Genomic DNA, 58,716 nt, shown 5'->3' with positions numbered 1-58,716 from the left:
ACTCGCCTATAATGCATAGACTAGGCTAGCCTACTGTATGTAACACATTTGGAAATGGTGTTAGACATAAAAAAGGTATGCTCTGTTTGCAAAAAAGAATATTAGGCCATAATCAATACGTGTTGCTTTCATAGCCTATGATAGGCTAGTCGCATTTCATAGCCTATGCATGTATCTTAAAGATGTGCAAATGCGTTATTGTGTAGGTTATCACTGAAAGCATCTGAATCACGTTCTTCAAGGTGACACAAGTTCAGTGTCCTATTTTGTCCTTTTGAATATTCTCCCTCCAGGACATGTCGCAATGATATGGCAACGGCGCACCATCGGCATTACTCTACTTGATTGGCTGCTTAGACTGGTCTCACATCAGCCGAGGAATGAGTCTTCTGACATGCAATACTGACAGACAACAAAATAGTCCAATAGGGAAAGGCGCTATCGTTGAGACCGCCCTTTCAACGCTACTGATGCGAGCTTTGACCAATGACAATCGATCAATGAGAGTATGTTTTAGAGGTGTGCCCAATCAGACGGCTTATGTTTTAGCCCATAGCCTACTAAGCTTTTGTTCACTCTTTTGTGCACTCTTAACAGCTTTAATAAGCCATATCTGATTGACCAATTGTGAGAAACACAGGCCTATGATTTTTCTGCAGTTATTTGGTTTGGAGCAGAATTCAGCTCTGCCCTCTCAACTCTCACCAAGCTGCAGGTCTATGACTGATTCATTGAAGGAAAGAATTAGCTATATAGAAATAAAAATAAGAATACTTTTTTTAATGCAGCTGAATGTGGGATCTAATGGTTAAGACATCAGAGAAAATCTAAGCATTAGACATCATGTGCACTATTATTTCACATTGATCTGTTGCACCAAAAGCCTCCTCTCCTGATTGCTGACACCTTGACCAGACAACGAAGAGATTGCCTCTGATGGCCTACACTTGCATCATAATCAGTGATGTTAACAATGTCATCATTAGTTTCAGTAGATACTGTACATTTTTTCCTGTTTTAATGCAGGGGAAAGGAGTGTTCTCTCTCTCACACACACACACACTCTCTCTCTAACTCTTTCTCTCTCTCTCTCTCGCTGTGCGCCCCTCAGAAAACCAAAAAACCAAACCACAGAGGCACTAAACATACACTGATGGCCTGATTCAACAAGGAAAGGAAAAGGGAGGAAAACGATGTCTTTCACACAATATTTTCTCTTGGGCAATATCTGGTGGCAAAACATCAAATACGTACTACCAATCCAAAGGAATGCCCTACCGACCAGTTTTCTGAAATCTGAGTATTCATTCCTAAATTTCACAAATGAGGCTCATGAAAGATGAAGGCTTTGTGACCTTGAGTTGCAAACAAAAACGATCAATGCTTGTATGCATAGGCATAGATAAGATATCCAGAAAGGTGATGTTAACAGAAAATTTATCCGGCCTATTATTTCTCTATTTCATGCAATGTCTTGTACAACTTACAATTCCAAAACTTATACATAGGCTTATAGGCCTACAATTATTTGCTCAATCTTCTCCAATACAACATGGATGGTAGCATAATCTGTCATGAATTAATGCAACAAATCTGTCTTGCATTCATGCAACAAGGATTCAACATGGACAGACTTGATCACAAGGGCTTGCATCCAGGGATTAGAAACGACTCAAGAACGAAAACGGAAACCGGAAACTAACACAATTTTGGATGAACGTAACCGAAAACGGGAACAAAACCAAATTCACTTGTTCTGGAGTGAAAACAGTATTTTCACATTTTTATTGGTATTTATTGTTCCAATTAACCTTCTTTGAATATTATTCAAAAGTCCATAGGCTTGGAAAGTCACCTGCCTACACAGTGTTCCCCAGACCCCTTATAGGATGAATTTAGTCAGATTGTATGAATCAGTGTCTCCCCTGTATAATAGGCTAGGCCTGAGTTGATAAAAAGGATTTTCATATCCAACACTATCTAACGACCTTTTCCAAGTATAGCCTAAATTACTGTAACATTGTGTAAAATAGCAGGCTACCAGAGACACTAGGAAAATATCTAGGCCTAGTGACATGCAGTTGGTAGCACCACACGTAGGCTAGACTTCACAGGGCTGAAAGCAAGGACATTTTCTGTGCCTGAAGTTTGAAGATCTAATATTATACAGTATAGGCCTACTTTCAAATCTCGTCCCATGCCTGAATTCAGGTGGTGTTTTTAACAGCCAGTGCTTTAATTTAAGTATCACTGTTGGGCAGAAAAAAACATAGTATTATGCCACCGGCAATAAATCAATTTGTAAAGACAATGCCATTTGTTATTAACTGTTCTTCTATAACAGTCTAACAGGTTACCATTTGGAGGAGTGGCCTTGGAACACTGGAATGGGAACGAAAAAAAAAAAGTTTTAGCTCAGAACAAACCAAAATGAACATTCTGTTTTCAGTCCCTGCTTGCATCACTGGTTTGGGGTCTGACAGTGAGCATCAGTAGCAGTGTTCATTAGGAAAGACTGTGGAGTTGTGTCACCTGGCAAGAGGCCTGGTTATCTGCGGTGGTGGTGTAAGAGAGAGAGCCAGACCATCCGTTGAGCCAGACTCCATTCCAGTCCAGCCTACAAAGTAGAATCCATGATCAAGAGCCAACTCAAACACTGACCACCACAGGGTTATCACCCAAAGGAATCTGGTCAGGGACTTTACATAAAGATACTAGTCATCTGATTACCCCACTGGTTACATCACACAGGTGCTCTTACAGAAATCAGTTATTGCGATTGCCGAATTACACAAGACAATTTCTGTTCCATGTTTAAATAAGTGGAAGGGTGTGTCCGTGTAAATGACAAAACACAAAAATGTAGTGGTGGAAGCATGATGTGGAATGATCAAAGCTCTTCAACCAGAAAAAACAAAATGAAGAATAAGAAAAGATTCAGTAACATGTTTATTTAATCAATTGTTGGACCTCTGATTTGGCTGCACATAAGCCTTCAACACAAAAGAAGAAAATAAAACACAACTCACAAAACAAGAGTACAGCAGGCAGTAGTTACCCCCACCCCCCACCCTTAAAAAACAGACATACAAACTAAGAGAAAGACCCTTAAGTCAGCAATATAAATCACACATTATAACATGAACAGCTTTCCCCTAGCAGTACATTTAAAAGAAATACGTTCCCAAGGATGAATGATCAGATTCTGAGACAAGCAGGATTTCATTGCCATAATCAGGACAAAATAACTTCAAAGATGATTAGCCATTGGATGGAAATGTTCAGACTATAATATTTTTTTATATATAAATCTGTAAATATTCATTTACTTCATTTATTTAAATGTATTTACATTTTCAAAGTGTCAAAATCATAATTCAAAACGATACTACATGTTTTCAAAGTGGTAACATACTTCCTTAAAAGATTACATTTTTACTGATCTACTAAACATGGGGAGACAATGAGTCAACAGCAAAAAAACATTCAAGTAGAAGCTAAAGAAAAATAGATATAACGATGTCATTCAACAAAGTAATTATTACAGTGATTTAACATCCCCAAACCAAAGTGAAAACACACATTAGAAACTCACTCAGTGTTTTATGCATGTTTATAGCATGACAGGTTTGGCCTATAGGGTGAGAAACAACGTATGCTTTACAGTACAATATACCTTCTATATAGTAGTCTGTGGTTATAAAACAACTAGTGTTTAAAAACCCTAGCTACATAACTAGTGTTTAGAAACCCTAGCATTCACTACTTAGTCCACTACTGTATATAGTGAATAACCACTATGTCGTGAATAAGTGGATGTTCCTAACGCAGCTCCAGTTGAAACTATATTGTTCAGATGATGGGCCTGGACCACAGGTTTCTATACAGGTGCTCCTCAATCAGACAGAATGATGATTGACTAGGTCCATATACATCAGTGCAAAATTACTGAAACTTTTACTTGCAAAACTGCATACCTTCATTAGGATATGTTGAATACTTTATTTGAAGCCATCCCGTCAAAAAATCACAATGTAAGCCATAGACTTTCAATATGAATAAATACCACGTGTGTTGGTCTTCAAGAGGAATACTGGAATACCTGCATTGTACTTCTTGAGTCTGACTGATGGTCTACTCTCTGAAGCAACAGCAATATGTAATACAATCAGGTCAATGTTGTGAAGAAAGAATACAACAGGTCAGCAACACAAAACATAAGAGCAAGTTAGCATACAGCAGGAGTATGATGGGCATGGCGACGCAAACAACAAAACAAACGTAATATGCGGGTCTAGTGAAATCCCAGGGTTCATGGTCTTGGCATTGACATGGGATGCAGTGGCACTTTTGGGGTGAAATTAGACACGGTCCCCAACACTGGCAACGGCCATTCACATCTGAATCTCAGTTCCCAGGGAACCCTCCGCTGGGTTTTTGCAGAACTAACAAACCAATGGGGCGGAAAAAAAAAACAAAAACGGCAAAATCCTATGACAAAAAAAAAAACATTTCAAGTTTCACATTAAAAAGCACACCGGAAAACCAAGCTATTTAACATCACTAGGAGTGGACCAACAAATCATATGAATCAATGAAAACTCATCCATTCGGAATGTGACATTTACGATAGGCAAGCAAATACATAATTACTCAGTGCGTATCATTCATCAAAACAAGTCAAAAAGGTGTAAGTACATCCCAGTTACAGAAAACTTAGAAACATCAATGAACCCATTTTCAGTTTAAAAAATATGTTTCAAGGTTTACAATCACAGGGCATGGAAAATATAAGGAATAAAGAGATTGGATTCCCTTCCACAATCAGTGGAACTTTCACAATGTATAACACAGATTATACATGTTCCTTCTGATATCACATTATTACAAACATCCCTATCAGACAGTACTCCTCATTTATTGTAGATTTAAGAGGATAGTACTCTAAACTGCTGTGTTTGACTAAATTAAAAAAGTAAACTATGACCTCAGTCTCCAACCTCAAATAAAAAACACTACAATTCTGACCTACAAGATCCTACAACATGGAGTGATCTGGTTGCTTTACATAATTCAGTGGGACGGTTGTTTTTACATATTCTCTCCCTGAGAACACAATGCCTTTGCTGGATGTCCAGAGGGCAACTTCATTTTCTTATTCCCCATGTTTCTAACACACAACTGCGCTAAGCAACACATCAATCTAAGTTTTCTGATACACTGTAATCAAGAAGTTGAACACATTTGTCTTTTGGGAAAGCAGCCAAAACAAACAATAGCATTCAATCCCTTTGCTATCACACAAGCACAATCATTCCAAAGCATGTCTTGGTCTGCAAAACACATTCACACAGTATACAAAAAAAGGTCCAAATATATTCACTTAATCAATCCTATTGCTACTGTATAATGGAGATGGCTTCAAAAACACATTTAGTTCTACAACAGCCTACACATAACAAGGAACAGACTACATGTTTTCACTACTAAGCTTAATGGGGCTTAGTTTTGCTTCTATGGATAAGCCTTGATACAGTAAGTTAAACATCTGGAATCCAGTCTGGTTTTAAGAAGAATTCGAGCCAAGTGTGGTTTCACAACCATAATTGGACCATTAAAAAAACATGATTCTTTGAAAGTAAAACAAAAGTCATGAAACCTGGTTTTGAATTATACTAGTAGTTGCATTCTAGAATCCCAACGCCTACTTTCACCTAAATAGCCCCACTCCACCAACCCGGCCCCAACACTGACCCATGGGGCTTTACTGTTCACTGGACCTCTCGAGGTTGTCAATCACTCTGCTCAGGCGGATGTTTAGGAGACGAATTTGAGTGTCCAAGTGGTCAATCTTCTCTTCCAGGGTGCTGGGCCCGCCACCTCGGCGCCAGTAGGCCCCTACCGGCCCAGTCATGAAGTACACGGCCATCACGAAGCAGAGGGGCAGCACCGCACGCTCAGGATCCCCCTCGAACTTCTGCAGGATGTAAAGGCAAGAGAGTGCAAAGAGAGCCACGCGAGCCAGCCAGAAGAAGCGGCCAAAGATGGCGTGCAGCAGGTAGAAGAACCCCCCCAGGAACAAGGACAGGAACCAGTAGGCCAGCAGCACTGCAGCAACTAGGAGGAGAGCGCGAGCTGGAGAGTTGGACAGAGACGTGGGGCTGAAGTAATGGCTGAGGTTAGATGCTGAAACGAGAAAGGAGAGAGAGTATTATTTGATATCATTAACCAGTAGTTCATCTTCACTGAATCCTGCCACTGTTGCAAAGGATGCAGCTGCATACTTTATTGAAACAAACCAAGAATATGCAAGAATTGTCTAATTTCTCATAAAATTGCACTAGATCACAATGCAAGGCCAATACCATCAATTCCTATCACATCCAACAGATCCGTCCAAACTTTCCACAGTGTATCCAAGAAGGCATCCACTCCATGGACAAATCTCTCCGTGGTCTTGGAAAAAAACTAATGAAAAAAGATCAATTGTCAATAACTAGCCAAAACTGTGTGGCAGTATACAACTGTATTGTGTGGCAGTATCAAACGCCCACTGAATAATGAGCAGGACATAACCATATGGACAGTATTTATACGAGTGGCCCACGGCTATTGAACGTTTGTCACGGCTGTTGAAGCAGTCATTACATTTTAATGGCTACTTAATAAAGCCACTACAGCTCAATATCACTACAGCATGATAATAACACACCGATGAGATGAATTCCTATATCAATCACCGTTCGGTTAACGCTAAGCCCTATGATAGCAGCAGCAGGCATGCTAAAAACCCGACATCCCATATTTCACGTTGGCCTAACCGAATAGGTAGTTATTAGGGAAATCCCATACTAACCTTGTACAAACCCCTGATATTCTCCTCTCCAAAAATGCTGCTCAAGGCTTGATAAAACCCATTGGCCGCCCTTCTAAAACTGTTCTGGTTACTAGAATCCTTCCTGCTCCTGGCTGATTCAGCGCAAAGAAGGGATGCAGAGAGCACCAACACAATCAGAAGTCGTTTGTCTCCCACCATCTTTGAATGCAGTGAATATTCGCAAACAAGATATATATTTATATGAACAGGTATAATTCAGGATTTTATATAATTTACTGTACGTTACAGAATCTCAAGTGCCCCCGGAAGAAGCCGTTTGAAATGGGAGGTGACCACATCGACTACCGCCTTACCGCGGAGCTGCCATCTAGCGGAAATAACTGGAATCCACTATCTCGAAATAACACAACTGGCACTAGACATCAAACAATGCTGTAGGCACAGATGTTTGCACATAATTAAGAGATTAAACCATGCGAAAACAGTACATGTCCTCAGACCAAATATGATGTCTACGGCGCTCTCGGACAGTGCATGTGACATTAACGCTTGCTACTGCATTTCTATCCCATTGGTAGGATTTTGTTTGTGATGAATGAAATAAATGTATCGCTGACCTTTCTTACACACAGCTTGCCAAAAGACAAAGAATGAAAACATATCTTGCTTACTTCAAGTTCTTGCAAGAACATATTTTACTGTCTATGTGTTCGGTGTTCGCCCATGTTTCCCACCGGACAGTCCCCTTAAACGTACCGTAGCTGTACTTGAAACAGGAAATACCCTAGGAAGTAGCACTCTGGTCAGTAATCAGACATTCTCTGGTGATATTTACGCAAGTATAAATTGACATTTTTTCCCGTGTTAGTAGGTATACCACCTGTTTATCAAAATGGGGAAAAGGCAACATCAAAAAGATAAAATGTAAGTCTATTTAGCCTTTTTTCTTGGCCAACATGTCAAACATGTGCAAGCTAGTTAGATGGTTAGAGCTAACTGGTTAGCATTTTAAAATGTTGCTATGATGATGTTTAACCCACATAGTTTTTAGGTGTTAGATGGTTAACCTACAACTGTACATATTACCTATAACCTATAGTATGCATGTTTCCACGACTTCAAATTTAAAACGAATGTTTAAGGGTTAGCTTGTTAACTTTAGCAACCTAGCGATACGTTCACTTACGTTAGCCAGCTAACGTTAACTTAGCGTAAGGCTACGAAGAGTTAGTTAGGTGGATTGTAAATAACGATAACTTAGTATTATGTCGCGAGAATAGTAGGTATGTTGTGTATGATGCATTAAAGAGTTATTAAACTGCTGGATATTTTGTCTGTAGGTATATTACCTGTTCGGAGTATACCCACTTCTATGGAGGGAAAAGAACAGGTAGGCTGACGTTACCTACCAATTTGTACATTTGCATTACAGTTGTAGCCTTAATGACACATAAGACATTTTGCCATTGTTAGGTAGGCTATACTACGGACTTTCGTCTCAGCAGCTGTAGATAAAAAGCGAGATAATCAAGGCAAATATAGTGATGTGGCATCTGACAATTAGATGACCAGGTAAACTGACAGCACAAAACGTGCATTTAAAAAATGTATTGCTTTATTAGATTACCAAATATCCTGCAGTCCTTTCTCCAACAGTGATGTGAGATACAGCTGTTCTTTGGTTCATTAGCCTAGTTTGGGCTTTGATGGTTCTGTATTTTTCCCCCTGATGGTAAAGGCACAAACAGACTGTGATTTGGATGGGTAGGGTTCTCTTACTGATGTTACAATGCCCACTTGAAAATTAACTTTTTCTGAATTGCTTTCCCCAGTAATTCCACAGGCCAACTTCAAACGTCTTCCCTTTGACCATTGCAGGTTTGTGAATATATGATTTAAAATAATTTGAAACTTGGAAAATCACATCAGAATCTTGTATGGCCTGACATCACTACTTTTCCCTTTGCATTAGAATGACTGATGTATAAAAACAGGAATTAAAGTTTTTTTTCTTTCCCTCAACAGTTTGTCTCTCCAGCCATTTGAATATCCCATGTGCACGAAAGAAGGCGTTGTTTTCGATCTAATGTAAGTAATTATGGACCCTACACCAAGGCTGGCATAAGAGTCTATCTTATTTTAAACATGCGACAGTTGCATAAGGCTTGACAACATACAGTCTAAGTCAATGATACTGATTTTAGTTCAGTATTAGTTTTCTATGTGAATGGGGGCTGGGGGATCTTTATCTGTATATTACATTTTGTTTTACTCCCACAGTCTTCCTTACACTCACTATAATTGCATAAAGCAGCATAACCATTCAGTCATTGCAAGCGCACCTGATTGATTATTCACCCACTATGTGGATACTGTTTTTTAGAATTGATTTTGATTAAGTTTTATTTAGTATAATTACTATTTTGTATATTTAGTATATTCTTTATCTTCTACAGCCCATTTTGCTTAGTTGTGTTTTTTTTTTTATATATACTTTTAAGTACTTTTTCTGCTGTTATTGAATGTGTGTGTGTGTGTTGTCTGTATGCTACTGTGACCTTGAATTTCCCCTAAGGATCAAGGATCAATAAAGTATATCTATCTATCTTATCTATCTATCTATCTATCTAACCCAGGGAAGGGATCCAGTCCTACCCATGCTCTAGGACAGTGTTCCCCAACCTTTTCCCTCTTGCAGCACACTATTTACAATGAGAATCTCACCGCACACCCCACCTGCTCTATATTAAGCATGCAAAAGCCACAATGTAGGAAGTTTGCTGTTTATTGCTCCCCGCTGCCAAAAAAAATCCAGTATTTGTCCCATAATGTCGAAAAGACATATTCTGAGATTCTGAGAGAAAAACGTTGGCCACAAACCAAGTGTCGGAAATGGCCTGGTCAGGCATCCGTTAAAGTATTTTTACAGGTTTTGTCAATGCCTTTCATCTACACAGTATGACACTGAAGACTTTTTGCTACTTCTGAATACAGCTATGTTGTGCCAATCCCCCCCACCTTCCCTGCAGCACATCTGCACAGTCCTCACAACACACCATTGTGCTACTGCACACAGTTTGAGAAACACTCTTTGTGCTCATTCAAACTTACTTAAGTTCACTTCCACTAACATGAGTGTCAGTTTTTATGCAGACAGGTCCAGTGTTTGGGCAGCCTGCATCACTATAATGTAAATCAGGTTTTTTAGGCCAAGTATACTTGCGTACATTAGGAATTTGGTCTCTGCCTTTATCCCATCCGTGAATTCGTGAACGCACAGAACACACAGTGAACACACAGTGAGGTAAAGCACACACTAACCCGGAGCAGTGAGCTGCCTTGTTACAGCGGCGCTCGGTGAGCAGTGAGGGGTTAGGTGCCTTGCTCAAGGGCACTTCAGCCGTTCCTACTGGTCGGGGATCGAACCGGCAACCCCTCGGTTCCAAGCCCGAAGCCCTAACCAGTAGGAGATGAGCTGTATCCAAACGTCAGAATTCTTTTTTTTGTGTGTTTTTTTAGGAGCATAGTGCCATGGTTAAAGAAGTATGGTACAAACCCTATCTCTGGAGAGGTAAGACCTTTAGATGAAGCATCTTTTGACTATCACTTTGTCTGCAAGTTTATTTTTTATAATTCTGCCAATACAAGTTCTAATGTCAAAGGAAACATGTTGAATATGGACGGATGTGACTGTTTATAGAGGGACATGACTGCCAAATCGTACATGAACTCATTCTAAGTGGACTTTGGATGAAAAATATGTGTGGTGTACTCAAACACTCCAGACTCTGCCTGTGTGTTTAGTGCTTTGTAATCCATTGTCAATGCTAGAATGAATGGAATTATTGATGACTGCCACTCCAAATAGGAAGAACAATTACAGAAGGCAGCATTGTACTTCAATAACAGAACTAATGTGAAATGCTCTTATGAGGGGCATTTAAGGAGACTGCCACTCCCTTCCACTGCTTCCCACTGCAGCAGGATTTTAGGACGTTTTCTTAGAGCAGGATATAGTCCTTCCATTTTTTTCTTCTTTCCTCGACAAATATTTAAAACTTTTTTTAAATCCTTTTGTTACTCCCATAGAGTAGCTGAACATTCTTGGTTTATCTGATCAAGAATGGTAAATTTAAAATATGCAGGTGTCCCCACATTTGCAGATTGGAGAAAGCCATCTTTAAGTGTAGGAGTGTGCGAGACTAGATTAGTCATTTACATTTTTTTCATTTAGGTGACACTTTTATGCAAAACGACTTATTATGAGAATATGTAAGAATGACACTCAAGGTTCAGTGGAATACGAGATCTTGGTGTAATATTAAGCACAAAGCTTTTCATACATTAAAATCCAAGATAGCAGAGGGTGGTGTACAGAAGTGTAAGAAACCGGGGAATAATGTAGTCATAAATATCAAGTGGCATGCTCTTATACAGTTAATAACATCATCCTTCATACAAAGTTACATGTATAAGCACATTTACAGTACACAACACATCATCAGTGGAAGAGGGCATCCTTACAAAATACTGAGAATGCAGTTCATCTTCCCAGCCACTAGAGGGGGTGATATACCATGGCAAAATCATTGTTTGGAAATTTGGAGAATAGAGCAGCATATTATATAACACTCCTGTTCCATTTAAGCATGTCTGTGTGATTTCTACAGTGCCAGTCTCTCAGATATGGGGGGTGAACCTTTTTAACAATCTCCAGATTCATACTGAGAAATGGGTCAGCCATAAATGTATGTGTTCTGATTGAAGCACAAAAGTGGTGTAACTAGACTGTATTTATTTATTTATTTGGACAGTGACAGTAGTATATAGTTGCATCATACATTTCTTTATCCCCCTTAGCATAGGTCAGTATAGATTTGTCTAACATATTGCCCTAGTTCACTATATACAGGGCAAGCTTTTTTTTTTTTAAATGTTTCATTTGGAATTGCACATCCACTCAAGTTGATCTGAATTTCAGGCACTGCATCCCCTCAATGTTGGCTGCCTTAGCCGTTGCCTTAGCCAGTGTCTCCGCTTTTGTCCAGAGCCTGTGTGGTGTTTTGCCATTCAAGCGTGTCTCAGAAACACGATCGCCTGCAGAATAGGGAGCTCTGACTCAGTCACACTGGACACACTAGTGTCAGTTCAGACCAGGGAAGGACACCCCCCCCCCACTCTCTCCAAACAAAGAAACGTTCAAGTGGCTGCTGTTCAACCCGTAGTGGGAGTGTGCGCTACATGAGGGTGCATTCGTGTGTGTTTGTGTGTGCACGTGTGTCATGTGTATGTCTCTGATTCTGTGTCATGTGCTCAGTGTTTGTGAGCCAGACATCTGTCTCATCTGACCGTCTCATGCCATCCTTTCAGTTCTGTTTGTTATTGCACATATCTTTTCAAGGGGTATAAACAAGCAGTTCATATGTCCATACTCAGTGGAAGGAGGGAGACCACGTGTGCTTGTCTACTCAGCTGGGCCCTCTTGCTGAGAATAGTGAAAACACTAATGATTGATTTAGAGATGGAGGGGATGTCTAGCCAGCAGTTGCATATTATGCACAAGTAAAGAGAGAAAGATATAGGAATCAGAATCATTTTATTTCCACACGAAAAAGAAAAGACAAGGAATTTGACTTGGTGAAGGAATTTTGAATGGTGCAAGACACATAAGAAGTATTTAAATAGAATATTATATATAATATAATATGATATAATATATTATGATATAATATACCGGTATGCCTATACATATACAAATATGACAAAGTGCAGATGCAGGAACAAAAACACTATGCAGAAAGGGGGGCTATGTTTTGTTGAGGAGACCAATTGCAGAGGGAAAGAAACTGTTTTTGTGGCGTGAGGTCCTGGTCATGATGGACCGCAGCCTCCTGCCAGAGGGGAGTGTCTCAAAAAGACTGTGTCCAGGGTGGGAGGGGTCTGCAGCCATCTTTCCTGCCCGCCTCAGGGACCTGGAGGTGTACAGACTTTGAGAAGGCAGGCTGCAGCCAATCACTCTGTCAGCAGAGCATATGATATAAATAAATATAGATATGGATATAGATGGATTGATAGATGCATGCATGCCCAGCCACGACAGGTATAGGCATGGGCACAATAGGCATGTCTGGGCCTTTGTAGCATCTTGTGTGTTGGTTTTTGCTCCATTTTTTTGTAAGTGGAGCAAGAGGATTGTCACGTAAGTCCTGCATTTTAACATACATAAACTGTTTGGTTTTTTTACGTTATGAGGGTTTAACACCAATTCAGAGGCTTAATGCAGCCTTTGTTGATCACATGTCTGGCCTCTCATTCACTTAACTCATTTGTGGGGCTAACTTATCAAGACCCCCTGCCCTCAAAAGCCTCTCAGTGGCCCAGTCAGTCAGCAGCACAGCAGACCCCCTGCATCCCAGACGCCCCCCCCCCCCCCGAGCTCGGTCCACCCCCCTGTGGTGTGCGCTAGGCCGTGCCGTGCTCTCCCACCATCCCGAGCTCCAGAGTGGTTTGGTGTGGGTCCAGTCTGTCTGGACCTGCGGGGCGTCTCTCGTAAGCCCCATTTCTAGCCCAATCAGACGTGTTCAATCAGCTGGCCGGTCAGCCAGGTGGCCAGTCGGTCCGTCAGCTGGTGGAGTAGCTTGGGGCGCCTGGGGGGAAAAAAGGGCCAGGTCACTGCACCAGGGCACCTGGGTGGGGTAGGTCATGTCTTCATTTGCGTCTGGGTCCGTGGTCTGGGTGACCTGCACGGCTGTCTGGCTGTCATTGGTGGGTAGAGGTGCTCGTACAGCAGTCAGCGGCAGCTGGTGTGTCTGCTTTGTGTGTTGTTGGCGAGCTCCCTCTGTGATGCCTCATATTGTATAGCCACAGCCTCGTTATGTACGAGCAGGAGCGCTTTGCTGTAATCAAGTCACTTACATGGGTGACGTAAGATTTCTTCTTTAGGTAGTATAGTTTTAAGCCTAAGTGCTTTTGTTGAGGCTACAGGCTAACTCTGCCAGGGTTTTAAACCCATCATAACAAACGTGTGCAGAATACAGGGAATTGTATCAAATCCAGCTAGGAAGGCGGGCTGAGGAGAAGCTGTTAGTCAGGGCACGCTGTGGCAGCTGCCATACTTTCCATGCTCTTCTGTACAGTAATTCAATAAGGGCTTGGCTGCAGAAGTTTAATCTGGGCCTAATCGGGTGGCTGTTGGTGTAGTCACTTTGAGGAAGGCCTCAGTGGGATTTGGGCTCCGTATGAATGGCCGCTGTGTGTGCCCGCTGCCGAGCCACTCCCTCGGGACTCCAGGGAGGCCAATGAAAAGCCTGCCGTCTGAGAAAACAATTAAGCTTCATTAAAACAGCCACCCACTGTCCCCCTTTTTTTTCTTTTCTTTTTTTCAAATGTTATTGCTGATTTGTGGAGTTCCCACAGCTATCTTGATATGAGTGTGTGTGTTTCTCAACAGAAACTGGAGGCAAAGGACCTCGTCAAGCTGAACATTAGCAAGAACAGCGAAGGTACAAATGCTCATCAACATGACTGATTTCTACACTTTGCCTTCACTTTGTTCCTTATAGACTTTTCAGACTTCACAACACTTTGATAGATTGAGTGTGAATGCATTTCTTCACCTTGCATTTCTTAGTTTAAGTATTGTATTGTTTTGAGGTCTGGGATAATGTGTAGTATTCAGTGGTCATCCCTGTCCACTCTCCAGGCAAATATCACTGCCCTGTCCTCTACTCCGTCTTCACCAACAACTCCCACATTATTGCCAATAGGGTCACAGGCAATGTGTACTCTAATGAGGTAAACCGTGTTTTGAAAATACTCATGAATACAGTATTGGGTGGATATACCATTTGAGGGACCTGTTAATATGAGCCATTAGTATGGTGTCTGGGTGTGGATGATGATTTATGTTGACTCTTTGCAGGCTGTGGAGCAGCTCAACATCAAGACCAAATCCTTCAAAGATCTTCTTACTGATGAGCCATTTACACGCCAGGACCTTATCACCTTACAGGTGTGTGTGCGTGTGTGTGTGAGTGAGAGAGAGAGTGCGTTTGTATGTGTGTGTGAGTGAGAGAGATATAGTGAAGCAGAGAGAGGGAGAGAGAGAGAGGAGTGGACTTGAAAAGATGTGCAGGTTTCTGCCACGTGTGCGCCACATGGTTGAGTGCCTCAGTCGAGGTCTGCACTTGTAGTTATGCGCTGCAAAACCACTGCCAGCGGGAGAATGGCACCTGGTCACTGTCAACAGTTCATAGATCACAATAGCAGTTCAGGTCACCTGCTATATTTAGTGGATTTGAGGGCATATTGGGTGTCCGTGAGCCCCATCCACACAGTCTGCAATTTCGCTTTAAACTGCTCTCCTACGTTAACCTCGCTCTAGAGGGCTTCTAGCTCCCCACCCCTGCGACACAGACACAGACACAGACACAGACACAGACACAGACACAGACACAGACACAGACACAGACACAGACACAGACACAGACACAGACACAGACACAGACACAGACACAGACACAGACACAGACACAGACACAGACACAGACACAGACACAGACACACTCCAAAGAGATAAGGCCAGTGGGGTCCGGGTGGAAAGGCTTGAGAGCTATGCGTCCGTCATGCCAGTGTGAGCATGTGTAGCCCAGTGCCCTGAATAACAGTGGAGCCGTGCGGAGCGTCCAGGCCATCACGCAGGCCGGGCAGTCGTGAGCGCGCGGGGGTGGGGTAGAGGTCAGATAGCACTGTGATCTCATTACGAGGCCTGACCCATTTGGATCGGGTTCTGGCTCCGGGAGGTCATGGCCACAGAAAAAGAAAGCGTGAGGAAAGGCCGGGTGACAGAGTGTGAGAGAGAGAAAGGGAGAGATGGACAAAGAGAGAGGGAGGGAGTTATTCAACTGATAAAGGGAGAGTGAGAGACAGGCATGAGATTTAGTAGGAGGAAGAGGGAGGGAGAATGTGAAAGAGAAAGGTGTGTGTGTGTGTGTGTGTGTGAGACATGAAAACATGACTGGGTGATTGAATACTTAGAAAGTAGAAAGTGTGTGTGACTGTGTGTGTGAATGAATGGGTTTGTTATGTAGTGCCTATGTTCAGGGACAAGGAAAAAGGACAGAAAGTGTGTGTTAGGGTAAAAGAGCAAATTTGCTCTCCCCCACACATCCTAGTTCAAATCTGTGGCAGCTTGGCCTTCTGCTACAGTTCTTTCTTTTCTTCCCGTCTCCTCAGGACCCGACCAATCTGGATAAGTTCAACGTGTCCGACTTTTTCCACGTGAAAAACAATCTGAAAGTCCTTGATCCAGGTGTGTTCTGCTTCTCATTTCATATGTTAGCCAGATGTTTCAGCACTTTACGGGAGTAACAAAGCGCCATGATTCAGCAATGAAGCCCCACGTGTGCGTTGGCCTCCACTAAACTCAGATCCGAGGTCCATTTTGTCACAGCAGTCGTCCACTTTGATACATTAATTACTGACCATTCACTGTTACATGGGGAGCGATATCATTTGAAATGTGTTGGAATAAAAGTTTTTTAGAAAGTGTGAGCTCTGCCATGTTTTGTCTTTCATGTGTGAGCTGAACCAGGTGCTGGTCATCATTCATTAGGTTCAGGGGCCATGTTTATTAGCAGGTTTGAAATATAGAGTGGGTAACGCATCTGCATCTGGTAGAATTATAGTATACTCTGATTAGCAGAAATGTCTTTCAAGATCAACTAAGTGTGTGCGCCCGCGTGTGTGTGTGTATGTGTTTGCAGATGAGGAGAAGGCCAAGCTGGACCCGGCCTACCACCTGAAGACCACCAACCTGGAGACGCGTGAGACCCTGGCCGAGCTCTACAGGGACTACAAGGGGGACGAGCTGCTGGCCTCCACCATGAAGGAGCCCGAGGCCAAGAAGACTGACAAGCTCAATGCCGTGAGTTGGAATCGATTCAGCCCCCCCCCCCTCCCCCCCCTCCATTCCAGTACTCTCTCTGCTCCAGCCTCCTTATTTATCTCACACTATGTCCTAACAGGGCCTGAGCGAGCGACTGTCAATGTAGTAAAAGGAGGAGAGTGAGTAACAGATATATGATGAGGGAGATCAGGAAGCCAGTGTCATGCTCTGACTCCCTTCTCTGCTTTCCATCTCTGTATCTCTCACTTCCTCTCCCTCCTTTTACTTTACATTCCTGTTTTCAGCTAGATCTCTCTCTCTCTCTCTCTCTCTCTCTCTCTCTCTCTCTCTCTCTCTCTCTCTCTCTCTCTCTCTCTCTCTCTCTCTCTCTAGACCTGTGTCTCATCCTCTGTCATCAACCCCCCCCCACCCCCCAATCTAATGTGTCCTCCTCTCTCCTCTACTAGTGTGACTAAAATAGTGTGAGTAGTTGAGAATGACTCTAAGCGACTCAGAGTAGATGCATTAAGGTCAGGTGCTATTGTAGTTGTGTGTGTGTGTGGGGGGGGGGGGGCAGTTAAGGAGTCTCCAAAATGTTGCTGTGTATCTGTTCGGCCCTGATTTAAATGACCGGCCAACTGTGTTGTACATGAGCTAAAGTTATCGTGTGGCAAGTGGGATCTAGCTCACTGTATTAGCCAATTGATATTGCCAAGTTTTTAAATTGGATTAGGTTAATTTTGCTCAACTTAACACATTGTCTGTCTTAAATTAGCACCCTACTATTTGACTGATCAGTGAGATCAGTCAGTGTCCCTGTGTCCCTGGACAGAGGGTTGAGTGAAGAGGTCCAGGTCAGCACAGAGAAGGCAAGGAGATGATTGGACCTCCATAGAGAGTCCACACTCAGGGTCAGGGTGAGGCCTGGCCACAGAGCTAATCAAACATGTCAACTGCTCACTGTGATTGACCTCTATTACAAAGACAAGAAATGAGATGGTCTGGTCATCCATTTCTTCAAACGTTCCATGTTTTGGTCAGAATGCATTGAGTTTGTTATGAGTCATATTTTCCACTGTCCTCGTGCATTTGGACTGCAGCATAACACCTGAAAAAGAAGTTGAATGGAAGCCACAGAAATAATATTGTGGAAACCTCTTCAATCGTATGATGTAATCTTTGGTACTGTAGATATACTTTCCTTTTAAGAAGAATAACTCTGAAGTACAGCAGCCACCCAGGCGCACACAGGCACACACGCACACGCACACGCACACGCACACACGCACGCACACACGCACACACGCACACACACACACACACACACACACACACACACACACACACACACACACACACACACACACACACACACACACACACACACACACACACCAACCAACCACAGACACCCCAACACTTTTTCTTCCCTTCCTGCTCCGGATCTTACCTCATCCAAAAACAGCCATCAAACAATACCTCATGCCACGCCGCTGATCACGCTTCCTGCTTCACCTCGGGGCCATTCACATGCCCATAATTGCTGTCCTCCCATGTCCCGACGGCCTGCGGTCAACCAGGCCATACACACAATGGACAATGGGGCCCCAGAGGAAAGAGGAGAGGTGGGATGGCACCGCCTGGCCTGTGGTAGCGCTTGTGCTTGCGATGGAGCTTGTCGGCCTGGCAGGCTAGAAACAGCCGTGTGTGTGTATGTCTCTGTGTGTGTGAGTGAGAGAGAGTGTGTGTGTGTGTATGAGTGATTGTGAGTGAGCCACACTGCAGTCAGAGGAGCAGACCCATCGCCCCCACACTTGCCTCAGACGCAGTGTGTTTCTTGGCACAGACCAGCCTTGACTGAAAGAGATCGATCTTGTGTGTGTGTGTGTGGGACGCCACGCTGAGCCTGACACGTCTCAGATAAAAAGGCACGAGGCTGGGAGGGGGGATGCTATGATGTCGAAAAACACTCGAGAAGCAGGAATCTCCTCTCCATGTTGCTGCTATGAGCTTAGGCAATGATGACTGTAAAAAAGTGGCGTGTGACAAGTCAACAGTCAGAGGAAAAAATACCATGGATTTCAAATTATATTTCAAACTTGCCCTGCAACATTGCTCAAAAAGTTGCCCTGTGTATATCTGCCTTAGTTTGGCCATTATTTTTGGCAGTTATTTGTGATGGTAAGGGTTATTGTAGTGTTCCATGTAAAATAGGAGGCATATCATACCCTTCCACTGCATGGCTCTCACACTCGGGCACCATTTCTTTTTTCCCACAGTTCTTCTTTTGGTGTGTGTGTGTTCACTGTACATGTGCTCTTCCTCTCCCTGTGGTTTCATCGTCTGTGCTGTTTACTTTGATTGGAAAACTAATTTGTGTCTGTCTCTGACTTCCTCGTTCTCACTCCTACTCCATTATTTTTTTCACACGCTCACTCACTCTCTGACACTTCTTTTTTTTTGTTATTTGTTCGCCTTTCTCTGTCTCTCCTCCGTTCTGCAGGCCCACTACTCCACCGGTCGGGTGTCGGCCTCCTTCACCTCCACTGCCATGACTCCTGCCACGACCCATGTAGCAGGTACGTGGCAAACACTGCCCTCTGCACCAAAACACCTTAGGACCCAATCAGGTTTTGTAGATGAGGCTCCTTGTTTATTTTGGTCCTTCTGACCTCCACACCCTGTTGTGATTGTATTTTCTCAAATCTATTTTTGTAGTTACTAAATAAATAAGTACGTACTAGTATTATTTGTGGTGTTTGTTTGCTTTTTTGTCTGTTTTTGTTTTGTTTATTTTTACCTATGTAGCAGGTACGCTGCAAACACAGCCCTCTGCACAAGAACACTAAGGCTTAGCAGCCCTTTGAGATTGTATCTTCTTAAATCTATTTTTTATGCACTTATTACAGTTAAGCTACACCAGGCACGTAACTGAAGCATTCCGTTTATGACGCGTAAAATCCATTTTAGAAGAACGGTCTATTTTTTTTTCGAACAATCTGGTGTAGCTACTGTAGTCAATCTGGTGTAGCTACTTCCATTGATTATAGTGGAAGCTAATTGTTGCACCTAATTGACGCAACACGTACGGAATGCTTCAGTTACATGCCATGTGTAGCTTAGCCATTAGTCTTATTGGAGGTGCCTGTTTTTCTTTGTATTTGGTTGTTTTTTGTGTATACACAAATGGTTGTGGTTTGGTTGCGGCACTAGTTGTGTTTTCTTTTTTTTTTTTGGCAATAGCACCCCTCAGACTGTTACCGTATGGGAAGTGCATGAAATGAATGTCTCCCCTCCTCACCCTTGCCCTCCTCAGATGCCATCGCTGATGATACGGTCCGCTTCCAGTACGTGAAGAAGAAGGGCTACGTGCGTCTGCACACCAACAAGGGCGATATCAACCTGGAGCTGCACTGCGATAAGGTACAGAACAGATGCCAAGCCTACTTTCTGACTCATAGTTGAACATGCACAGCAGTACAGAGCATTAAGTACTCATGCTTGTCCATAGTGCAAACAAGGCAGTGGTCTTACGGTTTTGTCCCCTGGTAACTTACGCTTGGACATTGGACTTATGGCCCAGTGGCCCCTCCATATTGCCGCAACAAATCATCTGTCAGCTGACGGATCATATTGCGGTTATTAACTTAACAGAAAGGAGTTTTACTTCCCAGTATTGCCATGCTATCCTTGAGGTTTACTTTTATGAAGTACACAAACACACACAACAGTCATGCTGTTCAGAAGCCAATTACACAATTGGAAATCTCAGGGATGGATATAACCAGTCGCATCTGTTAAGCTCTGTGACTCTTGCGTTCACGCCTGGAATCAGCTGTCAAGTAGTCTCGCATCCACCACAGATGGACATGTAAGCCATTACATACAGTCTGCTCACCCTCTCAATCTCACATTCCAGTACACAAAAATATCCACATCTCACAGTGCCTTTTAATGGCAGAAATTTATTTCGAACACACACACACACACACACACACACACACACACACACACACACACTGTGGATGCTACTGTGATTAAAACTCTTTGGAGTGTTGCCGCCACCCCCCCACACACACACACACACACACTGCACACACACTGCACACACACACACACTGCACACACACTGCACACACACACACACACACATACACACATACACACACATACACACACACACCTCCTATGTGCATCTCGTCTCCTCTTTTCTCACTCATCTTGGTGGTTATTATCACCCCCCACCTCTCTCTCCTCTCTCCTCTCTCTCTCTCTCTCTCTCTCTCTCTCTCTCTCTCTCTCTCTCTCTCTCTCTCTCTCTCTCTCTCTCCCCCTCCCTGTCTGCTGCGTCTCCTCTCCGTGGTCCTCCCACAGGGACCGCTCCTCTCTCACCGCCTCCGTCTCATTTACAGGCCCTCACCGCGGCTGGAGATGAGAGAGAGCGATGCGCAGGTGTCACCCTGCGCCGCCTGCCTGTTGCCCCAGCTCGCTTGTCTTTTGATAGGTTTATAGTCTGGAGACCCTCCTCATAAGATGAAGCGTGCGGCCAATCTGAAGGCCTTGGCATTGAAGTGCGGAGTTTGTTAGTGATGGAGCTGCAACAATAGAGGCAGTGCTAGAGCGAGACAAAACAATAGAAACAGTTGTAGCAACGCTAGCGAGTATGGAAGAGTTGTAGCTGGTGCAAGACGAACATGTAGATTTCTTCAAGGGAGAAGACACTGTTTACGTACGGCCAACTGCCCCAATGCGTGGCCAGGCATCATACAACATTACACTTCTGTAATAACCAGCTGTGATGTCCAGATGCTTCAAACCACTGCATTTCATTTCAGTTTTTAGTTTTTCTTTTACTGTCATTTAGATTCATGAATTGTTAATTGAGCCATGCTCAAAAGATGTGAAAGTAACACCTTCCTTAAAGGTTTGTAGACCTCTGTGTGCTATAATTGGCTCATGAACATGCACTTCCTCATGAACTGGATCTATCTGATTGATATGAGTATTCATGATGGTGTCTTGGAAAATTACATCTAACTAGAGTGTATGTATGTGCTGAAAGTTGTAGAGGTGTACTGTTTTGGTTTTGTCACCGCAAGTACAGTGGAACTAAATGCCTGCAGGTAGAAGCCATCCAATCACAAAAATATATAGCTAAGGGTAACAGAATGGAACAGCAAATGGTTTACAAACAGGGAAGTCAGATTTTGGCACAGACTTTAGCCATAAAACCCATTTTGGCACAGACTTTAGCCATAAAAAATCCTGCACAGGAGGGATCTGTCACTGTTTTTAATGAACTTTAAGTGACATTTAATCAAGTGAACGTGCCTCACAGGTAGGACATGTCATTAGGCTCGTGCTCTTGCTCTCCCCACCCTTGCCTTTCTGCTGACGCACCACTTCTCCACATTAAATACAGACCTGGGGGAGGTGTGGGCCAGAGGGGTGTCTGGGGTGGGGTGGGGTGGGAGTGAACATTTTCATTTCCACTTCCCTCGTCGCTTTAATAAACACGCTGGGGCTCTCTGCGGCCATGCAGCTGATGCCAGCCGTGATTTAAACACCTCCTGCCGACATGATGCGCTCTGCGCGCACCACCCTCCCCTGCCACGGAGATGGAGACGGCCCGGGGCCTGTAAAAGTCACGAGTTTAATAGCGGATCCGCTCCGCTCCAGTCCAGCCCGCCACTGTTGGTCGCTGATATACGATGCCCTTTGTCACGCACGGGAGCCCAGCGTTTATCACCTCAACTCACAGTGGTTCACATTTGCCCAGCCTTCTGACCAAGGCCAGAGCTAAACCGTGAAGGAGAGGCGGATTCAGATAAGTTACCTAATCAAAGTAACGGCATGCGGGCACACAAGTTTCCTTTGGGGAGGGGTTTCCCACCTTTAAGACCACGCTTGAGTCAGTGGCTATGTTTATGTGTGGCAAACTTAATTTGTGTGTCTGTCTGTCTCTGTCTGTCTGTCTGTCTGTCTGTCTGTCTCTCTATACAGTAGGACCCAATTCCCAGTAAGACTCTAGAGTAGGATGAGCTAACTCGTCCTGAACAGCCACGTCCACCATCCTTGAACATACCGCTGTTCCCTTGCTAAGCAGGATTAGCGCTGCAACAACTCCCCATGCTTTTAAAAGTCAAGTCACGTTCTCAGTTGGAGCTGCAGAACAGCAGAAAGTAACTACTCCTCAGTACCTCAGTTCTATTTTATAGAAGCACACGCATGCATGAAGATGGTTTAATCCATAAGTAAACATGTTTATTTGATGTAGAAACTTAATGAGATATCAATGTAATGCATAACAGTGGCAATGATAATAATGTAATAATGATGTAATATGTAAGTCAGCTGAAGGGCATCTGAGCAGTTGAAGGGCCGTAGATGTTGCTTGACAGCAGATGTTTCTTGGCTGTTCACAATAATATAAGGCCTGTGCTGCCCCCCATGCTCTACCAGCCTGTCCACGCTCACAAAGCCCAGCCACCCTGGCGCATTAACAAGATATTGATTAAAAATTAGAGGTGAACCCATGATCATTTGCTAGGTCAAACAATCCGGTGTTCAAGGCCCCACTCAGCTGGGAAATGGTAACTGGAGCCAGAGTACATGGATTGAGCCTAGTCCTACACTACAAGACAACTTCAATGAAGATTTTCATTGAAAATGTAACTAGTAACGGAATAACTTAAAACATTTACTTACAGTAAATGATGAGCATGTTGCTGCAAAGCACAGGACCATCTTGGTCCGTTATTTCCCGCCACATCTGGCCATAGGCCACAACCCAGCCTGTTAGAAAAGGTTTGAAAAAGTTTAACTGTTGCCATAAATAAGCAGTTTATGGCCAATGCTATGGCTATAAAAGATCAACTTTGGCCATAAATTAGTAGGTTAAGGGGCTATGCTATTTGCATTCTTACTTGCTGGTTCAGTAGGCCGAAAATCCTCTCTGGCCTGAGTGTCCTCCATGTTTAGGTCATCCATGGTGTTTTGTCCCCATCCTCTCTGGAGCACCCAGTGTGGCTTAGGCCTCTCTTGAAAAGCCCGTAGAGAATACTTCAGCCTTTCATTGAGTTCTCTCCAGGGGCTCCATCTTCCTGCACCCTTCTCTCAGAGTCAGCAGTGTCCACGTTAGCAGTTTTAGCGTTAGCAGAGTGGTTTCTCTTGGTCATTTTGGTGTTCAGCCCAGATGTCAGTTGCTTCTTCAGGTTTCTCTCTTCACTTGGCTTGATCTTGGCCATGGCAGAGTTGTGACAGATACTGTAATTCTTGGCCCTCTGTCGTGTTCTACTTGGTCTGAGCCGGTCTCTGATGGTGTTGAAGATGGCTCTCATGGCTTTCATGAAGCAGCTTGCCTTCTCTCAACTCTCCACTCACCTCCATCTGTAGCTAGTGAAATAGGCTTGAATTTGGTCTAAAGATGCTTAAACTAGACTCCTCTTTTGTCCTTTTGTAGTAATAGATGAGTAAACACAGGATTAGCAATATTAAACAATTACTAAAACAGATGATTGATGAATAAGCGCAGAATTGCCAGCAGAAAGCTCTCTCTCAATGTTATCTCTGGTGCAGCCAGGTCAAACTGATACAGTGTTCTACCTCAGTGTTCTACTTTGCGCTACTTAGAATGTTCAGAAGATTCCAAAAGGTGATGTTGACCTTCAGTCAAGTCATTTCTTTCAGTCAAGTCATTTTATTTTTTATAGCACATTAAATTCAATTCAGTTCAATTCAAATAAATTCAAATGTATTTGTCACATACAATTATACAGAGTAAATGCAACAGGGTTGACCCAAAGTGCTTTACAAATAATATAATAACAATAATAATACAATAGTAGTACTACACAAAATGCCTACATATGAAGAGATAAAACAATAATAATCATAATCTACTACTACTACTGGTGTAGTCTTACCAACTTTTTAATTGTTTACTGTTAAATCTAACTATTGTATTGTTATTTGTATGTCACTTTGGACAAAAACGTCTGCTAAATACCATAACCATACTAGTAATAATAATACAAATAGTAAAAAAAAATAATAATATAAGAACTTAAGCTAAAGAAAATAGAACAGTCAAAGTAACTAAAAAAAACAAAAAAAAAAAAACAAGGTGAAATTCATAGAAGTAGTCTAATTATAGTAAGCCCCATGAGGCCGTAGGTTCAGCTGATTTCAGAACAGCTAAGGGGCGTTGATGGGCATGACGCACAGCGTCTTGACAAGAGTGGGGAATAGAAAGGAGTTGTTGGGAGGAAAAGGAAATGCGGACCTCACCCCCAGATATTGCCCACTGAGTTTTTCCAAAGCAAACTAAGTTGTGTTTTCTTTTTAATGGTGGATGTGGCTGATCAGGTATCACTTTATTATTGCAAAAGCTTGTTATCAATGTTGTGGTGATGCACAGCAACCTGCCTTCATTAGCAGTCTGTCTCAGCTGTGGTATTGTGAGAGGGGGCTAGTTTTTCAGTTTGTTTCAGTTTTGGTCATAGCTGTCATATGATCGTATTTTGTGTCATGGGGAAGGCAAGACACATCACATGAAATGTTCTCTCTTGCGCGGTCGGGACGGCTTTGCAGTCTGAAGTGCTTCCCTGGACATCTCTTGCTCTTCTCGCGCAATGTATAATTTATGGGATAGCAGAAGTGACCTATATAGATGAACTTCTCTCTGTCTTTCTTTCTCTTTCTCTCTCTCGTTCACCCACCCCCTCCCCCCCATCACCGATTCCTCTTTCACATACACACTGGATCCCTGTTTGTGGTAATGCACGTCCCCATGAGGCCTCTGGCTTCCGAGAACCCTCCTCTCCTAAAGCCCTCCTGGCCTGAAGTGCACTGTGTCCACGATGGTTGTGTGCGCTGCAGATAGACGGAGAACTTGCAGAAGTTATATTTAGCGCCAGCTCAACAACAACAACTACAACAACAAGGCCAAGTGTCTGCGCTGGGGGTTGAAGGGGTGGGGGGGGAGTTCTGGTTCTTTGGTTCTCTTTGGACGGAAAGCTGCTGTTCTTTCTGCAGTCATGCTCACCCTAACCTATCACTCCCTCCACTCTCATCCACCCTTGGGACACCCTCGTCCTCAGACTCCTCCCCACTTATCTGCAATGAGTAAGTCACTTGTTTTGGGTTTGTTTTGCTCTCTCGCGCTCTCACAGACAATACTTGAAATTCCTCCATTTCCTGCCTAAATGAATCTGTAAATGGCATGACGTGAAGTATTGTTGGAAGTTTATGTTTTGTTTCGTTATTTGATAGTCTGGAGCTGTCTGGAAAGCAATCCTTTCAGGGCTGAGAGAGAGAGAGAGAGAGAGAGAGAGAGACTGACTGAGAGAGTGAGAGAGAAACTCCGAGACGAGGGCCCCCAAAACTCTTTAGTGAGTGCACTCACACAAAGTCCTGGCCCCCACGAGCCCCGGGGCTACTCATAAAGACTCCCTTTCCTCACCCCTTGTCAAAACAAGCCCGTTATAGCTCCATTTTTTTTTTCTTTCTTTCGTCTCTCCTCAGCAAGTTACTTACTGGCCTGTGATTATAAAAACAAACAAAACCCCTGGATGCATCGACTGTGCTGGATGTGTTTAGACAAGAGAGTGGAGGTTCGGCTGGCTGGGGGGGAGTGGGGGGGGGGGGGTAGTAGGAGAGCTGAAAGAAAGCCTGCCTCTCAGGCATGGAGACAGCCTTCTCAATGCCTGGCCTTGGTTACTAGGTGGTTATTTTGGCTGCGTTTCATTGGCTGCAGCCTTGTCAAATCAGGATAAAGAGAAGTCGTCGCAGTGATAAGAAAATTGCCCACTCTCTCTCCCCCCCCCTCCCGCACAGAAAGCCATGCTTCTATTCATGGCCTACTGTTTACAAATTAATGATTGTGATTTCACTGTCACACACACTCTCCGTCATAAGGCAACACTTCAGAGGAGAAGCCCTGCATTGGAGGAAGAAAAATAAACACTTTCAGGTTCTTGGCGATTTGTCTGTAATAGAATTTTCTTTGCCGAGGGTTTGTCTTTTCTAGCAAGGCCTTGTCGGTATGATGTACTCAACAAACAGAGCGATCTGTGATGGCTTTTTCTTCTGTTATCTGCCAGGGTTGACTATTTGAATTTAATCAGTGACCAGAGACTGAGCATGTTTGGTTAGTTAAAGGGCGAGATTAGGGGCTTTCAGGTGTTCTGCTTTCGGTCTGCCTCTGCTCGTCTCTCTCTCACTCTCATCTCTGATGAACTCCTCTAAATTAATGGGTTTTCTAATTCTGAAGATTATGGAACATATGATGAAAAAAAAAGGTGTTTCCAAATCTAACCAGTTCCTCTTTTTTTTCTCTTTCTCATTCTGAATCTCTCTATCCCTGTACTTGCGCACGGTCATGCAGAAGCGAGTGTTAATTGTGCACGCCGGTTTTAGAAGCTCGCCGGTGGTTCAGCAGGGGAGCCCTACGAGAGATGGAAGTTGTTTTGGAAAAACGGTGCCGTGGTGCGGCACGTCACCAGCCCTGTCTGTTTGCACTTCTCCGCAGCCGCTCAGCCCAGAGCCAGCGAGGAGCCGACAAACTCATCAGCTGGTTTGGACCAGACGGCTGGTGGTGTAGACGGCGACCTCTTGTGCAAAACACAAACATGTCCTATTGATCCAGTTGAGCGGGAGGAATAGAGGGTGGCTTGTGGAGGCATTACAGCCTAAAGGTGCATTGGTTTGGGAGTGGGGGAATGAGTTCATGGATTATTGATGTCCAGAGGTTTCTGTGAAGAGGAACATGGATGTTCATACATGGAGTTCGGCCATCTCCGTGTGAGCCGACCAGGTCGTTGAGAAGCAGTGTCAACAGAGCTCATGGTTTAGGCAGACATACGGTCATGCCCTTTAACCTCTGGAGGCATTTATCTACAGAGGGAGGACAACTGTGTCTCTCTCTCACTCACTCACTCACTCACACCACCCCCCGCATCTTGTTTTTGGCTTCTCCTGTGTCAGACGGACACTCATCCCACCCAAACAAACAAACCGATCGGCTGTTGGTGTCAATCAATTGGTGGCATAGTGTTCATCTGCAGCTAACCACAGAGTTCACCAGCACTGATTTCATCATAGTCACCCCCCCCCACTGACGCATGCAACATTCTCACTCATGGCTAGGCAGAGCAGACCTCAACCAGGCAGTTGTCAGTGTTTCCACTAACTTAAAAAACAACCGGAGCTTAAAGCCCTCAAGTCTGCAGTGGTGGTTACGTTTGACATGCTAAAATAGAAAAGTAGCTGCACATAAAAACAACAACAAGAAGCAGCTGCCATACATCTGAGGTGAAGTACACACTAATCTCGGCGCATTGAGCTGCCTGCTACAACAGCGGCACTTGGGGAGCAGTGAGGGGTTAGGTGCCTTGCTCAAGGGCACTTCAGCCGTGCCTACTGGTCGGGGTTCGAACCGTTCCAACCCTCCGGTTACAGGTCCGAAGTGCTAACCAGTAGGCCACGGCTGCCCCCAAATACAATGCAATGATCTCTGTGACATCCTTTGATCATTTCCCCAAACTTTTTTCTTTTCTTACAGCTCACTATGCCTGGCTCTAAGAGAGGGCCAGAGACTTGGAGTATATTAGTAACCATAAATAGCTTTGTGCTGTGAACAACAACAGTCTACCTTAGTTGAATATTCCATTACATTTAATCATAGGCTACTGCAATTTAATACCATTGTTAGCTGTGTTAATTTTGCAATCATGCCATATCAGTGTAAAATGTAGCTCAAATGAAATAATACTAATAAAAAAAATAGCATTATTAGCAGGGAGTCCCAAAAGTGTATTTTATTCAAAATGTGTGAACTCTGAACTCTGTGTCTTTGCATACACAGCTCAAGTTGTGAACAAGCAATATCCTACAAATAATTTCCTAATAGTTCTCAAACTATGAAAGTTTTATGAAGTGCTGGCAAAAAAAATCTGAAATGACCACTTTCACTCACATGATGAGAACTTTGTGAATTGTGAATTTGTATGAACATTTAAACGAGTGAATAAAAAATAGAAATAATTATCCCAGAAAGTCCCAGAAATATGACTTGAATAGAAGTTAGTTAGTTATTAACAATTAATTGATAAACTTTTAGAATACTTTGAGCACTGATGCAGTCAGCATAGGCCTCTTACATTGTTTGCAGGTAGGCCTACATTTCATTCCGTTTTCGATGGCAAACGCGAAACAGCGCCAAAACAACCAATAGTGGACAAAAAGAGTATTACATGTGTACTGTTAAGACTCGCCATAGAGAATAAATGGGGGAAATTACGGAGGTTTGACGATGTCGTACTCCCATGCGGGCCAGATGCTATATACCAAGGACATGTTTTGGGGGGCCACCCAAAATGAGGTGGCGGGCCGTAGTTTGGGGACCACTGATTTAGATCCTTTAGATTAAAAATGTCTATAAATCTCAATGATGTAAAGTCCATAGAGAGTACAAGTTTAATTTGTTTGCTTCCATCATGCTTAGGTACCCAAAGCAGGCGAGAACTTCATCAAGCTGTGCAAGAAGGGCTATTACAACGACACGATCTTCCACCGCTCCATCCGTAACTTCATGGTAAGCCACACCAAAGACTGACTGTGCACCTCCCTCAGCCTCAGGGCAGGGCAGGACCTTACCCAAAAGGCATTTTAAAGCTGATCACTTTTGTCATTGTCAGTAAGACACACCGATTGCACATACTTTTCCAATCAGTATTTCCATTGCACTTTAAAAACATTTTGGAGGTTGGAGAATGTCAACAACTAACAACTAGACATTTTGTCTGCGCACATGATGTGAAATTTATGACTGAACATTTGATGCAATCAAAGGAACCACTGATGCCAGACCATTCATATTCATAGACTCTATATATACAGTCTATGATTCATATTCACATAGTTCTTTAGCCTCAACGCTTCTTTTGTTGCCGTTTTCTGAATTCAATTGTGGAAAAGGGAAATTGAATATTGGCCACAGAAGCTCTGAAGTTTATCCAGATGATCCAACTGAAATAAACCAAGTAGTGCTCCACCATTCCCTTGAGGTGTATGGATTCACATAAATAACATTAACTTGTTGATGCCATGTTGCCCTGCTTTCGGTCGGTTGTGTTACTCTCTTTTTTCACCACACATGTGTTTGCGTCCCTGAACAATAATACACAGTAGCCAGCTGTATTTTTTGTAACCTATACATATGAAACAATTTGCACATGCAAGTAGTGAGATGCATTATTAATTGGTGTGAGTGTTTAAAGGTGCTCTAAGCGATGCCACGCATTTTTAAGGCTTCAACATTTTATGTCACTTACTGCAAACATCACCTAACCAACCGCTAACTGTCTGTGTCCTGAATACACTGTAAAAAAAAATGTGATCTCTGTGGACAGCCTAGGCTCCAAAAACGGCAACAAAAACAACCTGGGCAAACCTAGCCCATAAAAACATAACAAACTGTTCCAGCAAATCACAGACGAGATGCGCGTTAAGGAGAGTTTCAATTGCACGGGAGCAGCACGGGAGGGAGGGGGAGGAAGTAGCGAGCTAGCTCTGTTTTTTTTTAAAGTCAACAGAAGTGACGTTACCCAGCATCGCTTAGAGCACATTTAACACTTTAAAAAGGTTGGGATTTTTTTTTGTGTGTGTGTTAGTGTGCATGAGAGAGGTGTTATGTATGTGTTCTCAGTTGAGTCACACTGACTGACTGCAAGCACGAGGTTGTCCTCACAGGAAGTTAATCTTGCTGATTGCAGACAGCTTGCATTATTCACCAGTGTCTGCAGCTTGGATGTTACTGTCCATATGATCGCAGATCGCAACCATATGACAGCAGCTGGGTCAGCTCTACACAGTTGATTAGAAGACGTGCCGAGAGACACACACATAGGCAGCCATCACACTGTCATACCATACTTAGTAGCACAGCCATCTTGTATTTCTCCTAATGACATACGGTATGATTCATGATTATAGCACATATTTTATTCATGATGGATGCACACATGTGATTCATGTTGGTAGAGGGAGGCCAGTAATCTTATATCTGCCATTTCTAGTTCGACTCCATTGTGAGGCCTGATTAGATCTCTAGTTTTAGCCCCAGTTTCAGGTGTCTGAAGTTGGACTTGAGCTGAAACTCTAATTCTTCTTCTTCTTATTTTTATTTCCCAGATCCAAGGGGGGGACCCCACTGGCACTGGTACAGGTAAGAACACACACACACACACACACACACAGAGAGAGAGAGTTTTCGATCCCCTTTCCTGGTGGCTAAAACCAGCTAGCTCAGACTAGCTCCTGATAGTGGCAAGTTAAAGCATTAACACTGCCTGCAGGATTGTTTACATCGTCAACCATCTGAGGTCAAGTCAGTACAGTGCAATCTGGCTCGACTCCGTAGATAAACCCTGAAATGCTATTGCATTACATTATAACCCTCTAGAAAGAGATTCTTTAGCTGTCTACACAAAATCAATTTTGACTGGGGCAGAGCCCTTCAATGGCCTTTTGTCAGCAAAAGGTTCCCCTTGTATGGACTGGAAACCTGAGCTTTGAAAAAAGCCCTTTGAGAACTTTTTTTTTAAAAAGAACTTACTTGAGCCTGACGTGGTGCTTTATTTATTTATTTATTTATTTATTTATTTATTTATTAAAATATAAATGTGCCAGAATTAAGCCAAAATGGTGATTTTGCATCTGTTGTCCATTTCATTCACCCTTTAGAGATTGAAAACACAGTGACTAAATCAATATTATGAGGAGAGGAGGTTAGGAAAAGCAATTAGCAACAAAATGTACGCATTAAAAAGGTAGAACATTTTGTCTGAGCATATGATGTGAAGTTTGTATTGACTGAATATCTGATGTATTCAAAGGAACCACTGATGCCAGACAATTAATGTTGACACAGTTGTTGTTTAACCACTATGCTGCTAGTCAGCCCGATCTTAGGTTCATGAGTGTCATTGTGGACTCTCTTCCTTTGCAAATAGATGCCTAGATCAGCACCAGCACCACCCTTAGAGTAGACTCTGCACCAGCACCACCCTTAGTAGACTCAGCACCACCCTTAGAGTAGACTCTGCACCAGCACCACCCTTAGTAGACTCAGCACCACCCTTAGAGTAGACTCTGCACCAGCACCACCGTTAGTAGACTCAGCACCACCCTTAGAGTAGACTCTGCACCAGCACCACCCTTAGTAGACTCTGCACCACCCTTAGAGTAGACTCTGCACCAGCACCACCCTTAGTAGACTCAGCACCACCCTTAGAGTAGACTCTGCACCAGCACCACCCTTAGTAGACTCTGCACCACCCTTAGAGTAGACTCTGCACCAGCACCACCCTTAGTAGACTCAGCACCACCCTTAGAGTAGACTCTGCACCAGCACCACCCTTAGTAGACTCAGCACCACCCTTAGAGTAGACTCTGCACCAGCACCACCCTTAGTAGACTCTGCACCAACCTTAGTAGACTCAGCACCACCCTTAGAGTAGACTCTGCACCAGCACCACCCTTAGTAGACTCTGCACCAACCTTAGTAGACTCTGCACCAGCACTACCCTTATACCCTGGGATGGGATGTGGAGAGTACTCAAGACATGTCTGTAAGTGTACTAGGAAAGGGGTTCTGGTCTGTCTATCCCTCTCTATTGCGCTCTCTCTCTCTCTCCCTCCTTCTCTCTGGGAGGGAGCAGTAGACTGTGTCCGGGGCTTAAAATAGTGGCAGATCCATTAAAAATGCACCAGCACTGGAAGCCCCCGTGAGGAAGCGAGCGTTGAGCGTGAGACAGCGGAGGTGTGGGAGCAGCAGGCAGGCTGCCTGGACACTCACTGCTGGGTGACATATTTATGACGCCGCCTCATCAATCCCCCCCATCCTCTATCCTCTCTCAGTCATTAAACACGCACGTCACACACACGAACACACAAACCCCCACACATGCGCACACTCATTCACATACACACACACACATTGCAGTGGATGTGCTCACATCAGCAGTATGGATTTTGCAGTCCACTTAATCACATGTGCATCCCTGCAGCAGATTTTCGCAATGTTGTCTTATACGTGGGCAGTGCATGCTTGCTGTGTGTGTGTGTGTGTGTGAGTGAGAGAGAGAGAGATTGTGAGTTTGTGATTGTATGTTCATTTTTGACAGATTCTTTTTTTCTGTGCATCATCTTCTCGTACTCTGAGGAATCATGTGATTTCTCACTACTCACGCACACCTTCCAGATCGCACGTACCCACCAGGTAGTCACACTTCACACATGCACTCCACACTGCAACACACTGACATCATTCTGGACACCAAACGACTGTTGGAGTCAGCACCTTCCCCGTAAAAACCTGGTGAGCGTGAATCTTGCAGGCGTAAGACCATTAGGCTCTGTGTGTGTGTGTGTGTGTGTGTGTGTGTGTGTGTGTGTGTGTGTGTGTGTGTGTGTGTGTGTGTGTGTGTGTGTGTGTGTGTGTGTGTGTGTGTGTGTGTGTGTGTGTGTGTGTGTGTGTGTGTGTGTGTGTGTGTGTGTGTGTGTGTGTGTGTGTGTGTGTGTGTGTGTGTGTGTGTGTGTGTGTGTGTGTGTGTGTGTGAATGCACGCGTGTATGAGAGTACGGGAGTGTATGTACAATTCAACCGGAAAGTTTTCAGACCCTTTCAAGTTTTCCACATTTTGTTATCTTTCAGACTCATCTTAAAATGGATTCAATTAATTTATTTTCTCATCAATCTACACACAATGTTCCAATACTCCACAAAAAAACAGGTGTTTGGAGTGGTGCTTCACTTTCAATTAGGGATGTAACGGTATGAAATTTATTAATTATTTTTTTTTATTTTTAAAAGTGTGTTCAATATTTTCAGAATGCACTGATAGGCCTACACAAAGTTTCAAAAAGTGTGACAGTGTTTACTATATTACAAAAATATAGACAAAATCAACATGCAACATGCGACTTTTAACCAGGGAACTCATTTTTACCTGGTGGTGCTCATAGAGGGAGTGCTGAGGGAGGGTAACAAAACTGAGTTAGATGTGATTCCTTTATTCTGGAAGCTGGGAAGGATTAAACACGCGGTTTCCACACTGTGGTAATCAACCGTGATAATTATGATATTTGAAATGAAAACAGTAATTGTTATCGTCAACATTTTTATCGTGGTTTACCATTATATCGGTAATCGTTACATCCCTACTTTCAATACTACAGAAATGTTCTTGTATCCTTCCACAGATAAACGTCTTGACACAATCCTATCTCGCAGGTCTATCTCTACCTCGTGGTTTTTTTTTTTTTTTACTCTGACATCAACTGTGAGATTTTATATAGACAGATGTCTATATAAATTTACAAAACACCTGCTTTTGTGTGGAGTATTGGAGTATTGGTACCCTGGAAATCCAGAGTTCTCGCGAGAGCACAATTTGAGTTGTGTCTACAAGAGACTCTGGCAATGAGTAAAAGATGCACGTTACTTTTGCGGGGACCCATTCACATTGGTGTATCTGATATAGGCGGGCCAGAAGCGAGCTAAACAGATGACTACAGCGCTGCAACGTTGGAGGTCAGTAAACATTGGTCGTAGTGTTATCTAATTGCGTCGAAGTCCGGAATCATTCAGACTAAACATTGGTCTAGTGTTATCCAATTGCGTGCAGTGAGATTTTCAAATGCATGCTTGGTGCCAGCCTTCGAGTTGGGCCATTACATTGTTTGTGGCCAGACCCTTAATCTTTTTAGATTACCAGGGTCTGGATTTTCCAGGCTAGAGTATAGGAGTATTGTGTCTAGATTGATGAGAAAAAAATGAATTGAACCCATTTTAAGATGAGTCTGAAACAACAAAATGTGGAACATTTTTCCGGTTGCACTGTATGTGTGTGTATATGTGTATGCACACATGTGTGAGGGTACAAAGTGTGTGTGTTGCAGGTGAAAGACCAGCTGGCTGTGTGTGTGTGTGTGTGTGTGTGTGTGTATGCACGTATGTGTGAGGGTACGAGAGTGTCTGTGTGTGTGTGTGATATGTGTGTGTGTTGCAGGTGAAGGACCAGCTGGCTGTGTGTGTGCTGTTGGGGATTAGTGTGCATGAAGGGGAGAGAGAGGAAGTGGGGTTGTGAGAGGATGTGTGTGGGGTTGTGAGTGCGTGCGTGCGCATGTATGTGTACGTGCATACCTGCATGTGTGTGAGAGAACCTGGTGAAAGGTCACCTTGTGGCTGCATCTGCCTGCCCAGTTATGGTCTGCGCTCCCCTCCTGCCCAGCCCAGCCCCGCCCCGCCCCGCTCCTGCCCACGACACCACCAGGCGCTCCCTGTCCATCTGCTCCCAAACTGCTGCTGGCTCAGGTTGCCACTAGTCAACAACTAGCCCACGCTCCATCAATGGAGTGTGGATGATGCTTTAAACCCTCCAATGATGGAGGTGCCTTCAGACCTTGTAGAGGATAGATCTTGGCATTGCAGCTGATGAGAGCATGGTTCAACAATCATATATTATTTTTTTCTTAAATCACTTTGATGACAATGTATTGATCCTTTAACACATGATGGGGGGGAAATTATTTGACTTCCTGAATGTGAAAGACAAAACACAGTGGTTGCATGTGTCACTTCACTTGCCATTTTGCAGTTTGCATAATCAAAGCATCACTGAGTTCATGCAACGCTTAACCGGTACATCAGAATTCCTCCCGACCAGCTCATTACAGTAGAAACGTACACATATGCTGTGTGTGTGTGTGTGTGTGTGTGTGTGTGTGTGTGTGTGTGTGTGTGTGTGTGTGTGTGTGTGTGTGTGTGTGTGTGTGTGTGTGTGTGTGTGTGTGTGTGTGTGTGTGTGTGTGTGTGTGTGTGTGTGTGTGTGTGTGTGTGTGTGTGTGTGTGTGTGTGAGATGGGAGTGTCCTCGAGGTGGGGGTCCAAATGTCCTGGAGGTGGGGGCGCTGGTCTTATTGTTCTAGCTAAGTCAAGTGCTGAGTTCCAGGGTATTTTATGTTCATACATCTGTTTTTATTGGAACTTGGCATGATGCTTTGATTTCGTTCCGCTGTAGAACTGTTCCCAGTTGTTTATTTGCATCTTGGCAAACTTTGTGCATCGCAAAAAGCCTCCCTTTTATTTTCCTAATGAAGACGAGTCAGCCAGGCGAAATGCCACGCAGGTCATAAATTATGCACAAATGTCACCTGGGGAGGGTTTTTATGGCGCTGTTTAAAAAGGGGCCTTGGATCGGGGTGAGCAGGAGAGAGGCACAGCGTGGCACAGGGGCGTCTGCCAAACCAGACGGTGCCAGGCTCACCCGGACGTCACCCATCCGCCTGCCTGCCCACTCACTTCTCTGAGGATTAGGCCCCCGCGTCGATCCACCGCCCAACGAGCTGGGGATGGAGTTTTGATTAAGTGTTAATTAGTGGGGCTCTTTACTGAATTTGGAAGTGGGGCTGGGTGTTATCTGCATCCTGTGCATTCTAATAAGGTCTAACGAGACGGTCGATCCCAGAAGCTGATTGATTGGCATGTTTTTTTTTTTTTTTTGTCTGTGTTTGTGTCTCAGATTTTAGGTTGCTTGCAAATGTATTTCGCTACCCTTGATTGCTTGATTTTGGCCTCCTACCTGGGAGCATTCTTATTCAACGCACTCCAATGTGATGAAATTCCTCCCCTCAGACATGCACTTGAGTATTCAACCCTGCACACATCTCTCTCTCTCTCTCTCTCTCACTCTCACTCTCACTCTCACTCTCACTCTCACTCTCACTCTCACTCTCACTCTCTCTCTCTCGCTCTCTCTCTTTCTCTCTCCCTCTCTCTCCCCCCATCCAGGAGGTGAATCGGCTTGGGGGAAGCCATTCAAGGATGAGTTCCGACCCAACCTCTCCCACACTGGTCGTGGCATCCTCAGTATGGCCAACTCGGGGCCCAACACCAACAAGTCCCAGTTGTGAGTTGTATTACTCTCTCTCAGCCAGCAATGCCAGATCTCTCTCCAAGCATATACACACAAGCATATACTACTATTATTATTAATCATAATAAACATTATTTGTACAGAGCCTTTTCAAAACAAGATTGACAAAGTGCGTAACAAAGTATTTGACTTCACCAAAGTAAAGGCTCAAGCAGGGCCTCCTGACTGTCCTGACAGGGCCTCCTGACTGTTTTCCCAGTAGAAGACTATTTTTCCATTTTTTTAGATTCCATTATTTAGCCAAACGTGAGACTTCATGTCAATTACCCTGATAAATGTCATAAATACAAGAGCTCTATATGGATGTTATGACTGAGGAGAAGATCAACTAGCACCAAAAAGTTTGTCTGTGCATATGATGTGAATTTTAAATTGACTGAATATCTGATGTATTCAAAGGAACCACTGATGCCAGACTATTCATATTTCATACAGATGTTCTTTTTCGCTCTCTGGGAGTTGTATTGCGCTCTCTCTCCGACTGGCTGTTTCCTTCAAACTGGCACCAGTCAGATCTCTCTCCGAGCACACACACACAAGGTTTAGGATCCCTCAGAACATAGACAAGAGGTTTAAAAATCATATCTGTGAAGAAGTTTGGAGTAGATGTGTGTGTATGGCAAACCTTTGCATGCTGGCCTCTGTTAAAGCTCACTGCCTCAGTCTCAACAAGAGAGAGAGGGAGAGAGAGAGAGGCAGAGGCAGCCAAGAAGGTGGTGGTGGTGGAGGACAGAGAGCCAGGGTCAGGTTTTAGGCCTCTGGCTGGGCTGCCCCTGCTGGTCCCTGGGCTGGGGCTCCGGGTCCTGCCCTGCCGAGCGCTGGAGGTGTCAGAAAGTGGAGCGCTCTGGTTAGAGAGCGCTGTAATTACTACGCTGTGTTTAATGCCATTTCTCAGCACAGACAAATCTTCCATTTGTGCCAGAGTTAGGATGATGGCAGAGAATGAGACGGCATGCTGGCAGCATTTACTGTAGATCATCACGACCGTCAACATATCAGGAGAATTTGTGTCAGGCCACATTTGAAATTGTACTGTTTCGCTGGATTATGTTGATGATTTCAAAATGATAATGATCTTATCTTGCCTTGACCAGCTTCATCACGTTCCGTTCCTGCACCTACCTGGACAGAAAGCACAGTGTGTTCGGCAGGTAAGACCTTCCTCCATTTTCGCAAGTGACCATTCGTTTTTCAGTCCCCATAGCAAATGTACACTTACACTAATGGGGTCTAAGATATGGGTACAGTACAGGATATTGTATATGGAAACGGTGTTATTGACATGTATGTCATGTGGTTATTTTAAGAGATTGAGATGTCCATGTTCTGCTGTCACAGTTAAAACTATGTTGGTTATTGTGTGAGGGGGGGTAAGATCTGAGACTTTAAGTGTCGAGGACATGACTCCTCTGGGGGGGGGGGGGTGGCGAAAGCTACAGGCTGGAGCTGGAGTAATCCTTTCACCACTCCGGTCTTGTCGATAAGCGTTCTTAAGGATTTATCCAAGGCAGTGACGGGGCTAGGCCGCCACATGGCCCAGTTCAGTTAAGGGGTTAGCCTGTACAGAGGGCCCTCCACAACCTCTTGCTGCTTTAGCATGACTGTTCCAGATGGATGGTGTGTGTGTGTGTGTGTGTGTGTGTGTGTGTGGGCTTGAAAATCAGCACGGTTCCAGGGAGATGGGAAAGTGACTGACCGCTGTTTGCTCGGTCCTTGTTGAATAAAACTGGTCTGACAGAAGCAACACTCGCCCGCTAGTTGGTGCCAGCATTCCTGGGCCACACATATGCATGCACAGACTATCACACTCTCTCACACATAGTCTGAGAAAGTGCTTCGTACACTCACACATGCATACGGCCAGACAGACTACACACTGACACGCCACACATACACACTGACGCACGCAGACAGACCGACACAGATTTGTGTTCCGAGACACAAACACATGGAGACAGGTTGTTGTGGTCACCGTGCCCGGAGCTGACAGTGAATTGTAATTCTTAGGATCTGCCTGTGGAATTCGGCGAGGCTTGTTGGAGTAAAAGCCTAAACTAACAGCTCCTGTTTAAACAGCCCCCCCTCCCTCTCAACTGCACTCCTCCTCCTCCCCTCACCCTGGCTCTAATGGCCAGCATTGCCCCCTGTCCTACCTCTTCAGGCGCCCCCCCCAGCCCCACACACACACACACACCCCCCTACACCTACCAGCCCCCAGGACTGTGCAGAGACAGTGCTGCTCACACACATTTGGGGAGAGGTCACGTTCTCTCTCTCTCTCTCTCTCTCTCTCTCTCTCTCTCTCTCTCTCTCTCTCTCTCTCTCTCTCTCTCTCTCTCTCTCTCTCTCTCTCTCTCTCTCTCTCTCTCTCTCTCTCTCTCTCTCTCTCTCTCTCTCTCTCTCCCCCACTCTCTCTCTCTCTCCCCCACACACAGAAAGCCTCAGCCTATGGGCTTATAGTGCCTGAGGCTCCCCCCCACTCCACTCCCTGAGCTCAACCCCCATGGCAACCAGAGGCCCCAAAGAAACAGCTGGATCGATCATGGGGCACTGGCTGTACTGTAGTGAAATACGCTCTGCTGCTGCTCCCCCTGTCCACGCACACGCACAGGGAAGATGAGCCGCACTGCCGTGCTATTGTGGGGTGGCTTGAAGAGCTACAATGTTGCACGTACCATAAAAGGATATGACTGCGAAATTCCAAAGGTACAAGCATTGTTTGTGTGCTCGGAATGGCGGAATCTAAAGTTTCCCGCACCTCTCTCCCATGGGATTCCTCCTGCATGGCAACAAACCATCTCACCCTCCTCCTCCTCCTCCTCCTCCTCCTCCAAGTGGCAGCTTGTGTCATTCCTCTATTGCTTATTGTGAAGCACAATAGCATATCCCATCTTATTTACTTTATGATTATGTGCCATACATTGAATCCCAAATCACTGTCAGGCTGTAATTGGTCTCAGGGGCCCGTCGGCGTGCCTGATCTTGCCAGTTGTGTCTTTTTCCCTGAAAGCAGGATGTTTTGCCTTATTGCATAAGATGATGTTGAAAGTGGGAGGCATGCGGGCCTACATCTTAGGGACTAAGGTGCACCCTCCCCCACCCCAACACACACACACACACACACACGATATGTCCTCCATGTGGTCCGTGCCTTTGTCTGTTCCTCTTTTTAATGTGTCCTTTTGTTTTCTTCCTCTTTCGGCAACTGTTTTCACTGGAGCCTTTTTTTTTTTCTTCATCACTGCTACTAGACATCAACAACTTTTGTTATTGTAGCTCATTCCCATAAATCTGCCGTGGCATCTGTCTTATTGGTGTTAGTCATAGAACAAATTGTTTACAGCAAGAGGAAAACATCTGACAATGTCTTTTTCTACTACTTCCTTTCTCTGTGTACCTGATTGATTGGAGGATGGTATGACAAGCAACTACATAATAGAATATTTGGTCTGTGCATATGATGTGAATTTTATATTGGCTGAATATCTATGATGCATTCAAAGGAACCACTGATGCCAGACGATTTCTATTCACATAGTTGTTTGCAGTAATCAATCAGATTTATGAGTCAATGTGGACTTTTCCTTTGTTAAGTTCAGAGTTGAAGACCTCTGGATTGTTCAAGTACCAGTGTGCAACTCCCTCACTGTCTGTCTTTCACTCTCTTTCTCTTCCTCCCTCACTGTCTCTCTGTGTTCTGTCTCTCTCTCCGTTCTGTCTCTCTCTCTCAGAGTGGTAGGGGGGTTTGAGACTCTCACTGCCATGGAGAACGTGGAGAGTGATCCCAAGACAGACCTGCCCAAGGTACCCAAGCAGCACTGTTCAACTCAACACTCAATATAACAAAATAGCTCAGAGAGCTAGTGCTTACACAGGTCTGGAAAGTCTGAAAAAGTTCAGAATTATTGCTTTCCAGACCTGGAAAAGTCGGGGAATTTTCACTTTGCACTTTCAAAACAACAAAAGGTAGAGCTCTTCAAATTTTAGAAGAAGTTGAATAGTTGAAAAGTTGAAAGTGGAATTTGGGAAATGGGCAAGTACTCCACTGCTGTGTTTGAGAGCAAAGGCCGCCATAATCCTGCCTGAGTTTGACATGGGCTTGGGGGAATGGGATGGTGCCTGGAAAAGATCACCACCTAATCGTTTATAGTGGGAATGACAGACTATAGAAAGCTGTCCGTGAAGCAGGCTGCAGATCACACGAGAGGTGTCTCATATTGTCCCTCACAGTCTTATTGGGGAACCGTGGGTCTAGTAGTGTGGGGTGTTCTTGTGAGTTTAATGAGTTTTTCTCCGTTCACAGAGTGAAATTAAGTTGCTGACCGCGACTGTGTTTGTGGACCCATACGAGGAAGCAGATGCACAGGTCAGTGTGTGTCTGAGCTTTTTTTAAAGGTGCTCTAAGCGATGTAATGCAATTTCTAAGCTAAAACATTTTTTGTCACATAACAGCAAACATCTCACAATCTGATAGCTGCCTGTCACCTGAATACACTGTAAAAAAATGCGGTCTCTGTAGGCAGCCCAGGCTCCAAAAACGGCATCAAAAACAGCCTGGTCCAAGCTGCACCAGGCTGTTGTTGTTGCCATTTTTGGAGCCTGGGCTGCCTACAGAGACCGCGTTTTAGAAACTGCATAACATGGCTGTGTGTGTGTGTGTGTGTGTGTGTGTGTGTGTGTGTGTGTGAGAGTGTGAGTACACACATCTATGTTGTGTTGTATGCACTGAAAGACTCAAGAACTTTTTTTCATACCTTTTCCTGCAGCTCTTTACACATTAGTGTGTTCTGATGTTTTTACATATCCTGTGTGTGTGTGAGAGCATGCTTGTGTTCATGTTTACACATGTAGCGTGTGAGAGAGTGTGTGTGTGTGTGTGAGAGAGAGAGAGAGAGCCTGTGTCCAGGCATGCCTCTGCACCGCTGTGTGTTTGTGTATATGCAGTGTCTTTTGAAGAGTGCTCAGGGAGCAGGAAGCGGCGGCCCCCACTAAAAGCACACAGTGTGTTCTTGCCCCTGACTCCTTCGCACCATTCTCACACTCACACACACTCACTCACACATGCACACCAACACACTCACACACACCTATATATACACTCACACAAAGGCCCCACTCTCTCTCTGCTTCAGTCCAGATGAGGAGGCCAGAGAGTGCTGGGGGGCCTCCACCCTGGCCATAAGCATATTCTGGTGTGTGTGTGCTCAAGTCTCCCAGACAATGCGGCCGCAGCACAGCGCAGCACAGCACAGCACAGCGCGTTCCAGTCCTCCTGGCACTCTACTGTGTTTTGATAAGGCGGTTGAGATCGCGCGTCGATAAGAGCTCCGATTATTTGTCTTGGAGGAGTGTGTGTGTTTTTACTGTTTTTCTGGCGCGGTGTAAGCGGGCATGAATTTCTGTGTGTGTGTGTGTGTGTGATGAAGGGCTTTCTTCATGCTGCTCTGTTGAATATCTGCTAAGTGTTGTCACAGGTGCATAATTTCCCCCTCATAATAACTCCTATAATATTGTGTGTGTGTGTGTGTGTGACTGACTGTACTCTGTGTGGCGTTGGAATCTGCGGAATGCCCTGTGACCCAGTTCCTGCATATGCAAGCACCAGGGCCAGTAGAGACTGTAAACAGGTCCTCTGTATAAGACCAATCAGATGATGAGAATAATGTTTCACGCTAAGCTTTTTAAAATCCCACCCCAGGAGCCAAAACAGTGTAGTAGTCGGTCAGTGCCCAGAGATGCTGGCACTGTCCCCAAGGAGTGTAAAAAAGAACAATCTCTCCCCTGGACAGGAGGAACTAGAGCACTTTCATTTGTGTGGTATTTATCACACCAACCAAACCAGAGCAAGGGCCCTTAAGTCAAACCATTATTACGCTGTGTGTGTGTGTGTGCGTGTGCGTGTGCGTGTGCGTGTGCGCGTGTGCGTGCGTACAATGGTTTCCAAAAGTATTGAGTCCAAATTGAAATTCTGTGTTTTAATGACCTCAGATGTTTTAATTTAATTTGTTATTTTATGCACTGAAATTGCTATACAACAATCAATATTTAGTATGAAGTCCTTTATTTTTCACAAACTGCTGGCAGAGTCAGAAAGACATCTGCAGAACACAAGGGGAGCTTTTCCTTTCGTGTTTTTAATTGTTTTGTAGAATTTACAGTTTGTACACAGGGAGAGCTAATGCTTGGCATATGTTGCCTTAATACCTTGGCCCACCACAGTACGTTTATGGTAATATACAGTATTTAGTGTGGAGCAGCAGTGTAGTCATGTAATGTTTTTCTATGTGTGTGTGTCTGTCTATATGCATATATGGGTATATATTTATAGGAGCGCTGCAGTAATCTAAGTGTATTTTTGTCTGTGTGTCTGTCCGTGTGTGTGTCTCTGTGTGTGTGTGTGTGTGTGTGTGTGTGTGTGCAGATTGCGGCGGAGCGGGAGAAGGAGGTGCAGCAGCAGCAGCAGGAGCAAGCGGACGCTGCCGCCGCCCAGAGCCGAGCCAAGGAGGAGAAGCAGCCCAAGACATTCAGGCCCGGCGTGGGCAAGTACATCAACATGGCTGCCAAGTAAGTCTCTCTCAAGCACACACACACACACACACACACACACACACACACACACAAGACCGATCCAGTCGCAGGGTAGGCCACTGCATCCATGTCCATCCTAATAACAGGTTCTCACTACAGGTTCATGGAGTCTAAGGAAGTCTGAAAGGGTTCTGGGTGGGTTTAGTGGCAAACCTGAGCATGTTGGCTCATAGGAAGCTGTACAACTCCTGAAAGCTGGTGAATGAAGCCATGGGGCTCTCCTGTGAGGAGGAGTACCACTCCCACTGGCTTAAAGGAAAATTCTGGTATTTAGCACTTTCGGTCCCTTTTCTGGTTTGTTTTGGATGAACTAGAGTGGTGGACATTTTGACGATTGGTCCTGTCTCGACTTTTCTGACTCGCTTTGAATCGCCTTTGACTACTCAGAGTGGCTGCCAACAGGCATTCTCAAACATGTCCTAAAACAACCCTTAACATGTTTGTTTTCAAAACTGTGCAACTCGCCGAGTGGTTAGTGGTGTTCGTTGATGTTCCAAAACAAGTAGCGTAGCGAAATACAGTTTCTGTCGTGTTTTATTTGGCATTTTGTAAAATCCCATTGATTTCTGTTGGAAGACTCATTGCACAGGTTCAGGTTCATTGCTTCAGGTTCAAATATTGAGCGGAAGTTTATACGCGGTTGTGAGGTGTCTGAAAAAATAGTTCCACAATAGCAAATAAGACGGCTGGAAATCATACATTGCGCTGATAAATTTGATTTTAATAATAAAACGAACACCACTAACCACTCGTGAGTTACACAGTTTTCAAAACGAACGTTAAGGGTTGTTTTAGGACATGTTTGAGTATGCCTGTTGGCAGCCACTCTGAGTAGTCAAAGGCGATTCAAAACGAATCAGAAAAGTCGAGACGGGACCAATCGTCAAAATTTCGGTGTCCACCACTCTAGTTCATCTAAAACAAACCAGAAAAGGGACTCAAAGTGCTAAATACTGGAATTTTCCTTTAACTCACCCAGGCTTTTCACTTGGAATACCCCACAGGAGTGGCTGACTGTACTCAGCAAGGCCACAGTTGCAAGTATGGAGTTTTCTCCACAGACTGTAAAAATGACAGCCTGCCATAAGCATAGGCTGTATATTTAACACAGCCTGCCATAAGCATAGGCTGTATATTTAACACAGCCTGCCATAAGCATAGGCTGTATATTTAACACACTTTGTGTGCTTGCTTTTGTCTCCTTGTATATGCATTCTTATTGTTTTCTAACATTAGCATTTAAATTGGCTAATTTACTGTCTAGTGAGGTTTGCAGCTGAAATTGATTGGGTAAGGATGGGTAAGCTTATGTGTGTTTGTGGTGTGAGACGATGTCAAAGAGTAAGGAGTTGTTTCTAATTGTAAAGCAATATTCTCATTGCCACATAAGTCAGTAGAATGTTTTGATCAATATCACAGTAATTACAGGCTGGAGGACTGAAGACTTCTTTCAAATCCATGTGACTAGGGTTGACAGTTGTGAAAACGATTATTGGTATGGGTGTGTGTGTGTGTGTGTGTGTGTGTGTGTGTGTGTGTGTGTGTGTGTGTGTGTGTGTGTGTGTGTGTGTGTGTGTGTGTGTGTGTGTGTGTGTGTGTGTGTGTGTGTGTGTGTGTGTGTGTGTGTGTGAGTGTGAGTGTGAGAAAAGACACATGTGTCACATAGCTCATGGGGTGTGGGGTTGAAGCAGCAGCTTCCCGGGGTCTCGGCAGGAGCCATCTTAATTAAGCATAAACCCCCACCGAGACCTGCCCATTAAGGGGTCACGACAGCTGGGACTGGCCTCCCCCTACCTGCTGCCTCACAGCCTGTGTGTGAGCTTTTTAAGGCATCTGACGCAGTGATGAATATCTTTCTGCATTCAGAAACCTTTTGTGCTATGAATTTAGTTCACTTGCTAGTATCACTTGCTAGAGATGGCAGTCCGTGGGCGGTTGTGCAAACAGTTGTTTTGTGGTGTTCTTTGGAAGGCACATGCCGACACAAGGATGTGAAGGCCGCACTGGGTGTGAGTGTGAGCTGGGGTCACTAACTCTCTAGCCTTATCCTTCCTCTACAGGAAGCGGCCCGGGGACAACGAGAAGCCCTCCACCAGCGAGGCGGCGGCGTCAGCGTCGGCGGCCAAGAAGCCCAAAGGCAGGACCGGGTTCGGGGACTTCAGCTCCTGGTGACGAGGCTTTCCACGCTGGTCAGAACCCCCCCCCCCCCCCCCCCAACCCATGGCCATGTTCTTATGTTCCCATGGCTTCAGGACACTCGAGAACCTCTAAGGACACTTTATCTCGTTACAACCCCAGGCACTAGTCATCACAGCGTCCACTACTTGGGTCTTCTCACCGACTCCACTCTGATTCTGGCAAGCACGGGAGCCAAGGCAGTGGCACTGACCGAATGTTTGTTTACCTTGTAGCCAATCGGTCATTTGTTCCTTCATCCCTTTCTCCCTCCCTCCCTCCGTCTCTCCTTTCATTCGCACGAGCGTAGAGCGCAAGCGCTCGTTTTCGTATCGATCCGCGTTCCATCGGAGCGGAATATCTGTTGTCGCTGGCTTCGGAGCCCGTTATTGATCCGCTGGAGAGCGGGCGCGAGGGGCCATACAGCTGAGCTCGGCACGCACCCAGCGCCGTTAGTTTCTCTTCTGTCCCGAATCCACCTGGCCGGCCTCCAGGCCTCTACAGTGTCACTTTAAACCCCGAGTCTCGACGACGCTCCACTTCCAAGGACCGCTATCTCTGTGTCAACTCTGCAAGACATAAAGAGGAATCTCATTTTATTTTGTACAGTCAATAATGTGTTTGTTTTCATAGTAATACAAGTATGTTTTTAAAGCAGGTCTACACGTCCTTCTTGTATTAGAGTCATGTCTTTTCTTCCCTCCTGTTCTTAGTTTTGTACATACGGTAGGGGGTAGTGGGGGTACATTTGTAAATAGCAAATAAAATTCTCCTCCAAATAATCCAAACTTTCCAAATAAACTTGACTTTATTTGCACCACTTTGTGTATAGCCTGTTGACAATTCTATTGGCATTTTTCCACTCCATATTTTTCTTTCTTTCCCCCCCCCCCCCCCTTTAAGGCACAGGGCCTCTGGAAGGCTAAATATAACTGATGCTCCACTCAGACATGCTATCAGCCAGATCACGCTTCTAAGATTGCTCTCAGACCCACAGGCTCTGCTCAGGCCGAGAGAGAAAGTACAGACTGCAGCACAGCACAGAGGCATATGCAGCATTCAGGAGCGCGGTTAGCGCACTGGATTTAGCTCTAGAGTGGTGGCGACAGTGGCGGCGGCGGCGGCGGCGGCGGTGTTCTTTTTCTTTCGCTTCGTTCTTTTGTTTTCTCTGCGGCTGCTTTGTCGCTCGCCCCGTCCTTGACTTTTGTTTAACTGCTGAGGAAGGAGATTCTTTTTACCCCTCTCTTCAGCCTCCCTTTCTTTTCTCTGTGATTTAACGGGTTCTGGTGTGAGAGAAAGAGAGAGAGAGAGAGAGAGAGAGAGACACATTCATACAAACACACACACACTCAGACACATTTCTCGGCTCCAGCGGGGCCTTTTAAAACAAAGTAACACTTCCCAGACAGACAAGTGAGAAAAACACACACACTCGCTATACATAAAAAAAGCAAAACAGACCCTCTGTCTGTGGCATTGAGCCGGGTAGCTGTAAATCTGGGTGTGCAGGAGAGGAGAATGCTGCTCTGGGCCTGGGGGAGGAGGAGGAGGAGGAGGAGGAGGAGGAGGAGGAGGTGGTGGTGCTGGTGCTTCTAGTAACAGTGATGGTGGTAGCAGCAGTGGTAGCATAGCGCAGAGCTTGTTTCCATGTCCACTTCCTCCCGCAGCTCTTCGGTCAGTCGCTCGTGCTGTCGGTGTGGCGCCGCCGCTGCCGCTGCCATGCAGCTGCCACCGGTCTCGTCTCCTCTCTGGCCGGCAGCAGGGGCCCAGCCGCCATGCGTATGCCAACATCACGTCACACCGCCTCGCCCGCATGCCCTGCCAGCGGCACCACACTGCCATCCCATCATCCCCTCACCATGGAGATGAGCCATACACATGGTTATAAACCATGGTTTAGATTTACATGTGTATACACTAGGCACGGGTGTTCAAAGCCATTTGCGTTTTACAGTACAATAAATGTGTATACTGTCTTTCTGTAGTGGTCTTTTATGCCCTGGGCAGGAAAGCCATGTGCACTGCATGGCCTGCACGTGAGTCTACGCCTCTACGGGCCACTGGCTTACAGTAACGCCTGATAAATGATTGTTCCATTAGACTAGTACAGCAGGCAGGCCTGCAATTTCATCAGCACGGCGTCTCTAATCCTGTCACTCTGATCAGATTCATCACGTTAATACCAGCACAGGCACACATTGGTCAGGCTCGTCCACTTGATCATAGTCATATCAATGCTTTACAATGACCAGACATGCATTTGTCAATGCATATTGAGGCAATGCGGCAGCGAAACATTTTACTAACTACTTTTCACTAACTGCTACCTGCAAGCATTTCACTTCATCTTTCTCTAAATATCTTCCCTAATTACTTTCAAGCATTTCATAGCTTCTCCACAGGTCATTTACGTTGTTTTGCATTAAGCATTGATGGTCATAGAGCACCAGATGGCCTTAGGCCAGTTTGAAGCCCAGGAGTCCCATTAAACCTGCTCATTATAGAATTTCGACAAGCTGGATGGAACTATGCTACCCGTTTGTTGGCCAGTCTTCAAACCCTCCTGTGTTACCCGTTTGCTGGCCAGTCTTCAAACCCATTGGCCCTCCTGCCTGCCCTTGTGTCTGCCCCTTACGTCTGTAGCTGGTAGGTAGAACAATGACTAGAATGGTGTTTGACTTCCTGTTTACTTGCCATGGTGACGGACGGCTAAACGCAAACACTTACTGACAGCCCTCAGTCTAGATACAGTGCGTGTTGTTGATCCCACTAGGGTGGGTGGGTGTGGGTGGGTGGGTGTGTGTGTGTGTGTGTGTGTGTCCGAAGGTGAGGGCTAGGAGGAAATGAGCTTGCAGCATGTGTGCAGGACAGACTGCACGGTAGAAGGGGATGAAGGTGTGTGTGTGTGTGTGTGTCATCCGTTATGTAACGATCCTTGAACCTGCTATCCTGTTTCCTGAGAGCGGTGATGGCTGAAAGACAAACATGATCATCCCTCTGTTCTCTCTGTTGTGCTCGTGCCTCAGTGTCTGGGTCTCAATGACTCTGGCACATGTTGCACATGGATCAGGAACACGAGTCCAGCAGCCCTCTGCTGCTTTCAGGTGCGTTTGAAAGCATCAGGTGTCTGAAGTGCTTCTGCTGGCCTTCCATATGTTGTTGTCTGGAGTTCTTCTGCAGCCTTGGCACATTTTATTATCCTGCTGTTTTAGGAATAGATACAGTCTGATGGCTTATTTACAGTCATGCCATACTCTCTCTGTTCTGTCTGTCTGTATCTGTCTGTCTCTCTCTCCTCTGTTCTCTCTGTCTTTCTCTCTTGTCCTCTCTGTCTGTTTCTCTCTCCTCTCTTCTCTCTGTCTGTCTCCTCTCTTCTCTCTCTGTCTGTCTCTCTCCTTTCCTCTCTCTCTCTATCCTCTTCTCTCTGTCTCTCTCCTCTCTGCTCTCTCTCTCTCTCTCTCTCCCTCCCTCTCTCCCCTGTACTCAGTGCACCCACTCATCTGACAGGTCTGTTTGCGTGGTGCTGAATGGTCCTGTCTCATTTGAGCATCTCTGCGCAAGCAAGCCTGATGGGCTACTTCTGCTCATTTTGTTTTCTTGACTAATGGTCTGTGTCAGTGCCTGGGAAATGGCCCCATCTCAGAGAGATAGAGAGAGAGATCTCCTTATCAATGTGGCTGATGAGTAGTTTAGTTCCAAAAATGAAAGAGGTGAACGGACATCATGTAAAGCTTTCAAAAGAGGGAGCGTGTGAGAGAGGAAGATCAAACAAGAATCTCCTGGGAAACCAGATGTGTGGTAGAAACAAGCAAATGGACATGAACAGGCATTAAAAAAAGGAAGGAGAGAGTAAATGCTGCTGCTGCAGCTGCTGCTGCAAGTTTATGGACTTCACTCAAGCCCTGTAATCCTAATGGAGACTAGTGAGAGACCAGTAGATAGGCAGACCAAACACAGACTGCACCTGTGGCTGCAGTGCCCGTTCCTGTTCCTGTGCCCATGGCTGTGCCTCAGTGGTGACCAGCTGTGCTGTGCGATTGTCAGCTGATTCAGGGTTCGCACAGGCCTGCGCGCCCCTGGGACACTTTTATGGGTTTTGCTGACAGCTCAGGTAACAACGGGAGCGAGAAGTTGCTGACACAAGAGAGAATGTTCCGGGGTGTGTGTGTGTGTGTGTGTGTGTGTGTGTGTGGGCAGTGTGTGGACCTCTCCCCTGCCCCTGCTCACTCACTCGCTCGCTGTCCATACACTCCTCACGCTCTGCACATCCATTGTCTGTCTGTGTGTGTGTGTGTGTGTGTGTGTGTGTGTGTGTGTGTGTGTGTGTGTGTGTGTGTGTGTGTGTGTGACATGCTTTCCTTTTTTTTGGCAGCTGTCAGTGCACCTGCTGAGGGCTTCTCTCAGCCATCATGCAGCATCAGTGGTGCCACGTCACACATCCTGTCCACTTCCAGTCCAGACTTTTGTCTTTTTTTTTTATATCCTCTTTTAGGGGTTTCTCTTCTCATCCTCTCCCTATCTCTCTTTCTCGCTCTGTTTCTTGCTGAGACAAAAACAGACTCCCAGAATCTTTAATGAAGGCAGCTGAGATATGGTCCCAGGCAAGGGCTGCAGTGTGAATGGAATAGAAAGTCTGCTTGCTTGATCTCTGTGTGTGTGTGTGTGTGTGTGTGTGTGTGTGTGTGTGTGTGTATATGTGTGTGTGTGTGTGAGAGAGAGAGAAAAGGCAGGGGGGAATTCAGCTGTCTCGCTCCTTGTGTGATGTGCATTTTGTATATCTTGCTTCTCGAAACTCACACCCAGACTAGAGATCTCGCAGTTGGAGTGATGGAGCCCCTTATCTTCCCTCTGCTGTTCCACGGGAGATGAGTCTCCTCGTCTGGGACTTGCGTACAGCCCGATAAGGTCTGGGGAACACGAGGACTCAAACCCCCCCATCCGGACCATCGCTCCGTTGAGCCTCGCTGACACGATGAGATCCGAGGAGCTAAAAACCACAGGGCGCACAACACACCCTCCTTTCCCATAATGCATCTTGGCAGAAGGGAGGCTGCTTTGGGGATGATCGTGGTTCCCCGTCAGGTCACGGTGGCGCCTGTGTCCTCTGTGTCTCCCGTTTCCCCTTAATCCTTTTTGCATTTTGGTTTTGTTTGTCCAGTTGATTGGCTATTAAAACATCATCTTGTATCGACATGGATGGCCCATTTGAAACTGATTACTTTTGCTTTGCCAATTTGTTTATGCCTGTAATTCCTAGGGTCAGAGAATACATGACCACTTCAATCACAAATTCTACAACATAGTGGTGGTCAGTACTAAACGTGATTTTCCCTGATCCATATCCCCAACCTAAAGAAAATAAACATGAACATATGTTGGGCTTGTGTTGGTGACTATTGTACAATAAGTACAGAGCCACAGTCTTTGTGGCTGCAAAGGGAAGCCAGCCCTGATGTTACCAGAAATGCTCTGTTTCTGTTTGGTCTGTCTGGTCAATATCTGTCGTTATCAGCCTGTTTTTGGGATGTCTGCAGCTTGTTTTGTTTGCCTTGTAGAGCTCCACCATACCAAGGAAAGTTAGCATTGTCAAAATGGTAGAGATGTCTTTTGCAGCTGTATTTCTCTAAAAAAAGAAGTGTTATCTTCCACCTTAGGAACAAAGTTCCAAATAAGGACTATGAGCATGAGGACCTAGACGCAAACACATTACAAACAAATAAAGGCAGTAGGATAACAGGCTGGTTCTATTCCTATCAACCCTGCTGAGAAGTCCTGGTCTAGCACCAAATAAGATTGAGACTGTCCCAAAGGTTTAAGAAAATCTTGTTGTCTAACCAGGCAGATTGAGGAAAGCTTGTTGTTCTGTTGACCAGCCAGATTGACACTGTCGCAAGGAAAGCTAGTCATGTTGTTATTGTGGGAAGCATTGTCATTTCCTTCCCTTACTCTCTTCACATGACTCCTCTCTCTCTCTCTCTCTCTCTCTCTCTTGTCCTCCCTCTCTTCACATGACTCCTCTCTCTCTCTCTTGTGTCCTCCCTCTCTTCTCTCTTCCCTTCCTATCCGTTGGCAGTCTTGTCGGCCATGGCTTCCCTCTCTTACCTGCCAACCTGCTCTGTTCTCTCTCTTTTAGCTCTTAGTCAGGTCAGTGTCAGTGGTAAGTCCATTTGGTTTTCCAGCTCCCTAATCCCTTTAAACAATCTCCTGGTGAACTTTGGGGCTTCTGTTGTTGCTACTTCACTTCACCTCTCTGTGACCCTGTTTTCGCACGTTCTTTGTATTCCCCAGGAAGATATTGTAAGAAGAGAAATGTGCGTTTGTAAATAAATCATTGTAGAGTGATCTTACGCAGCCGAGAGGGATTAGTCCGGTGGGGGAGACGTGTGCAGTGTTTCCTAAAGCAATACATCAGAGTTGGACAGATGAGTGTGCTGACTCAATGCAGAGTCCAACATCTAGGATCTGGATTTGACTGGGAAGTGCCATTTTGGATCGTGCTCAGCAAAGTTACAAGAATAATCTGAAGGATTTGTTGACAAACTCTGAAAATATATATATATATATATATATCTCTCAACACATCCCAAAACAAGGTATTGTACTTCTGCATACTCAGGGCCAGATCAGCTTGTGTGTGTGTGTGTGTGTGTGTGTGTGTGTGTGTGTGTGTGTGTGTGTGTGTGTGTGTGTGTGTGTGTGTGTGTGTGTGTGTGTGTGTGTGTGTGTGTGTGTGTGTGTGTGTGTGTGTGTGTGTGTGTGTGTGTGTGTGTGTGTGTGTGTGTGTGTGTGTGTGTGTGTGTGTGTGTGTGTGTGTGTGTGTGTGTGTGTGTGTGTGTGTGTGTGTGTGTGTGTGTGTGTGTGTGTGTGTGTGTGTGTGTGTGTGTGTGTGTGTGTGATCTGTAAGAGAAGCACAAAAGCAGACACCACCAGGAGGAGGATTAGCCCTCCCTTATCTGCAGTACATGTTTCAATCCCCTGGTCCACTGCAACGTTGAAATCCTTTTATCTCAGGGCTGCGTTCTCCCACAGCCTCCTACTCCTCCGGCCGCACCACTGCGCTCCGCCCCGGCCGCTGTGGTAATGTGGGGAGGAGGCGTCTGGTTCTCATGACCGCCTGTCTGCGTGTGTGTGTGTGAGAGACGACGCGCCGAGGACAGCGCGGGGTCTGGAGGGGTTGTGGACCTAGTCACCTCAGTGCTTTCTAGCCGTCTGTCATTGTCCAGGCCAGACAAGACGGCCAGTGAGTCATCCTCTAAGAGTGGCTCTGTCTGCTCCGTCAGCCTCCTCCCTCCAATGTTTGTGTGTGTGTGTCTGTGTGTGTGTGTGTCTTCATGCATGCTCTTCCCAATCTCACCACAGTTGAAAGGTTTGAAATTAGTTTGCCTCATGCCTTACAATTACCGTCTGCTTGAATGAGATGGGATCTTTATCCCGAGTGACTTATGAATCATGTTGTACACAAATACAAACAAAAGGCAACAGAGACTCAAAAAAAGAGTGTCGGTGTACGAAAGAGCCTGCAGCTTCAGACGGTAAGGGTCACAGAGTTCTTCCAGAAGCTACCGGAATCTGAATCTGAGGCAGGAGATTTGAGTTCTACTTTGCAATGTCAGTTCAGTTGAGTTGCATACTTCTGTGAGACCTAAGTATGGCCTCAGGCCCGGCCGTCCACATCCTCATTCTTTCCATACATATTTCTAGCCCACAGCTGACACAATATTGTTTCACTGGAGTAATTGCCCTGAAGTTGCATCAGAATGTTGAGACGCCACAACCAATCAGGCACAGGCCCGATCTAGTCTACAGAACCAGCGGCTTGATCCCAGGATTCTTGCTGTCAGTTTGTGGCCTGAGGTCTGTGCGACTCGTTTAAAACGCCAACACAGAGATCCCAGAGACGCACTGTGTAAACCAGTATAAGGGTTCCCATGGCCGTGGAAATCCTAGACACATTTTCTAAAAACACATTTTCAGGCCTTCAGTGATGATGACCGCATTATGAATGTTGCAAGATATGGTGATTTACCAGTAATAATGAACTGTTAAGTCATTGACGGTTTTCTATTTCTATTTAAAATTCTTGAAATGTTACTTCTAATAGAGCTGTTATTGTGCCACTCGACATGTGATGGCCGAATTAGCCTTCTGAAAGTAATGAAAAAGGTTGTTCAATTTTAATTCAGTAAGTAGGCCCCAACCTGTACAGTGAAGTATGCAATTTAATGTGCTTATGGGTTGTGAAAGGTCTGGGAAATTTTATGAAGGGTCCTTGAGGAGTCATGGAAAAGTTTTGAAATGCTGTCAGTGAAAATGGTTGGCAATCCTGTAGCAATCCGTAGGTGCACAGGTGATACATTTTACAGCTCCTGACAAGCTGCAGCTTGTGAATTTGGTCTGATGCTCTTTGGTACCTCAGAGTCCCAGAACGGCAAGAAACCGCCAAAGCATGGAGCAGGGATATAGTCTGTGTCTACAGAGAGAGAGAGAGAGAGAGAGAGAGATAGTAACAATGGTTACGAGATAGTAACGATAGTTCATAATATAGGCTGCCTATATGAATGTCTCTTTAGGCACATATTTTATTTTTACATTCTGATTACTTGTCTATTGGTATGTCACATGTACCTGTATGTTCAATGTATGTAATAACTGCTTTGGCAATACAAATGTCTAACTATTTGTCATGCCAATAAAGCACTTTTGAATTCAATTGAATTGAGAGAGAGAGAGAGAGAGAGAGATGAAAAAGGAAGGAACTGGAATGGACAAGAGAAACTAGATTGGAGAGCAAACAAAAGCAAGCAGCAAAAAAAGGTGGGCTGTTTATATGATGAGAATTATAAATAATTAAAAGTCTCAGGAGAAGGACAAGTGGACAGAGGAGGAACTGAGTGGGAGAAAGTGAATGGAGAGAGATGAGGGGAGGGCAAGGAAAGAGAGAGAGAGAAACAGAGACAGAACTGGACAATAGAGAGAGGAGAGATTGAAGGAGTGGAAAGTCCAAGGAGGCAGATAAGTGAAGGATGACAGCAATGACTCCGAGCAACAGGAGAGCAGATCAGGGCACAGCTGAGAGAAATGGAGAGAGAGAGAGAAAAGGGGAGGGTGAGGAGCGAACAAGAGAGGAGACTGTACATGCACGCAACACGAGGGAGGGAGGGAGGGAGAGAGAGCGGAAAAGGGTGAACTAACAGCCAATATATATAAATGGGCTGTAAGAATTCCCAACACCCACTTCCAGACTCTGAGAAGAGAGGAGAAAAAAATTAGAACTGGGGAATGTTGGGAACTGGGGCCAGGGATAACAGAGACTCTTTGTGTAATTCCAGGAGGGTGTGTGTGTGTTGGGCGGGGGGTGCAATGGCACACATACTGTTACAGAAATAAACACTGTGGTTAAATTTAGCATGAATAGTGACCTTTGAGGTGAGCAGCATTTAATGGATCGCTAATACACTAACCACATTTGCCTTCCTGCTTTATGGAGTGTTTGTGCATCACATTATGTCCGATGGACCATGAATGTTTGTGTGTGTGGATGTGTTTTCTCTCTCTGGTGATTTCTTCTTTTTTTTTTTTTTTTAAGTATATGGGCTTTTTATACCTTTAATGACAGGACAGTGGAAAATGCCAGGAAGTGAGTGGGAGAGAGTCGGGGTGGGATCCAGAAAGGACCACAGGGTGGGAATCGAACCCGGGTCACCGGCGTACAGTGCAGGTGCCCCAGCCAGTTGCGCCACAGCCGGGGCCTGGTGATTTCTTTTTGACCGCTGCTATATAGTCTCTGTATGGGCTGAATGCTCTCTCACACATTCACACACTCTTTCTCGTTTTCAGTCCCACAGACACGCCACTTCACCATCTCTGGTTCTCCGCTGCAGCTGGAGTCGAGGTGGTTTGTGCAGTTGGCTGATCGTCTCTATGGCAGGGCTCCAGGCTTGGGCTTGTGTTGATTGTCCGATTGCAAAATGCAGAGCCGGGGTGGAGAATGCCTGGCAGAGCGATTTACTGTTCTGTTTGCTTACCGAGACCGGGCAGTCGAGGCAGTGCACGAGGGAACGGCTGGGGCGGACAGAGAAAGCAAAAGAGCTTTGAGCCAAACGAGGGGTGGCACAGGGATTATGAGGAAAGAAATGAATTAACTGCCCCAGGGCCTTCCTGAGATACAGGAAGCACAGTGTACCACAAACGGATGCACTGAGGTACGGTTCAGCTTTAGAGACAGAGTTGTGATTGAACTGAGAGAGAGAGAAAGAGAGAGAGAGAGAGAGAGAGAGAGAGAGAGAGAGAGAGAAGGTGGCATGTGGAAGGAGAGAACAATCCTAACTAAGTGGGTGACAGGTACCAGAGGGCAGCGAGGTAACCAGTGGGGTGGACAGAATGAGGAGTGAGATGAGTCCAAGGGCGAAGCCTTGGAGAGGTGGACACAGAGCAATGAGTGTGGAGGAGGCAAATGAGATCAGGCCAGGCCAGGCCGCTGCCACCTTCCAGATGCACGGGGGCGCACATACAGAGGGCTCACGAGGTGAGGGGCAGCCGTCAACGAGGGCAAACGTCTGTGAGAGCAGACATGACGTACAACTAGTAGGGACTCACAGCCCCACACACACACACACACACACACACACACACACACACACACAAACGCGCAGATGCAGGCGCAAAAAGGCAGACAAGTGGAAGTAAAGCGGCGCTATGACTACACATGGTGATGAGAACAGACAGCTTCAAAGGACACAGCTATGGGGGGGCTCATGCCTTATGAGGACATGGCTGAAGTGGACGAGTGGAGGCCCTGGAGGACAGAGCCAGCTCTGGAGATGGAGGCCCATAAGAAGCCATATGCTGCTATTGACCGTTTCAAGAGAGTTCCATTATCAGCATCATAGTTGTTCCCACAAGGCTTCCGTTTTAACATTCACTATGTTATCTTAATGAAGCGGAAGTAGATTGGGAACAGAATAGAACGTTCAAGCATTGTTTTTGTTTTTCTTGTTGAAAGGATAGTGAAACACAGCTCTGCTGATATGAGGACATACTGTATAATAGTTCCATGGTAAGGCTAGACACAGGGTTCTCCGTCCCACCCATTTAGGAGTTAAATGAATAAACCTATTTGTCCAAACCACATCGACATGGGGGGGAGACAGAACTATATTGTGCTGCAAGTCATAACAAGATGTTTTTGTGTGCTTAAATCATTTAAAAAAAAAAATCTTCTCCTGTGAAATAAGTGTCTGTAGTTTAAATGTACTAAACTATAGTAATAGCATTAAATATTAGCATACTTTATAGAGGAGGGAAGGGATTATGTCATGTGCCATGTGTAACTGAGAATGACTGCTCCATCCACCTTTGTCCTCTCTCTCTCCCCCTCCCCTTTCAGGTCCTACTTGTTTTTATCTTTTGCATGAGCTCACCGATGCTGTCACAGGCGTCCGTCCTGATTGGGCAGTTGTAGCTGCCAGTCTCCGGGGCTCTTGTTGTTCAACGGCTCTCGGTGGGTGCGCACGTCAGAGCCGTCGCCATGACGACGGCCGATGCCCGAGCTAAGGGCTCTCGTCGTGGCAGGGTGCTGCGTGGGATGCTCATCAGTGGCGGTGACGCCATCGCTGGAGAGAGTGCCGCCGTGAGCCCATGCATGTCCACCTGCCTCTAACCTTTCTAGCTGCCCGGCCATATGACACACGGCAGTCAGCCTCTCCAGAGGCACAAAAAAAAAGCCCAGACGCAGAAGAGATTTCATAACACCTGCTTTTACTTTAAAACACACACTGGCTTTCCTGGCAGATTGTAGCCGATATGATTTTTTTTACTACCCCAGACACTGGAAAAAACAGATTGTGATACTAACTTTAATACTTTCCTTGGTCACAGATGCAGTGCAGTCATGGGGGCAAAAAAGTGAAAATATTTCATCTTAGAAAATAAGTGTTTAACCTGGATTGACCCTGTATTCCAGAGTCAATCCATCATAGAATGTAATCTTTTTTTTGTGTTCATTCATAGAGCCTACAGTTTCCCAGAGATGCGTTAGTATCACACAAAGTGTATGCATTAGCTCAGCATGTAACTTTGGTTAAAAGAATGTGCTTAAACAAATACATGTTAATGTCATGTAAAAAAGCACTCCAGTTCTGAGAAGACAGACTCCGTTTCATCCTGTGCAATTGGAGCACACTGGAAGCACAGCCAAGTTTGTCAGATTCAACTTTCTATTACATCTGATCACAGTTGCACTTTCCCCAGTGTTTTCACTTTCTCTGGGCTTTTGTGTGTGTGTGTGTGTTGGTGTGTGTTTTTTGTTCTAAAGAGGTTAAATGGAGACTGTAAGACAGGTGTCACTTGCGCTCAAGCCTTATCGGTGCTCACAGTCCAGGACTAAAGAGTCAGAAAAACTGGCTGGGCCACTTCAGAGAGACTACACCCAGGGATGACCAGAGCACTCAGAGAACTTTGAAACTTTTTTTTATTCAGGTGCACAAACGACTGACGTTTCGACGCACTGCGTCTTCCTCAGAGTCAAATCATACTGGTAACATTGCAGAGATAATAAAGTCCATTCTCCCCTCCCTCTCCCAAGACATTGGTTAATAGTGAGGGGTGGGTATTAACAGCAATTAACCAGTACAAGCACTCATAGAAAGAAAAGTAAGCATCAAATACATCATTGGTCAGTGTGAATCAGACGTGAGTCAAAATACATCAAAATAAAAAATGACATAGTTAGAGAAAACAGGAAAGACATAATTCTTCATTTAAACCCCATGTTGTTGAGCCCCATGGTTTAAATGAAGAATTATGTCTTTCCTGTTTTCTCGCAGTGCCTCAAAACGTCAGTCGTTTGTGCACCTGAATAAAAAAAGTTTCAAAGTTCTCTGAGTGCTCCGGTCATCCCTGGGTGTAGTGGCCCAGCCAGTTTTTCAGGTTAAATGGAGACGTTAAGTAGCATGCTGGTCTGATTGCCCTGGTTGCTCTCGCTGTTTGGCCCAACAGAATCTCTCTTTCTCTCTCTCTTTCTCTCTCTCTCTCACTCTTCCCCTCTCTCTCTCTCTCTCTCTGCAGCTGTGAGTCACTGCTCTGGGGAAACAAACCGACCAACCGACGAAACCAACGGGCGGATGGACGTATGGCGGGGCCTCCCTCTGATGTCACTGGAGGCCCAAAATAGCAGTGGCAGAGTGAGGGCTAATGGGAGCCTGCTGTGGAGAGGCAGACAGCTGGACCCAACA

At 45.1% G+C, this 58,716-nt stretch overlaps 2 protein-coding genes and 3 non-coding genes across 5 annotated transcripts; 4 read left to right on the top strand and 1 right to left on the bottom strand.

Annotated features, from left to right (window-relative positions):
• Positions 1-2,930: 2,930 nt before the first annotated feature.
• On the bottom strand, positions 2,931-7,168 carry bri3bp (bri3 binding protein). The gene is made up of 3 exons (XM_076270270.1): positions 6,857-7,168; positions 6,366-6,468; positions 2,931-6,186 (listed from the first exon to the last, which is right to left on the bottom strand). Exons 1-3 carry the CDS (start codon positions 7,034-7,036, stop codon positions 5,765-5,767), a joined length of 705 nt encoding a protein of 234 aa, XP_076126385.1. The 5' UTR covers positions 7,037-7,168; the 3' UTR covers positions 2,931-5,764.
• Positions 7,169-7,618: 450 nt separating this feature from the next.
• On the top strand, positions 7,619-46,301 carry ppil2 (peptidylprolyl isomerase (cyclophilin)-like 2). Its single transcript, XM_076270098.1, has 20 exons — positions 7,619-7,762; positions 8,179-8,228; positions 8,671-8,716; positions 8,864-8,926; positions 10,358-10,409; positions 14,289-14,340; positions 14,541-14,632; positions 14,760-14,849; positions 16,073-16,148; positions 16,603-16,763; positions 19,228-19,303; positions 20,041-20,147; positions 29,230-29,319; positions 30,918-30,951; positions 36,577-36,694; positions 37,816-37,872; positions 40,453-40,525; positions 41,025-41,087; positions 43,143-43,285; positions 45,370-46,301. Exons 1-20 carry the CDS (start codon positions 7,731-7,733, stop codon positions 45,479-45,481), a joined length of 1,587 nt encoding a protein of 528 aa, XP_076126213.1. The 5' UTR covers positions 7,619-7,730; the 3' UTR covers positions 45,482-46,301.
• LOC143106957 (small nucleolar RNA SNORD42) lies at positions 31,572-31,636 on the top strand. Its single transcript, XR_012983751.1, has one exon. It is a non-coding gene; the product is annotated as a small nucleolar RNA SNORD42 (small nucleolar RNA).
• On the top strand, positions 37,071-37,135 carry LOC143106956 (small nucleolar RNA SNORD42). The gene has a single exon (XR_012983750.1). It is a non-coding gene; the product is annotated as a small nucleolar RNA SNORD42 (small nucleolar RNA).
• LOC143106958 (small nucleolar RNA SNORD42) lies at positions 40,173-40,239 on the top strand. Its single transcript, XR_012983752.1, has one exon. It is a non-coding gene; the product is annotated as a small nucleolar RNA SNORD42 (small nucleolar RNA).
• Positions 46,302-58,716: the final 12,415 nt, after the last annotated feature.

This window comes from Alosa pseudoharengus, unplaced genomic scaffold (genome assembly GCF_046254945.1).
Source record: "Alosa pseudoharengus isolate Yale_2024_CS ecotype anadromous, Long Island Sound unplaced genomic scaffold, YU_APseudo_1.1 YU_APseudo_1.1_scf_6, whole genome shotgun sequence".
Classification (NCBI taxonomy): Eukaryota; Metazoa; Chordata; class Actinopteri; order Clupeiformes; family Clupeidae; genus Alosa; species Alosa pseudoharengus.
This window is presented reverse-complemented; position numbering and strand designations above follow the sequence as displayed.

Bases quoted from the DNA above. Each gene is read 5' to 3' on its own strand.
- bri3bp (XM_076270270.1), bottom strand. From the start codon at position 7,036: ATGGTGGGAGACAAACGACTTCTGATTGTGTTGGTGCTCTCTGCATCC. The intron at 6,469-6,856 runs GTTAGTATGGGA...TTTTTTCATTAG, and splicing joins ATATCAGGGGTTTGTACAAG to TTTTTTTCCAAGACCACGGA. The intron at 6,187-6,365 runs GTATTGGCCTTG...TTCTCGTTTCAG, and splicing joins GGATGTGATAGGAATTGATG to CATCTAACCTCAGCCATTAC.
- ppil2 (XM_076270098.1), top strand. From the start codon at position 7,731: ATGGGGAAAAGGCAACATCAAAAAGATAAAAT. The intron at 7,763-8,178 runs GTAAGTCTATTT...TTTTGTCTGTAG, and splicing joins CAACATCAAAAAGATAAAAT to GTATATTACCTGTTCGGAGT. The intron at 29,320-30,917 runs GTAAGCCACACC...TTTATTTCCCAG, and splicing joins GCTCCATCCGTAACTTCATG to ATCCAAGGGGGGGACCCCAC.